The following is a 72,089-nucleotide window of genomic DNA, read 5'->3' as shown; positions in this document are numbered from 1 at the left end:
CTTGAAGAAAAAGAGGCATCATTTCTAGGTTCTCTTACTTTTTTTAGAATATACTAACTATATTTCATATTGATCAACTCTAGAAAGAAACTAATTTGAAAAGAATTATTTTCTGTGACACTGCATCAATAATTTAAGAAACGACACATGAGAGTGTCTTTTTTTCAAATTTGAAACCAAAACACATAAGGCAATAAAAATTGTAAGAAGGAATAGAACCAAATATATGTAATATCCTTATTTGTTCTTTTTAGGTCATCTAAAGGATTGATGTCCTATTTGGTTACAAGTAAAGTACTTACCAGTGAACACACTAGGCCCTCTTCCACTAGACCTTCCTCTGCCATTGGATCTTCTATGCCTAAATGTCCCTCTATTAGTAGACTCACTTTCAACATTTGAACCACTAGATTCCTCCTAATTTTTATTAAAAAATAAAAGCATGTTAGTCATAATATCATTATTGGTAACAATGTTCCAAATGCAAAGAATTATTTGTTTGAACTTCTAGCAATGATCAAGTGGCTTACTGAACATGGCTTGATGAGTCTTGGAAACTTCTCCCATTGTATCCTTTCTTTTGCTAGTTTGAAGTTTCTGGTTACATGCACACAATCATGACTTTACATCATAAAGCATTCACATTCTAAAAAAATTCATTTTCTTTCATTACATTTTGATATAAACAACAAATTTTAAACTTTCACCTATTCAAATGACTAATTTGAAAATGGGACCTATTAAAGAATCTAATATAAATTCAAATAATGTATCTAGATTCTAAACAAATCAAAACATAAAATCTATGATTTAAACTTATCTCATCACTTACACATCATAACAATATGGTCCACCTTGTCATGTGGACAATCTTGGGGGAGAGGTTGCAACATTGTATTTGGATCCACTTGATCACTCTTTCTCTCTCTCCCTCTCTTTCTATTTAATCTAATGAGCCAACTAGATCTGCTCTACATTTTAATGTCTCAAGTATTGCCTCATCGTCCGACCCACAAACTTTCCAAAGAATCTTATTATGTGGTTTTCCACAATACTTTATCAAATGGACATTTGATGCGACAACAAGGTTTAAATAATGAAGAATCTTCCTCTCTATTTGTCAATCCTTTAATAACCACAAGTTAGGGTTCTTCATAGAATATCATTTAAGCCATGTGCCAGTTACAACCATTGCACTAACATGGTACTCTAAACCTTCACCATCTATAACTAAGTGATCCAATTTTTGTTTGGCTTGGACACAATGACACAAATAATAATCTATCCCTTCTTCATTGTCTTTAGGTGCAATAATAGCACAAACATGGCCTATAGTGAAAAATGTACAAAATGTAGTCATTAATTCAGAAAATACTTAGGTAAAAGTTATAAAGTTACATATTGAAATTAAAAAGATATATAAATATATATATTACCAAGTTGCACTAGATCAAACAACCAGTCAAAGTCAATAGATGAATCCATCTGTACCATTTTTGGTGCTTGTGGGGGATGATAGGTGTCAGTTGGGTCCAAAACTTGTATATCCCATTTGTCCACCCATTCAATCAACTCATAGGCATCCCAATTTTCCTTTTCACATGATGGAAAATAGCATGTCATTTTTCATGTGTGGATACTCTATGAACTTACATCAAAACTTCTAAAAGAGTGCAACTCACTAGATCCTATTAGTGTGCAACAATCTTGATATGGTGCAATGTTAGTATTATCTATCAACCAAAAAAATCTATGAACCGTAAACTCACCTTCCTTACTTGGACCCATTGTAGCATTACACCACTAGATGATGAATTTTGCATCTATCAATATTGCTCCATCTTTGTACTTTAGTTCTTCATGAGCTAAGGCTCTTTTTATGCATGCACCTACACCATCATACTCTCCCTTTCCATTACCAGCCTCTGTGAAATTCCACATATATTGAATTCTACACAACCTATGCTCAACCAATAGAACATCTGTGCATTCTTGAATTGAGATGTACAATTGTCTGACCAAATAATGCGTTGATGATATGTGATGCCCCTATTAGCCAAATCTCCATAAAATAGTTGAAAACAAACCTGTACAAACTATGTAGAATGTGATCAATATCACTGATGTAAAAATGGTACTCCTTCAAAATCTTCCTGTCATCCTCTGTACTTGTAGGTGAATGCATGAATGTTATGTGAACAAATATGGAAACCTGTTGAGAAGTATAATACTTTTCTTGCACCTCATTTTGTGGTTGTAGTGTGTAGTTCTCTATGAAGTCTACAATTGAAACAATGGTATCCAGTGGAAATGTATCCTTGCACAACTTGAATTGCAAATCCAACCATCGACCTATATGTGTATGCCTTGCATACTCATAAATAATCTTTTCACAAAAAATCTTCATGAACTCATACACTAGAACCTTTTCAATAACTAAATCACATCTTTTTCCATGTTTCCAATCTTTTAGAGCATATGTCACTATCTTAAATTTTTTGCAATCTACTATTTCATTTCCAATTGCATGTGTACTATCCATATGTTGACAAATTGATAAAATTTGCAAAGAACCACAAAATAAGCATGTACCATCTAAGCATGATGTCTTTTAAAATTATTGGTCATCCCCTATTTCTCATAAAATTTTGGATATGAATTCCCTTGAAGATCTTGGTGGCTCATTCATGTCACAGTCTTGCAAAACAAACTCAAATTGCAAAAACACACATATATGCCCAAAAACATCAAAATGGTTAGAAAATTCAATGTGTATGATACAACGCCAAGTTGTGTGTGTGTGATTTATCTTGACATAAAAAGGTTTACCCATCTCATAAAATCTTTGACTTATTCAAATTTGAGGATACATACAAATAAATTTTGCAAAAAATTGTATTTTAGTTGAGTCCAAAAAATGTTTTGCATGTGGGTTGTGATTTTGGCTACCAATCCTCCTTCTTACAACATATCTTTGATTAGGGGAAACACGTGTATTATTTTTCCAAAAATCTTTGATCAATTATTTCAAAGCTTCACTAATTTCTTTATCCTTGTGTGGTAGTCTACCGCTAAATGTCCATAACTCATTTTTTGTTGGATCTTACAATATTTCATGCCTTAGCATGGTTCTCCTTAGAGTACCTCTACCAATTTTTAATGTTTTTCTTGTCTTTCTTATGAGTCAAGCATTCTTCATTTGGCTACTTACTATTCTTGATGTAAGTACTCGTCTTGTGATATTACTATCTTTGGTGTGTGATGAAGAACCCATTTTTTCATAAGAACTCATTAGATTGTTTACAATGCTTTTTTTATTTGAATTGTCCATCATTCTTAGCCCAAAAATCTTCATGATAGGCCTAAATTTTAAACTCCTCATCATTTCAACAAATAATTGGCATTGACCTATAATATTTAATTCTTAAAAAAAAATCTCCACATATGATTAAATTTTCTTTGACAAGTACGCTTGCTAATCTTGTCAGGTATTGATTTCAAAATGTTATTATCAATATCAATTAAATATTTTGGTCTTCTAAAATGAATTTTAGAAGGTTTTATAATCTCTTTCATTCTCTCAAAATTTTGAGCATCAACATAAGGTTGAGTGTATTGCGTACCTTGAACCAAAGATGATGTGACTTGGCAATAAGATGTGAAAGATGGAATATCACCTACTTGATGTGTTGATGTTGTTTCTTCAACATGACATGATGGAGTTTGTACATCATCGGATCTAAAAATTAGTGTCTTTTCAACATGAGAGGATGATATGACTCCAACATTGGAAGATGTTGTAGCTTCACAATTCAATTGTCTTCTTGAGCCTAAGAGTCTCATTCATTCTCTTTGTCTTTCCAATTCTTCCTCTTTTTTTCTTTGAATTAGTGGTTCTTGATCTTCTTCGAAAGTCAATTCTTCATTCTTGCTTTGCAATTTTCTTTGTTCACGTAGTAGTTTCATTTTTTCTCTTTTAATTGCCAAATCTTTCTCCCTATCTTTATTTGTTTGAGTTTTTAGTTTCTTCCTTGACATGATGATGATTTCTACATGTCAAATTATTCCAACATCTAAATTACTTACAATGTATAAATTTTAAATTTTTCAAATACATATAAAAATTATAATCATTTGAATGAATACACAATATATATCAAATAGCTTGTCAAATTTCTAACCATTTTGAAATAACATTTCATTCAGACATACAAATTTCAATGAATTCACTATATATTAAACATGTCAAATTATAATCAAATTGGTATCTATTTATCAACAAACAATATTTAAAAAGGATTGCACTAACTTTTTCTATACAAAGAATATTCAAAAATTCTTCAAATCGCATATTCAATGATTGAATTTGGTGTTTTCTACCTTCAAAAATTCTTCAAATAGTGTTTGCTATGTTGAAACCCATGATTTCTATCTGAATAATAGAATGCACAATAGACCAAAAATAGAGAATGGATGAAATGGGCTCCAAAGTTTCTTTTTGACTATTTTTGGGTGATCTCACATAGTACGTATGCACTATAGCATGTACACACTATAAAGCGCATACGCACTATAGTGCATACACACTATGTCAAAACACATCCCTCTCTATCCCACCAACTCTCTCTCCCTAATCTCTCTCCTCTCCCATCCCCTACTCTCTCTCAGTCTCTCTCTCTCCTCTCCCATCCCCTACTCTCTCTCACTCTCCCTCTCCCATCACCTACTCTCTCTCCTACCCCCTTTGCCATAGCCTAATCTCTCCCATCCCCTACTCTCTCCCTCCCTTCTCCCATCCCCTACTCTCTCTCTCACTCTCCCACTCCCATCACCTACTCTCTCTCTCTCTCACCCTCTCTCCTCTCCCATCCCCTACTCTCTAGATCTCTCTGACACACTCCCATCCTCCCTCTCCCACTGCCTACTATCTCTCTCTCTCTCTCTCTCTCTCTCTCTCTCTCTCTCTCATCCCCCTAATCTCTCTCACACTCTCTCCCATCCCCTACTCTATCTCTCTCTCTCTCTCTCTCCCATCCCCTACTCTCTCTTACACACACTTCCATCCCCCCTCTCTCTCCCTCTCTAACTCCCTCTCCCACCACCTACTCTCTCTCGACCATCCACTACTCTCTCTCTCCCCCCTCTCCCATCCCTTAAACTCTCTTTTATAGATACGCACTCCCATCCTCCCCCTCTCTCTCCTCTTCCATCCCCTACTCTCTAGATCTCTCACACACACTCTCATCCCCCCTCTCTCTCCTCCTCTCCCACTACCTACTATCTCTCTCTCAAGTTCTCTCTCTCCCTCTCTACTCTCTCTCCCATCCCCTACTCTTACTCTCTCTCCCATCCCCAAATCTCTCTCACACTTTCTCCCATCCTTTCACTCTGTCTCTCCAATCCCATACTCTCTCTCTTTGCCACCCTCTACTCTCTCTCCCATTCTCTCCCATCCTTTCACTCTGTCTCTCCCATCCCATACTCTCTTTCTGCCACCCCCTACTCTCTCACACTCTCACACTCTCTCCCATCCCCTACTCTCTCTCTTTCATAGACACACACACACTCCCATCCACCCTCTCTCTCTTCTCTCCCATCCCCTACTCTCTAGATATATCACACACACTCCCATCCCACTCTCTCTATCTCCCTCTACCTACTCTCTCTCACACTCTCTCCCATCCCCTACTCTCTCACACTCTCTCTCTTACACACACTCCCATCCCCCTCTCTCTCCCTCTCCCACTCCCTCTCCCACCATCTACTCTCTCTCTCTCTCTGATTCGCTACTCTCTCTCTTAAGCTACTCTCTCTCTCCCCTCTCTCACTCTCTCTTTTACAGATACACACTCCCACCCCCTCTCTCTCTCCTCTCCCATGCCCTACTCTCTAGATCTTTCACACACACTCCCATCCCCCCTCTCTCTCCTCCTCTCCCACTCCCTCTCCCACCACCTACTATCTCTCTCTCTCAAGTTCTATCTCTCCCTCTCTAGTCTCTCTCCCATCCCCTACTCTTACTCTCTCTCTCTCTCCCATCCCCAACTCTCTCTCACACACTCTCCCATCCCCTATTCTCTCTCACACTCTCTCACATCCTTTCACTATGTCTCTCCCATCTTGTACTCTCTTTGCCACCCCCTATACTCTCTCTCACTCTCTCCCATTCTTTCACTCTATCTCTCCCATCTTGTGCTCTCTCTCTACCACCCCCTACTCTCTCTCACACTCTCACACTCTCTCCCATCCCCCTCTCTCTTCTCTCCAATCCCCTACTCTCTAGATCTATCACACACACTCCCATCCAACTCTCTCTATCTCCCTCTCCCTACTCACTCCCACACTCTCTCCCATCCCCTACTCTCTCTCACACTCTCCCATCCTTTACTCTCACTCTCTCCCTCTCCCACCACCTACTCTCTATCCTCCATCCCATACTCTCTCTCTCTCCCTCTCCCATCCCTTACTATCTCTCTTTCATAGACACACACACTCTTATCCCTTCACTCTCTTCTCTCCTATCCCCTACTCTCTAGATCTGTCACACACACTCCCATCCCCCCATCTCTCTCCCTCTCCCTCTCCCACTCCCTCTCCTACTACCTACTCTCTCTCTCTCTCTCTCTCTCACACACACACACACACACACACACACACACACACACACACACGCGCGCACACACTCTCCCATCCCCTACTCTCACTCTATCTCTCCCATCCCATACGAGCTCTCTCTACCACCACCTACTCTCTCTCACACTCTCACACTCTCTCCTATCCCCTACTCTCTCTCTCTTACACACATTCCCATTCCCTCCCTCTCTCTCTCCCCCATCCCCTACTCTCTCTCTTTCATAGAAACACACTCCCATCCCCCCTCTCTCTCTCCTCTCCCATCCTCTACTCTCTAGATTTGTCACACACACCCCCATCCCCCTCTCTCTCTCCCTCTCCCACTCCCTCTTGCATCACCTACTATCTCTCTCTCTCAAGTACTCTCTTCCTCTCTACTTTCTCTCTCCCATTCCATACTCTCACTCTCTCTTCCATCCCCTACTCTCTCTCATGCTCTCTCCCATCCCCTACTCTCTCTCTCTCTCTCTCCCCCCATCCCATACAAGCTCTCTCTACCACCCCATACTCTCTCTCACACTCTTACACTCTCTCCCATCCCCTACTTTGTCTCTCTTATACACATTCCCATTCCCCCCTCTCTCTCTCTTGCACTCCCTTTCCCACCGCTTACTCTCTCCCATCCCCTACTCTCTCTCTTACATACACTCCCATTCCCCCCCTCTCTCTCTCTATCCCACTACCTCTCCCACCGCCTACTCTCTCTCTCTCTCTCTCTCTCTCTCTCTCTCTCTCTCTCTCTCTCTCTCTCTCACTCTCCCTCTCTACTCACTCTCCCATCCCCTACTCTCACTCTCTCTTTGCCACCCCTATTCTCTCTCACACTCTCACACTCTCTCCCATCCCCTACTCTCTCTCTTACACACACTCCCATCCCCCCTCTCTCTCCCTCTCCCATTGCCTACTCTTTTTCTCTCCCATCCCCTACTCTCTATCTCTCTCCCCTCTCCCATTCCCTACTCTCTCTCTTTCACACACAAACCCATCCCCCCTCTTGCCTCCCATCCCCTACTTTATCTCTCACTCACTCTCCCTCTCCCACTACCTACTCTCTCTCTCACTCTCACTCTCTCTCTCTCTCACTCTCACTCTCATTCTCTCCCTCTCTACTCTCTCTCTGCTACCCCCTACTCTCTCTCTCACATTTTCACTCTCTCTCCTATCCCCTACTCTCTCTCTCTCTCTCTCACACACACACACACACACATGAATTTCCATCCCCCTCTCTCTCCCTCTCCTACTCTCTCTCCCATCACCTACTCTCTTTCCCTTCCCCTACTCTCTCTCTCAATCTACTCTCTCTCCCCCCTCTCCCATTCCCTACTCTCTCTTTCACACACATGCACTCCCATCCTCCTCTCTCTCACTCTCCCTCTCCCACTCTATCTCCCACCACCTACTCTCTCTCCTCCATCCCTTACTCTTAATCTCTTTCTCACCATCCCTTACTCTCAATCTGTCTCTCCCACCTTGTACTCTCTCTCTATCACCCCTACTCTCTTTCACACTTCCTCTCTCTCCCATCCCATACTCCCTTTGCCACCCCTACTCTTTCTCACTTCCTCTCTCTCCCATCCTATACTCTTTCTGCCACCCCTACTCTTTCTCACTTCCTCACTCTCCCATCTCCCATCCCCTACTCTCTCTCTCTCTCTCTCTCTCTCTCTCTCTCTCTCTCTCTCTCTCACACACACACACACACACACACACACACACACACACACAAACACACACACACACAGATAGCCACCCCCCCTCAATCTCTCTTGCTCTTACTTTTCATCTCTTCTTCCTTCTCTATGCACTATTTAGGTCTCAATAGTGTGTGCGCACTATAGCGCACATGCACTATTGAGACAAAAATTCAAATTCTTTAAATAATGCACATGCACTATAGGGCATATGTTCTATTCAAACCTTTGCATTAAAACTAAGCCTAAGGCTTGGTTTTGCCTTGGAGATCCAACCCAAAGGTTTGGAGTTTATAAACAAGTCTGAGACTTGTATTGCTGAAAACATACAAAAAATGATTGATTTTTCTTGTGTGTTCTCCTTCAAGATTCCTCATGGTTGGGCATATATAAGATCAAGTTACATGACATTGTAGGTCTCTGTGTTAGCTATATAACCATATAATTTATTTTTAATTTGAACTATTTCAAGCCTTTCATCTATAATTTCTTTTGAATGTATGTTCATTTTTTGTCAAAAACCACCATGTACTACTTGGGTTGTAGCTTTAGCTCGTTCATTATATTTTCCAACAACTTAGTTTTTTAGAAACTAGACTCTATTCTATAAACTTCGAAAAAAAAAGCTTTTATTTTAGATTAGTTTTCAATTATTTCTAGGGGGAACACATAGATATTTCACATTTTTGGGATGTGTCTAGTTAAAAAATTCATTAAAAAAAAATACACATTATAAAATTACCCAAAAAATTTGGGATAAACTACATAGTGTTAAGTAACTTTTGACCAGAGTGATTAAAGAGTTTTAAAAAAAAGTTAAATTTTTTGGGGGGCCACACTTTGTGCCATGTTATGTTTTTTTGGAATAAATAGTACCACTTTCTATGGCCCCCTTTTTTGAGGACCTAAAACTAAACCATTTCAAAAAAAAATGGTTGGTTTAGAAATTATATTCAAAGGACTATGACTTTTTTTTTGTCATATCTTAAAATTTTGATCATAACTATCTTCAAATTCTTGTTGAAGTTCATAAATTACTGATTTCAAGAAAAAGGTTTCCACTTATACTCCCTTTTTGGCACCACAACTTGGTCCACTTACCTTGTCCCTATGTCAATACTGATAGTTGCCCCTTCTAACACTGCTGAAAAGAAAAAGTTTAGATATGGCAAGGATTGATGTAGAACATATCCCAAAGAATCACTTGTCTCCTCAAATGATAAAGAGATCTCCTGTAACTCTTGTACATAAGGATCCATAATCATATCAACCTTTAAAGACTAATCATGTCAAGAATGGACAAGAGGGTAAGAGTGTGCCCTCACAACAAATGAAGAAGGATCTTCTTCATCAAAGAGAACATGAATATGATCAATAATGTTTACCAAATATTCTATGTAGGACTCCACAAAAAAACTTGAAATATCTATTAAGTAGTCATCCCTTGATTCTGGAACTGGAAGAGAAGGTGTACCCAACTGTACTGAATTACATGGACCTCTCACTATAGAAATATATGCATGTGGAATCTTCTAATGTTGTGACCTTGTTCTACATCTATCAATAGGATCCCCCATATCTAAACCTATTGAATCACTATCATTGTTGTCACTATTAGTTTCCACAATGTATGAAGTATGGAAAGGGTTAGAGGATAAGCTAGGTGAACTTTACTCAAAGTGAACTTTCCTCTCTTTGAATATCTCATTAGTCTCAAGATCCATAAGTATTTATGCCTTAACACTTTCATCATATCCAATGAAAGTACAAGGCCATGGTGGTGGTGCCTTGCATTCCCTTGAAGATATGTGTGCCCATGATGGACAACCAAAAACTCTAAAGTGTTTCACAACTAGTTTTCTTCCGCACCATGCCTCAAAAGGAGTCATTCCATATAATATATTATGAGAGCACCTATTAAGGATGTTATTGACACTACTTATAGCTTTGACTTCAAGTGATGGATCAAGAGACTTAGCTTGAATCATGCAACTTGCCATTGACTTAAGAGTTCTAATCCTCATTGCTACAACACTTTTCTTTTGTGTGCTAAACACTGCTAAAGTGTCTAAGTCTTGAGTTTACATATCTACTTTCATTGTCCATACAAATAACCTTCATGAATTTACTTGATTTCTTCTCAACATGACTCTTGAAGGCTAGAAACTTATCAAGCACTTCATTCTTGTGATCAAGAAAGTAGACCCAAGTGCAGAATGAAAACTCATCAATGAAAGTGAGGACATAGCGACCCTTGTTAATTGATGTCACTAAAAAAGGGCCTACTAGAACCATGTGAACTAACTCAAGAAAAAATGATGCTCTCCAAGACTTCTCTTTGTCAAAATTCTCTTCTAGATGTATATCCATTGAACAAATTGAACATTCACCCTTAGAAAACTTTATTGTAGGTAGACCTTTGACCATATTTTTTGAGCTAAGTTGATGAAGATAGTGGAAGGCAAGTTGTCCATACCACTCATGCCATAATTTACTTTGTGAATATGAATGTGTCAACAAGGCATGTGAAGGAGACTTACGGAAAGAGTGGGAAAAATAATAAAGCCTCATGTCATGATTGGCATTACCCACTACAACCAATGAATCATCTTTAAGATTTCACATCATTATTGAATCAGGAAGGAATTCAACTTTATTGCAACCTCCATAGTCAATGATTTGGTAAATTGAAAGGAGATTAGTGCTAAGGTTAGGAACATGGAGAACATATTTGAACTCTCCATTTTCCATCTCAACTTGTTATTTCCCTTCAACTTCCATTTTTAATTATCTCCTATAAAGATGTGAGGTACCTTAGACTGCTTTAATGAAGAAAAGTGTCCTTTTGAAGAACCCATATGATATGAGGCACTTGAGTCAAGAATCCATTCCCCTAAAGAACTTGAATTTCCCATAAATTCTTGCCCTTTTTCCTTTGAAGTGGATGGATTTGAATCCTTGGAAGCATTTGGTACATTGATTTTGTTCTTCCTAACTATGTTTCCCAACTCATCTATTCTCTTAGTCTTGCAATGATGCTCATCATGATTTGGTATCTTGAAATATGCACAAAATAGTTTATCCTTCTTATTGAAATAAGAATTGGCTTGTTGTGAGGAGGAAGATTGTTGTGTCTCTGATTGTGATTTTTGCTTCCACTTCTTTTTCTTATTGTTGGTGAAACCTTTTCCACCTTGATTTGATTGGTTCTCATTATTAGCCACCAATTTTATAGACTTGGATGACTTAAGGATTCCCATATCTATTAACTTGGATTGTTCCAGCATCAAGATTTTTGCAAATTCATCAAATGTAGGCTTAGTGAAGGCACTTCCCATGGTCAACCTGTGAGTGTTGTAACTCAAAAAAAAAGATGCATAATTTGAAGGTAGCCTCTTCAAGATTTCATGAATCAATCTGCCATCCATCATGGGATTACCACAATCCTTAAGTAGTGCTCTCAATTCATTGAATTTGTTCCAATAGTCTTGAATTGTATGAAAATTTTTAGGATCCAACACAAGTAAATCATCCTCAATTTGGAATCCCTTTTCCTCATCCACCTTACCATACAACCCTTCAAGTTTGTCCCAAGCACTCTTGGCACCATTAAAGCTAGAAATGTGGAAGAAGAGATCTCTATGAATACAAATCCTAATAATTCCTAAAGCCTGGTTGTCTTAAACTTTCCAATCAACTTGTGCATCAGCATTAGTGGGTTTTACAATTGTACCATCAACATATAAATTTAAACCTTTTTCCATTAGTCTACTCCATACAATATCTTTCCATGTAGTATAATTGTGTGAAGTTAAAAGTGGAGTTTTAGGTGAACCCATTATGCAAAAAACTAAAAGAGCACAAGAGAGAAAGAGAGACACAAGAACACAAGACATGCCCCCCCATTCACTCAATAAAAGAACCCTCCCAAAAATGATTCTTTTGGTACTTTATATGTAGTGCATTTATAATAGGACACTTGTCAAAATGGACAAAGTGGGATTCTGATTTTGTTGTTTACAACCTCCTTTTGGAGTTCAAATCTAGTACTTAGCAATGTAGCTTAGATGTACAACAATTTTAAAGTTTAATCAAAGAAATATAGTGCAAAAAAGGACCTATTATTGAAAGTGGTATTTCTATCCACACAAGCCTATAATCTAATTGTAGATCTAGAAAGTAGATGAAAAACTATGCACATTCAAAAAAAATGGAACCTAAAAATGTGTCCAAATGAGTCTGAATTAAGCCTTTGAAATTGCAAAAATTGGGATTTGAAATTTGTAGAAAAATTCAAGAATAGAGATGCCAAACATCCTACACCAATGTGTAGATCATGAAATTCTACCCCATGAACAAAAAAAAATTGCTTGGAAAAAGTAGTCCATATGAGGGACATATCGTTGTTTGAAAATCACCTCTATAATTATTTTTCTTGAATCACAATAATCACACCTCCAAAAATCAAATGACTCTAAATTTAATCTTAGATTTGTGATTCTAATGAAACAAAAGTTGATTTGGGGTTTTTTTGACTTTTTGAATATGATGCCAACATCTAATTTGCACCGGAAAGCTCCAATCTTGACCTGTGAAAAATCTCTCCTACTAGCCTAAAAGGCCAATTTTTTCACATAATTTTAGAAATAAAATGCAAATCCAAAAAGAAAAAATGAAGAGATAGAAAAATATTTAGATCTAAAAATTTAATTGCACAGATCTAAAGAGATCATACCAATTCCACAAATCAGGCCTTCAAGTTCCAGTTTACAAGAAAAATTTGCCTCAAAATTGACTGTGGCCTAGGGTAGGAAAATTTATATTCAAAATTAACCGAATCAATCCTCTAGACATAATGGTGAGGTTTTCTTTGGATCTAGATTCTCCCAATAGTTGTAGATACTTTGGATTTGAATCGTGGTCCTCCGAGAGGTGAAGCAAAAATGGTCTCCAATGGCTATGTGAAGAGAAGCTCCCTCAGCTCTTATACCATGTAAGAATTTTCCTTACTAAAAAATCACCCAAGATCAAGAATCTCAAGCACAAGCACAATATGGACCAATAAAGTATGATAAGAATAACAATATGAAATTGAATTGATGTACGTACACACTAGGTGTGCCTGGTATAAAGGCCTCTAGACTGACTAGGAGTCAACACAATGATAAGTCTTACAACTAAGCACATGTCCACTAAGAGTGGATTATCCTCCATTGAGCACAAAAGTTAGTGCAATGATGAGAGGATAAGCTTAACATAGGAGTGTCATATAAAAAGATGTTTTAGACACCATGTGCTTATTTAGAGTGCAATTAACTATGTTATCTACATGACAACTTAGTTGATTATGAAAACTCATGTGTTATAGACACCATGTGCTAAAATGAGATGCTAACTCCTATGTTGTCAACAAGACAACTCATATGAGTACGCATACTCCTAGGTGTCTAACCTAATAAATAATAAAATAATGCATTAACCTAAGTAAAATTAAGTAAAGTTTAATAATAATTAATTATTTACATGAACACTTTTATGGATAGAGCTTTGCAATGGTATTGTTCTCTTTCTCCTTATTCTATTGATTCTTTTCAAACTCTTGCTAATGCTTTCATTCAACAATTTTAGAATAATATTAGTCCTCAAATTTCTTTAGTTGATTTAATGCATTGTAAGTAGAATGTTAAAGAGAAATTAACTAAATTTATTGGTAGATTTAAACATTTATATGCTTAGATTTTCTATCCCATGTTGGATCATGATATTCAATGTATCTTTATTTCTTATTCACAAAAAGACATTTGGTATATGATTATCCTTATTGAGTGTACCTCCTTTTCACATCTATGTACAGTGCTTCACCATTACCAGCTACAAGTGAGTAAACTTGAGAGCTCTACTAGATGGCTCCTATTTCAAGTGATAAGAATGATGTCACCAAGAATTTAAACAAATTCTCTAAATCTAACAATTTCGTCACAATCAAGTCTACAAATATAGTTAATGGTCAAGTGGCTACTACATCCCAAAGTATGGCTACATTTTCCTCTTTATTTAATCCTAATCATAACTATACTCAACTATCTTAGACTTTGTCTAAGGTTATCACTAAGTTGATTCATGGTTGTATTCTTAATCTCCTATTCATCTTGTTGATACTAGTAAATCATTGCCTAAGTCTTTTGATTCTAATGCTTTTTGTTAATATCACTATCAACCAAGTCATGATACTCAAAAGTGTTATCATTCGAAGAATGCTATTCAGGACCTTATTGATTCTAAGACTATATCTATTGATTCTCAATTTTATAACATGAATAAATATGTTGTCCCACCTAATCAAAATTTGCAGATTCACATTAATCCATTACCTTCTTACTCATTGAAATTTATTGATCAACCTTCCTCTTCTAACCATCATATTGATTGTGATAAGAAGATAGAAGAAATGAATCGTGTGGTTAGTCATGTTGAATTAACACTTCAACCATTTATTTCTTCTCCACTTAAACTTGAACAAACACCTATTATTATCTTTATTCAGTCTAATGTGTTTGATGCACATAATGATCCTCTTTACATCACTACTATAGTTTCTAATATTTCTTATCATGGTAATTTGGTTGATCCTTCCTCTGGTATGAATATTATCACCCAAAGAACACATTTTTTACAAAGGGAAAAATAGATATACTTATGATTCTAATCCTATATGGATTCAATCATGTAATGGTGTTGTTTATCTTCCTCAAGGTTTTTTTACTTTGAAGGTTACTTTATCAAGGAAATATTTTTTTTACTAACTTTATTTTTATTCCTACTTTTGATCAATTTCAAGTTAAGCTTGTTATTATATGGCTTTATTACATGAAAGTTGTAGCTTCTCCTATTCAAAAATGTCTTAAATTTTATCATGATGGAAACATTATTACTACTAATCATTCTCTTTATAAAGCATCATATCCTATAGATTGTGCTTAGATTGATTTTTATCTGCCATCTAATCCTAAAAAGCCACCTACTCATCTTGATCATCCTTATAGAAATTATCAACAATGTAAAGTAGCTAAGATCATGGAACTAAGTCTTCCTAAGGGTTGTTCACCTATACCTATTTTTCCTACTACTACTTCTACTTATTAACCTATCCTTCCACATACATCTACTCAACTCATTGATGTTCCTTCCTCAGAACATATAGTAATTTATCTTAATCCTTCTACTATGTCTTGTAAGGATATTCATAATAACATGGTCATTAGTGTTGCAAGAATGATCTAGCTAAAGCTAATTTTACAACTTGTTCTCTTTCTTCTTAGCCTTCATCTTCCTTTCATCCTTTACCATCCTTTGATAAATATTTGTGTAAGTCTTTGAAGGAAGTTAAACAAGGTAACATTATGCATTTGGATAAACATGAGGAATTTGTTCATATTTTAGATTATGTTAATCTAGATATGGAAGACATGTTAGATTATAGTAGTGATGAATATTTAGTTAGTATGGATAGTGATTTTCCTAACATGATTTCTATGTAGCTTACAATCACTCCAACTAATGAGCATAGTCTCAAAGTCATTTCTTGGAACTCATTATGATTCCTAATACAATGGATATTACTTCTCTTGTGAGTCACCATCCTTCCCCTAGCATTTCAAACTAAGATGGGGGGCATGTAGAACACTTGAAGTGGACTTTATTTGTTATAGTGTTCTTTTTATTCTTGTGTTTTATTTTCCCATATGATGTGTTTTTGTTTTATGTCTTGTCTTTTAATTGCTTTAGATGATCCTTGCTTCTTTGTTTAGTTTTGGAGGATAAAGTAATCACCCTATCATTCATATTCTTCTATTTGTATCTCTCTTCTTCTATATGTTGTTTCATGTTATGTCATGTGTATGCTATTGTTTGTACCAATGATATTGTGTAGTATTATTGGTCGCTTATGATATGGTAGCACTGATTCTTTTTTGTCTCTATTTTATTGGCTTGAAAAGACTCTTCTTCATAGCTCTTTTGTATCTTTTCCTCCATTGTGTCATAGATATACTTCCTTTGGGGAATGATGATACTTTCATACTTGATATAATATTACACATCATCATATGATCTTACTAACCTCAAAGTTAGTAGATCCCTTTTGTGTTCTTTTTTTTTTTCATGTACTCATTTACCTTGATATGTTTCTCTTCTTATGGGCATGTCATATTGGAAATTTAATTTAGTAGATGCATGTATGCTTTTGTTAAATCTATTTATCCCATTAAGGTATTTTCAATCACTTTAATGTGGGGGAATACACTCCACTCATCCTTTATCCATTGAAAAAAAATATGAATTTGGTGCATAACTTGGAGTAATTTTGCCTTTACTGCTTGGTATGATTTCTAAGGTATACCCATATCTATGCATTTCTATCTTCATGTTTATCACCTCTCTCTCTCTTTCTTCTAGTTTCCAAAAATCATATCTAGGGGCTTGGTCTCTTTTCTTTTTGGATCTCTCTCTCTAACTATTGATAGTTTGGGAGGCCAGATCCTTCTTTTGACCATTCTTTTCACTACTAATATTCTACGAATCTTGATCTTGGTCTGATTCCTTAAGGACACACACATACCTATGCCTAGGTTACTTTCTAATTCTTCTTTTTAGGACATGGAGTTCCCTTGAATTTGAATCCCTTGATGGAATAACTAGCATGCTACACAAACTTGCTAGACCATTTGGTTTATCTTTCAATGGGTTGACTAGCATGCCACACACACTTGCTAGACCATTCAAAGCATCCCCTTTTCTTTTGCAGAGACCTTTCCCCTGTTTATTTTTCTTTTTCTTGTGTGGTTCAAAATAAGGCACAAAAACCTTATTGGGTAAGTAACTACACACTTTTGTAGCACTAAACACTATTATTATGATTCTAGATGTGATAAATAATCAAGTCTATTGGGGGCATGATGATTTCTTTTCCTCCTATTTTTTTTTCTTTTTCTCTATTTTACTAAAAGTTTGAGGTAACTCATACTATGGCCAAAGTGGGGGCTAAATGTACCATCATAAAATAGATAAACTTTCCTTTGAAGACAATTTCTTCTATATTCTCCCTCTTCCCACCTTATCTTTCTAGTATCTACCCTTTCTTTATGTAACACATAGGAGTAGACCTTCAAGACCAAGACAACTCAAGTTGACCTAGTCTAGACTAGGTTGACACAAGTCAACCTAGTCCTCCTAGGTAGTTTTGAAGCTTGGGGCCTAAAAGGCCTCTAGGGTTTAAGTAGTTTTTGACCATTATCCAATCAACATGTATTATTTTCTAGCTAAAAAACTTATATATAAGGATACTTTGATGCTTCATTTTTCATATCTCATCTCAATCATTGTTTAGGCACTCAAAATCTTGTTCTAAAGTGAAAACTTCTTCCTTTTATATTCAAGGAGTTCAAGTATTCAAGTTTTTCAAGAAAGGATATTTCTATCTAGTGATGAAGAATCCTTTATTATCATTTCCTCTTCAAGATCTAGCTTATTGTTGGCCATCATGGGAGGGAGATCTATATTGAAGCATTCATCATCTTTTTCATTGATGCATTTTTATGTCCATGACACCATGATGAAATTATGGTAGATCTGTTGCAAAGAGTAAAAATACCCTACATTCCTAAGTCAAGATCTACACTACACTTGCATAAATACAAGTAAGGAAAATCATAAAATTTATCTTTTTTACAATTATTTATATTTAAATTTCTTGATTACGATTAATTCCTTAACCCATGGGTTGACCAAGGAAAGCCCTCATCAAAAACTAACCCCCAAACCTTTCTTTTCTATGTTAATTAGCAAATTCTGAGAGAAAACAATTATAGATTTGTAACCTATTGTTCACAAGCTTTCTAGAGTCATCAATTGTAGATCACTAGAATATGTCAACCTAGTTGTATGACATCTTCTCAAGTTGACCTAGTCCTTCAATCTTAGATTCTAGGGAGATTTATGGGTTTAATTCCTTTCATCATTTCATTCTAAGATCCATAGATGGATATTCAAATACAGTTCAAATCTATGGGTTTTTGAGTGAAAATATGACTTCCTCTACTATTGTTCACAAGCTTTCTAGAGTCATCAATTGTAGGTCACCAGAATATGTCAACCTAGTTGTATGACATCTTCCCAAGTTGACCTAGTCCTTCAATCTCAGATTCTAGGGAGATTTATGGGTTTTGTTCCTTTCATCATTTCATTCTAAGATCCATAGATGGATATTCAAATGTAGTTCAAATCTATGGGTTTTGGAGTGAAAATATGACTTCCTCTACACATTTCAATGTGAGTCTTTTATAGTTTATTTCTTTTCATATCTGTACCCTAGAATTGCATCTTAATTGAGCTAATTGTCTTTACATACCATCTAGATTAACTTCATTAAAGAAATTAGTTCAATTCCACATTCACATTATCCTATTGAGATCCAAAGAGAGTACATTTCCTTGTATTTCATTTTTCTTTACAATTTAAATTTAGTATTATACGCCTTCTTCATTTGGGTCCAAGATAATTGAATTTGGATCATAAGTGGATGTTAAAAAATAAATTCCACCAAGATGACTTAGGGAGGGTAGTTGGGGGGGTGTGAATCATCTATTAGATCAATATAACTTTTATCAACATTATTAAACCTTAAACATGTGAACAATATAATCATCAAGCATAAGAAGATACACATACACAATAATACCATATATGTTAACTAGGGAAACCCTTGATTATAGGGAAAAACTTGATGAAGATTGTACCCTTGAAATGATTTACTAAAAAAAAGTTCCTTGTAAGAGGATGAAATCTATTAGGAGCCAATGAAATAAATTTAGTACATATGAGTCCTTATCAAGAGAATTTAAATCCCTACTAGGAGATTCCAACCCTATTAAGAGTTGTGCTAACCCTATTAATAGTTGTAGAAGGCATATGAATTGAGTGTCCAAATAGCTTCAAGGGAAAGACCACCAGACTCACTATCCAATTAGTCTTTGTATTATTCCTTTCAAAATATTAGAAATGAAATTGATCTTCACAACTCAAACTCTTTCTCTATTATCTTAGTGTATCAATACCACAACAAATACCTTCTCAAATTTCAATACTAGATCTTCAAATTTGCATTACATTGATCCTTTTGATCACTTATATGAATTTACCAACTTCACATATCACTTTCTCAATACACTCTTTTTATCTTCTTCACAAGGAAAATAACCTTCATTTATACCATATGCTAAAAATAATTCTTTGAGTCATCCTTGAGGCTTTCCAATTAATTATAATAAGACCTCACTAAGATGTTACAATTCATTACATCTTTTTACAATTACAAAACACTTTTAGCTCACAATAATTACAACTTCTCACACATGTGACCTTAGACTTGTGCACTTGCTGACATCATCATTAGGCTATCTACTATCACTTTCTAACTTTGTTGATCATGATTGTATCCATGTTAAGAGATACAATATAAATATTAGAAACTACTTCTCAAGTACTCTATCTATACACTATCTTGTATAAATCATGAATAACTCTCATATGTCTTTGACCCTTGGCATGCACACTTGTCCACTTCACCAAGACATATTGTAGAACATATCCTTAACCACACTTGACCTCATCATCAACACATAGTCCATACAACCTTTTTCTTGGTCAGATAATTTGTTAGTATTTATAGAGACAATATTATGTTGACATCAATGACAAACATAGTCATGAATGCAATGTGTCAATCATGTTAACAATCTCCCCAACTATTCTAGTAATGCTTAGGATACTCCCCAAAAAGAATATCACCAGAATTCATGATAACAATCTCCCCCTTAGGGATTGATGGAAACATAGATGAAAAACATCTAAATTCCAAGAATAACTCTCCATCGATGCTTCCTCATTCTTAGTGGGATAGCATCAATTTTTCACACTTCTCCCCAGTTGACTTCAATATCTCATGAACAACTCTCTACCATACATTCTCTCTCACATATACATCTCCAACATACTATGAGAAGATGTTTTCCATGTAATCTCTCCCCCATTGACATTTGTGACAAAGGCATCATTATTCAAATAAAGTGCTCAAAGACTTCAACTAGCTCAAGTGTCCGAAGACATCAATTTCTATTGAAAATAATTGATCAATTGTATATTGTCTTTGATGTTACCCAAAATGTCATATCTTTACTAGTTAATGTCTATCTAGCTCACTCAAGCAATGCAGATAGCTTCCTGTGTCTGCCAAGCATTCTATATTTTACCAAGTTTAGAAGATAGTGTCTACCAAATTCACATGGGCACCAAAGAGAAGTTCACAAAAGTTTAGTGTTAACCGAGCTCACTCGGTTAGCAAAGGAAAGTTGGCATGGAATCAATGTTAACTAAGCTCACTTAGTTACCAAAGGGAATTTAGTTTAGAATGTAGTGTTAACAAAGATTACTTGGCTAACAAAGAAAATTCTTTTATGAGTTAGTGTTGACTGAGTTGGGTTAACTAATGAATGATTTTTTTATTCTAGTATATTGAGTCTATTGGATTAATTTGTTTGTTCTAGCTAATTCAAGGGTTGATTATTGAATATCTTTCAATATGTTCAAGCTAACTTGACAATGTTTTTCATTTAAGTATAAGGTCAAGTTAGGGATTGAATAGAGAATTAGTGGAATAGAAGAAGATGAATAGAGGAAGCAAATTAGAAGGATAAGCATAGTATCCTTGTTGATTGAGCTACAAAGAATAATCTAATCAAGGAGGATCAAGTAAACAAGTGAGAACTAAGATTTGAAATTGGCAAGTTAGTTGAATCAACAATCAAATCAAGTCATTGTTACTCTCTTATAATTTTAGTAGTGATTCAAATCTCTTAGCAAAGTTATCTTAACAACTATTTTCCAAATCCTCTAACAAGGTGACATTTCTATTTGAAGTGTCTGAAGACCTCTAACAAGGCCATTGCTAACAAGGTGATCTAAATTATTTAACAAGGTCACACCTAACAGTGTGTTTTGTAACCTTTAACAGGGTTGGCTCCTAACAAGGCTCACTTCAGAAGAGTGAAATATTAACTAGTTGTAATTTCTAATTTTTCCCAAATTAGGTTTCCATGTAAAAATATTGGTGTCTCATGTATTCCTATTATTTGCTTTATGTTTCTGCAACTAAGTTAAAAAAGAGGTTAATCATAGTTAATATCATAATATCTACATGTTCAATCTTAACAAAGTAACAATGCTTATAATTAGTGTTTACCAAGTGATAGTTATTCTTAGTGTAAATTGAGTGTTATTGTGTTAACCAAGTGATTTAGTGTTTACCGAGTTATAGCAGCATAGATTTGTTTTGTTTTGTACTAACATCTTAAGGAACTGGGATTTGTTTTTGTGGTAACTAAATCACCCCTTCCCTCTTAGTTACTCCTCTTATATTTCCAATAATTGGTATCAAAGAGTTTGGTGCTTGTACATAAGGTTTCATGGACCTAAGCTAAAGATCAAAGATGTCTTACAGAAGGGAAATTCCTAAGTTAAACAAAGATAACCTCCATGCATGGAAAGAACTTATGAAGTTTCATTTGGAAACCATTGGAGACTCAGGTCTGAAGTATTTTAACACCAAGTATGTGACACCTACTAGAGCTATGACTGGTGATAAATCAAAGTTTGAAAACCTACAACACTATGATGTTGGAAGTGGCAGATTTGGCAATGATGAACCATATTATGTGAAAGGAAAATGATGTATTTCATTAACAAACAAATTTAGATGTGATAATTCTTATTGGGTTGAAGGATTTAAACATATTCTACTTAGTGTGGTACAATTGAACAACATTGGATTTAAGGTATAATTCATGAATGGTAAGGCCAAGCTATTGGATGTGAAAGGAAATGTAGTTGGTATTGGAAATAAAACAAAAGGTAATCTATTGTATCTTGATCTAACTAAAAGTTCAAGTTTCTTAGCTCAAGTAGAAGAACGTTGGTTATGGCATAAAAGGTTTTGTCATGTGAATTTTGATAACTTGGTCAAAATAAGAAAGAACAAAAGAGTGAGAGACATTCCAAGCCTCAAGAAACCTAATATGGGCATGTGCAAGAATTTTCAAATTGGTAAGATGGGAAAGACAAGTTTCAAAAGAAAGAACTATCATTTTGAAGAAGTTCTAAAGATCGTTCATACAGAACTTTGTGGACCTATTGGCACAAAAAGCTACTATGGAGATAAGTATTTTATTTTATTTGTTGATGATTATTCTAGGATGATGCAGTAATGCACTTGAAGGATAAATCAAAATAATTTCAAACGTTCAAGTGCTATCTAGCTAGAGTAGAGAAAGAAATAGGAAAGACACTAAATTGTTTAATGTTAGATAGAGGAGGAGAATTCATCTCTAATGAATTCAATGAATTTTGCAATGAGAAAGAAATAAAAAGATAGGTTTCAACACTTGGTACACCTCAAAAAAATGTTGCAATAAAATATTAGAAGGAAGCAATCAACTTTGCAATTCATACCTTGAATTGAGCTTAGTTGAAGAAAGATTTAGAGAAAAAACCTTATGAATTATGGTATGGCTATTAACCTAATGTCTATTACTTCAAATTATTTTGAAGCAAATGTTATATCTTAAAAGAGTCAAGGAAAGGAAAATTTGATGTGAAAAGTGATGAAGGGATATTTCTGGGATACTCTAACAAAAGAAAATCATAAAAGTGTTTGAATCTATCTACTCATAAAGTTATAGAAAGTGCACATGTGAAGATTGACGAGTTTACAACAAAGAGTGAAGAAAAAAGCTGTAAAGAACTTGAAGACTATAGAAAGTGGGTTTACTATGGACTTGATACTTTACCTAAATTTTAAGCTAATATAATTGGGAATAAGTAGGCTTCACCACCTAAGTTCCCAAAATCTCTAGTTCATCTTGAGTTGTAGCTAGTACAACCAGCGTCATAGTCAGAAGGACTGAAGTTTTAGCTAGTGGAAATTGAATCATAGTTTGAAGGACCCAATTCAAAGACAATGGAACCCAAGCTTGATTTGGAAGATCATTTTGAGAAAGGTGAACCAAGTCATTCAATTCCTAAGTCCAAGGAGAAGATACCATTTCTTTCTAGATATGTCAGAAGGCATTATGAACCTAAGAAAATCAATGGAGATAAGTTAGAAGGTATAATGAAAAAGAACAAACTGAAATGTACATGTTTTCTTAGTAAATTTGAACCTAGAACTACTAAAGATGCATTGGTTAATGAAAGTTTGATTGAAGCTATGAATGAAGAGATAGAATACATTGAGAAGAATAAGACCTAGTCTCTTGTTCCTAGACCCAAGGATAAGAATGTAATTAGCACAAAATGGGTATTGAAAAATAAGTTGAATGATAATGGAGAAGTAGATCAAGGAATAAGGCAAGGCTAGTATGCAAGGGTTATGATTAAGAGGAAGGTATTGAGTATGGAGAAAAATTTTCTCCTATTGCTAGACTAGAAGGTGTTAGAACACAACTTTCTTATGTTGTACATAATGGATTCAAACCATATCAGATGGGTGTGAAGTCAACATTCTTGAATAGAATCTCAGTAGAGGAAGTCTACATAGAATAGCTTGAAGGTTTCATTGATCCTATCATGAAGAATATGGTTTGCAGATTATACAAAGTTTTATATGATCTCAAACAAGCCCCTAGAGCCTAGTATGAAAGATTGCATAGTTAGTTGATAAAGATTGGTTTTCAAATGGAAAATGATAAAAATAGTCTATACATCAAAGAAGGACTAGAGAAGAAGATATTGTTGGCATAAATCTGTGTAGATGATATGTTATTTATTGGACATGATGACTTGTACAAATCTTTTTCTGATGAAATGAGTAAGGAATTTGAAATGTCAATGTTTGGAGAGATCAAATTCTTTGTTGGTCTACAAATTCAATAGAAGAAGGATTTTATCTACATTATTCAATCAAAATACATTAAGGAGATATTGAATAAATTTGGGATGGAGGATTCTAGACCAATTGGAACACCTATGTCTACTAGACATAAGCTTTCCAAAAATGATGATTCTAAAGAGGTATATTAGACCATATATAGATCTATGATTGGAAAACTTCAATATGTGGTGCATAGAAGACCTAATATTGCACTAGCAGTTGGTATGGTGGAATTATTTTAAGCTAATCCAAAAGAAAATAATATGATGGAAATTAAAGGACCATGAGTTATCTAAAGGGTACCGAAGATTATGGACTATGGTATAATAAAGGAGGCAAATTTTAATTAAAAGCCTTCACTAATGTTGATTGGGTAGGAAACATTAATGATAGGAAGAGCACTAGTGGTGGAGTATTCTTTCTTGGAAAGAGGCTAGTGTCTTGGACACGCAAGAAGCAAAATTGCATCTCTTAGTCTACAACAGAGGCAAAATATGTTGCAGCAGCAGTCAATTCTTCCAAAATTGTTTGTTTCAAATAACCGTTATCAGGTATGAAGGAAGAAATCAAAGTTTTGGTAGTTGTTTTCTATGATAACAATAGTGTAGTTAACATTTCCAAGAATCCTGTGATGCATACCAAGACTAACCACATTGTAATAAAGTTAATTTTCTAAGAGAATTAGTGCAAGATAAAGAGGTGAGATTGCAATATGTGCATACAAAGGAATAAATTGCAGACATATTCACCAAGCCATTATCTAAGGATGTATTTTTATATATCTAAGAGGTAAGCTATGGGTCATTCCCCTATCTAAATCTCACTAAATAATGTTTAGTGATGCATATACCATGCATTTGAAGATTAGTCAGGGTTGATGTAGTATTGAAAGAGAAGATTGCATATGAATTAGTACATTAGGTACATGGAAACTCCACTGAATGTTGTCTTTGGCATTGAGATATCAAAGAGGGAGAATTTTTTGTCATATATCAAGAGAACTTTTTGATTGGTTATACTTTTGGCATGAGATACCAAAGAGGAAGAGTTTGTTGTCAAGTAAGATAAAGAACAAACATGAAAGTTCTCATGGATGAGAATCATAATCAAACTAAGGATATTATCGTTACTAAATTATTTTTCTCTAAAATTTCATTGTATTATGACATGTTTTGTTTCCATAAATGTCAAAGAGGGAGGTTGTTGAAAATAACTGATCAATTTTATATTGTCTTTGATGTTACACAAAATATCATATCTTTAACGGTCAACGTTTGTTGAGCTCACTAAGGCAATGAAGATAGTTTCATGTGTCTACAAAGCATTCCAAAGTTTACCAAGTTTATAAGATAGTGTCTACCGAGTTCACACAGGCACCAAAGACAACTTTGTAGAAGTTCAATGTTAACCAAGATCACTTGGTTAACAAAGGAAAGTTGGCATGGAACTAGTATTAACTGAGCTCACTTGCTTACCAAATGGAATTTAGTTCAAGACGTAGAGTTAACCGAGCTTACTTGGTTAATAAATAAAATTCTTTTATGAGTTACTATTGACCGAGTTAGGTTGGCTAATAAAGGATTTTTCTATTTCATTATATTGAGTCTATGAGATTAATTTGTTTGTTCTAGCCAACTCAAGGGTTGATTATTCAATAATTTTGAGTATGTTCAAGCTAACTTTATAATGTTATTAATATAAGTATAAGGTTAAGTTAAGGATTGAATAGAGAATGAGTGGAATAGAAGAAAATGAATAGAGGAAGAGAATCAGAAGGATAAGAAGTGTATCCTTGTTGACCAAACTACAAAGAATAATTTAATCAAGGAGGATCAGGTAAACAAGCTAGAACTGAGATCTAAAATCAGCAACTTAGTTGCATTAGACATCAGGTCAAATCATTGTTACTCTTTAATAATTGTAGTAGTGATCAAATCTCTTAAAAAAGGTAGCTTAACAACTATTTGCCAAATCCTCTAACAAGGTGACATTTCTATTTGAAGTGTCTGAAGAACTCTAACAAGGCCACTCCTAAAAAGGTGATATAAATCCTTTAACAAGGTCAAACCTAATAGTGTTCTTTATAAAATTTGATAGAGTTGGCTCCTAACGAGGCTCACTTCAGAAGAGTGAAAAATAGTAACTAGTTTCCATTGTTGGTTTTTCCGAAATTGGGTTTCCACATAAACATCCTATTGTCTCATGTGTTCATGTTATTTTCTTTATGTTTCTACAACTAAATTAATTAAGGTTAATCACACTTAATATCATAAGATCTACATGTTCGGTGTTGACAAAGTAATAGTGCGTATATTCAATTTTTACTAGGAGACAATTATTCTTAGTGTAAACCAAGTGTTACTATTTTAACCAAGTGATTCAGTGCTTACCGAGTTACAATAGTAGAGTTTGGTTTTATTTTGTATTGACATCTTAAGGGGCTGGGATTTTTTTGTGGTAACTAATTCACCCCTCCCCTCTCAGTTACTCTTCTTACACTTCCAACTATTTCATACTAGCTACCAAGAGTTTTTGATGACTCTTCTTAACCATAGATACTTGCCCATACAAGAAACAACAACATTTAATCCAAATAAAAAATAGTGATGTATACCACTAGACCAATGTACTCTCTACATCATCTACTCAGAAGTAGGTAGGGGCTTAACCCAAGCATACCTTGCAAATACTCAAATCTATCCATAGGAAAAGGCTTCAAAAAAATATCTTTAATCTTCTCTTTTGTATTTACATACTCTAATTTGATTTCTTTCTCTACAAATTTCTCTCTTAGAATATCATACTTAATCAATATATTCTTAGTCTTATAATGTAACACAATATTCTTAGACATACTCATTACAATTGTGATATCACAATGTATAATAATAGGTTTTGAAAACTCTATTCCAATATCCTTCAATATATGATTCATCTACATGACCTGATTGTAATTTTTTTCTATTGCTACATACTCTAATTTTGATGTACTCTATGAAATAAAATCTTGTTTCTTTGTTAGCCAAGAAACCAATCTTCCTCCAATAAAAAATTCTTCACCACTTATACTCTTTCTATCACCGATACTGCCTGCCCAATCTGCATTAGTATATATGCACATAAAGTCATTTGATTTTTCATACCACAAGAAAATAGTAGGTGTACCCTTAAAATGTCTAAATATTCTCTGTATTGTTGCATAGTGTGATTACTTAAGGTCTTCTTGAAATCTTGCTACTATACCAACTATATTTTCTATATTTGGTCTTGTGTGAGTCAAATATTATAAACCTCCAATCATGGATCTATATTTCTTCTATTGAACTATAGGTGTCTCATCTTTTCTAGATAACTTATGACAAGTTATCATAGGTGTAATAATAGGATTACAACTTTCCAATTAAAATATCTTCAACAAGTCTTTCAAATACTTAGTTTATGATAGGAAAATTCCATCACTATTCTAGACAATCTATATGCCTAAAGAATATTTCATCTCACAATCATACTCCTCACAAATTCATAATTCATTTCATCAACAAATTTGTCTCTTGCTTCGTCATTTCCTACAAAGATTATGTCATTCAAAAATATCAAAATGATCAACAATCCATCATAAATTTCTTTCAAATACAAATTACTATTTGTTGTATCTTTAAAAAATACAACTTTCCAAAATACTTTTCTAACCTTGCATGCAAAGTTTTAGGTTCTTGCTTTAGTCCATACAACACTTTCTTCAACTTGCATACCATGTCTCCTTCTCTAGTCAATTGAAACCCTTCATGATGGTCAATGTAGGCTTCTTCTTCAAGTTCTCCATTGAGAAATTCTAACTTCACATCCAACTAATACACTTTAAACTTCTTACTTGTTGCATAAGCCAAGAACATCTTTACTACTTTAGTTATGTAAATAGGGAAATTTTCTCTCCATAGTATATACCTTCTTGCTTTGAATATCCTTTACATACCAATCTTTCTTTTTTTCTCACAATCTCACCTTTTTTATTCATCTTGTTTCTAAAAACCCATTTAGTTCCTATAACATTCTTATAGTTAGGTTTAGGAACCAATTCCCATCTCTCATTCTTCATAATCTTATCTAGTTCTACCTTCATTTCTTGAATCCAATGATTATCATTTCATATTGCCGCATCTACACTCTTTGGTTCAACTTGAGATTTCAAACATAATTTTTCATGTACTTTTTTTCTTGTTATAACTCCTTTTTCTTTTCTTTTAATAATTTGATTAGTAGGATGATTATTTATCAAATTCCTATTAGGTTTAGGTGTTACTGAGTCAACTCTTACTTCTTCTCTAGATTTAGATCTTAAATCTTCTTTCTATTCTAGAGCTTGAATATCATTCTACAAATTATTGTTAGTCTCAAAGAAAGTTTCAACATTTTCTATGATAGGCTTAGGATTAGCTTCTTCATCATCATCAACCAATCCAAGCTCATCATCTTCATCAGTACTATTATTCAAGAATATTTCCATACTTGCTTTTAATTTTGTATTATCATTAAAAAGGAAATCATTTCTAGTCTTTGTTACTCTCTTACAACATTGGGATGAAAAATGACCAAATTTTTTACATGTCCAATAGAAAAAGTTTTCATATCATCTAGCTCTCTTTTCATAAGCAGGGTTATTACTTCTTCAATCTTCTTGTCTTCTTTAGATTTTGATCCATCTTCTCTTGTTCTTGAACTCCTTGATAAAGTAGGTCTATTCTTTTGTATGAAATAAAAATATTTTAAATCTAAAAACTCAATGATATGGTATGTACATAATTATGATATCTCACCAAGGAACTCCATCATTTCAATATTCAAATTAATTCCATCCTCTCAAATGAATAGTCATTTATCTCCTTAAGCTATTAAGATTTTCCTTCAAGGACCTGATGATCTAATACCAATTGTTAGAAATTAAAGTCCACTAAGATAACAAAGAGGGGGGGGTGAATTATTTGTTAGATCATTATAACTTTTTAAAACCTTATTAAACCTTAAACATGTGAACAATATAATCAATAACCATAAGAAAATATAGATACACAAAACATTAGATATGTTAACTAGGGAAACACTTGATTAGAGGGAAAACCTCTATTGGGATGGTACCCACAAAATGATGTACCAATTTATAAAATTTCTTTGTAAGAGGATGGAATCTATTTGGAGCCAATGAAAGAAATTCAATACATGTTAGTCCCTATTAGGAGACTTTGAATCCCTATTAGGAGATTCCAACCCTACTAGGAGTTGTAGAAGGTAGATCAAACCACTATCAAAACAACTTCATGTACAAGACCACTAAACTCACTATACAACTAGTCTCTATATTATTCCTTCTAGAATAATAGAAATAAAATTGAACTTCACAACTTGAACTCTTTCTATGTCCTCTTTTTGTGCCAATACCAATACTACACCAAATACCTTCTCGGATCTCAATACTAGATTGTCAAATTTGCATCACACTAATCCCTTTGATCCCTTACATGCATTTACCAACTTCGAAAATCAATTTCTCTATACACACTTTTTCTCTTCATCACAAGGAAAATAACCTTCCTATATACTAGATTCTCAAAATATTTCTTTGATTCAGCCTTGAGGCTTTCCAAATTAATTATAATAGAACCTCATTATGATATTACAATTCATTACATCTTTTAGCAATTACAAAACACTTTCAGCTCATAGTAATTATAACTTCTCACACATGAAACTTGGACCTCATGCACTCACTAATGTCATCATCAGGTTATCTAATATCACTATCTAACTTCCCTCATCATGATTTTATCCATGTGAAGATATAGAATCAAAAAAATAGACATTGTTTCTCATGTGCTCTAGTTGCACACATTTCTCCTATGAATCATGAATAACTCTCATATGTCTTGACTCTCTACATGTACACTTCTCCACTTCATTAGGAAATACTATAGAACATATCCTCAATTGTGCTTTACCTCATCATCAATACATAGTCTATGCAACCTCGTTCTTTGTCTACTACTTTGTTAGTCTTTACAAAAATAATACTATGTTAACATCAATGAAAAACATAGTCACAAATATAACATGTCAATCATGCTAACAATCTTCCCAAGTGTTCTAGCAATCCTTAGGATACTCCCCCAAAGGAATACCAACAACATTCAGGATAATAGTGAAATAATACTTCAAAATTCCCCTCTTTCTCTCTCACACACATTTGAATGGCTTAGTGATTGAGTAAAGTGGAAGTCTACATCCTTATTAAATTGCTTCCATTTTATCACTAAATAATTCTTTTTATAAATTTCTCCATGAAGGCTTAATGTAATTCATTCCAAGATAAAATAAAATATATACAGGTAAAATAGAAAACCAAACCCTAGCATCATCATTGAAGGTTTAAAAGAACAATTTTGTATGCACATCTTCATAACTAATTCAAAGTCACCCATCAATTCAACAAACACTTGAACATGTTGACTCACTAAATCAAATTTTCTGCTATTAAACTTTGACAAATTATCTTTGATATAATTTAGAACATCATTTGGGAAACCTTGAATACCATCAAAACAAAATGGTTCATATAATTTAATAGAAAAAGGATATACAAACACTTCTAGTGGGTTATACATTAGGTGGCATCAAATTTAAAATTCTTCACAAACTTAAACTTGTCCACTTTATTCAACTATAGATCCAAAACTTATAGTAGACACTAATCCTCCTCTGCCAATTCACTTTAACATACTTCAATACTTCACATAATAAAGCTAAACAAAAACTTCATTAAGTATGTAAAACATTAATTACTAGTTCTCCTCTTTAATGCTAACACTTATTGCACAACTATTTTTTATGAAAAGGAAAGTTCATGAAAATGGCTCAATAGGTTAATAATTTTTTATTGTTACAAGATTATACAATGCTAAAAATATACAATAGATTTAGGATCTCATTAAAACTTTCGATAAAATTTAACTATAGATTCGCCAACTCTTTTGAAGAGGACATAACTTTCAAGATGAGATTTTACAAGTTAATAAAAAATCCATCAACACACATCATAATCAATATAAATCACTAAAAACTCTTCAAATCTTTCGAAGAACATGGCCAAACTTCAAATCTATCTTGAACCTACTAGAAATTGATCATATAATCATCAATAGACATACAATGGTTCATAGATCCATAACTAGAGTCACCATTCACAATTGGTGAAATAAAATTTAATAAACTTCAAGACACAAGATGGTCCAAAATTACAATAGATAGAGAATAATTACTTTTTTGATAGTCTTGGGGTTTGAAAAATTCTACAATAATGAAAAAGAAAAATACTAGACTCTTAAATAAGGAAACACTTGGGAAAACTAAAATTCAATAAAGAGATAAAAATAAGATCACAATTTTTCATTGGTGTGGTAAATCTCTTGCATCTTTCTCTAGTGGAGTGGCCATTTTGTTGGCTCCTGATTTGATATAATTTCAAGTAAGCTATAAAGCTAAAAAAAATACACCTAAGGACTAGATAAATCCTATGATCAGTACACTTGATTAGAACCTTGACCAACTAACAAGGAAACACTTCCTTTTATAGTTAAAGCTTGCATGACCTAGGTAAGTGAAGCTTGGATTCACCTAATATAACTAGTATTAAAACATATCCTAGAGCCCATAAATAGATCATCTCATTTCAATGCTTCAATAATGAAGGTAGTTACTAGAATGATGGCTAATCACCTATTGAACTCACATCTTCAAGGAGAATGAGATGTGGAACTCATAATCTACAACTATGAACAAAAAGGGAAAAATATTTTGATTTTCAAAAGTTATAGCAAGAACCATGTATAAAACATCAAGAAATATAAGGTCCCAGCTAAAATCAATGTCTTATCTACATTGGGCCACTAATTCATGAAACCCACCACATAGCATAATAGAGTTTACCAAATGGCTCAAATCTAATCTTTGAATGTCATTTACCCACTTTAATTTCCCTCCACTTATTGAAAGAAATCCTCTTCTTTCTCCCTTCAAAAACTAAAAATCAAAACTCATGATTTGTCCCAACAAATTTGTAAAAAAAATCACAAATGATGAAAACTGTAACTGGAAGGAAAAAGCTAAATTATTTTCAAAATACCCTCCAAATGATTACAAGAAAAAATAGTGATGATAGACTCCTTCCCAAATTTGAAGCAAATACCCATTGTGAAAATAATAGCAAGCATCTTTTATTACTTTACCCTTTCACCTAAAATATCTTCCATGCAAACTCTTTTATTACTTTATCCTTTCACCTAAAATATCTACCATGCAAACTCTAAATAATGCAAACCATCTTTTAAAATTTTAATGCCGACAGAGGTTCTACAATGGCAAAATGGGGAAATGGGATGGTGTGAATGTGTTAATGTTAGCTTTTATTCTTCTAGGATAAATTTGACAACCATCTACATGTCAAAAGTTTAAATCTTATTATAAATAGAATATAATTTTAAAAATTATTTAACAAATACCACATAAAATATCTATTTAAATTATAATATTTGGAGATATAATTCATCCATTTTTTAAGAAATTAAAATTAAAATATTGAGTTAGTAAAAAACTAAATAAATAGAGATAAAAGAAATATGAATAATATTAGGTGTAGTAAATTAAATTATAATAGATATCTATCAGTATTTCTTTAGATATATTTATTTAAGATATCTATACTAGTTATCTTTCATTTATATAGTGTGTCCTATAAAAAGTATCTCTCTTAAAAATTGAACAAACATTTTATCAAAACAACATAGGTCTTTTAGAAAAAATGTGCACATCAGCTATGATTGATAGGCAGGGCCAATTCCCACTTAACATCTCTATTAAACCCTTTTTTACTTCAAGTCCATGAGCACTCTCATGCAAGAAGATATTGATTTATTTAATTGTTATCACTACACATCACTACACCAATGATTCAAAATTAACCTGGCTTCACGAGCCCACCATAAGTAGCTTGCCTTGTGTGTTAAGTTTTTACTTCAAAAAATTTTGTCTGCGTGTTTCATAATATAAAGTAAAATATTTCCTTACCAACTCATGAATGTGGGAGAAAAAGAATGACACCTTTTATAAAAATAAACTGCAAGCCACACCAACCAAATACATTGGGACCTCCATTTTACATATGATGAAAATGGCATAAGCGTGTGTGAACAACCAAAATGGTGCCCTTAGCTATAAAAATCTATCTATCTATCTATCTATCTATCTATCTACATGATGAAAATGGCATATGCCTATGTGAACAACAAAAATGGTGCCCTTAGCTATAAAAGCATTCTCCTCACAAGTTTGGCATATTTTTTTCTTTCAAATGTACCTGCAATTTTACAAAACACTTGAAGGCCTGAAATCATTGTGAATGGCACAATTTTGATAATGTTGTCCATGACTACTAAAAAAGAATTAGTGTCCCTTACAAATCTATTATGGGTTTTTCCCAATTTGGTTACCATGTTTAAAAATATTGGAGTGTATGGAGTTGGGCAGCTCTATTTTTTTATTTAATTTAATGTGCCCAAAAACAAGCACTCCCCATAGTTGACATTTTCTCAGCACTAAAATAGGCCTTAGAATGGTCCTTATTCCATTCACAATCTCTGTCATAGAACCCTCTTGCACACTCAATCTGGAAAATTGTAAAATGAATGATGGTGACCTAATACAAATAATGTGGGGTTGCAAAATTTCCCAACATTTTTCACGATACACTTGTACTCTTGTGCAAAAATAGGGAACTTAGGAGCAGAGTATGAACACCCCTCAACATTGCTAGAAATGCTCTAGTATGAAAATGTACATGGTCTCCTTGTGTGCTTTCTTTGTAGGATATGTACAAAATGTAGCTCTTTAGAAGGCTACAAAAACTTTCAATTGACTGGTGAGAGGCAATAATCTACAATATTTGCACTATTCTCCATGCTTTAATTGCCATATTGGGAGCTTTGGAATAGTTATAAACATCCATTTTAGGAATTTCATCATATACTGTAGCTACAACTGCTCTGGTATATATATGTACAAGCTACAATGACATTACCTCTAAACCATGAAAAGGATGTTGAAGTGGTTTCCAACCTTGAAACACTCTTATAAGCATTTGATACTTGGGATCATCACAGGGAGATTGTGCCAATGTTTGAAACACTTTTATAAGAAAATATAGATGCAATACATGAAAAATTGCACAAGTTGTAGTCCTCTTGATATTTGGACTATAAATTCTCAAAGACACTTGCAAGTGATTCTAATGTCATAGTACCTACTACAACACTTTCCTAGATTCTATCTAGTGGCTCTCATAATATTCTATATGTTGTCTAGTTGTTGTTTCTATTGTGCAGTCTCTTTCTAAAGCTGCTCCTTCTCCTTTGCTCTCATGCCTTAAATTTTGATTATCAAACTTTTGAATATTTGCCTCTACACTAGTACAAAATATCAATATGTGACTAAAAAACCACTAAAATTTGTATCTATGTGACTAAACTTAGTTACACGACTAATACTAGTTAATATCTAGTTATTTATAACACTACTAAATTTACTACTAAACAATTTAGGTCATTTATTTGACCATTGATTTTGATCATTGATTTAGTGGTATATTTAGTAGTATATATAGTTGTATCTTTAGTAGTATATTTAGCAATTGATTTAGTAGTTGATATAGTAGTATATTTAATCATGTGGCTAGTCACATATTTAGTAGTATATTTAGTAGCATATTTAATTGTATATTGGATCACATATTTAGTATATTTAGTCACATGTTTACTGATATATTTAGTAGCATATCTAGTAGTATACTTGATCAAATATTTAGTCATATATTTAATAATGTACTTGGTCATAATAGGGCATGATAGAATTGAACTACCATCCATCTACTTGTAAAGCAAGTGCTTATCCATTGAGCTAGTACCTTTTAAACAATGATCATACAATGTGTAAACTTTCTACATTATCTTGGTTCTTATCTTGTGAGTTAATCCCAATCATTTATTTAGTGATTTATACATAGTTTTTGGATATAAATAGTGTACCTTTATCTTGATTTTTTCTTAGATGGAAGTATAATTGATTACTATGCTTAGAAATAGCTAATTTTCCTCTATTTACATGATGTATATTTCTCCTTAAGTTCTACATCATACAGTTAGAAATATCAATCCACATATTAATTAAACATCACCATTATCAAAAATTGTTTAAACATCTAATCATTATTCACAATTAGCATGCAAAGAAAAAAAGCTTAGATGCCATATAAATCATATGCACAAAATCTTTGAAATTTAGTTATTTGGAAACAAAAAAGTGTACAATTGATTTTCATAAATTTATTAATTCATTAAAAAAGGGAATATAATTTTTTCTACAAGAGCCTTAGGGTAGAGTGGTTCCAAAAATCTGAATATTTTGGCTCTTACATCAAATTAAGAGTAAATCAAAATCACAAAGGTACAATCAATGCCAAGACTGTTGCATACTAGATTTGAACATGATGTAGGTTTGGAGTATCATTTGGTTCCAACAAGCATTGCATCTCATCAACCCTCCTACACTTTCCACTATCAAACAAGAGTTGTAGGGAAGCCAAGTTCCTAACAAAGATCGTATGGTAGGATGGTAGAAGTTTCATGTTGGAATGCAAAGTTTCTAGGTCTAACTATAGTCAAGGGAGCTTTTGAAATGGTCAAGCATATATGTGGTGTTAGGGGGCTTTCCAAATGGTCAAGCTTCTATTTTGTGTTTCAATCTCTACTTATCTTTCTGTAACCTATATTGTTTGACATGCTACCTCAAAGATGTGTCATTTATGTTGAAATGATTTCAGATTGAGCCCAAAATGGTTTATGGAGGCTCACATGATCATTACATTGATAAAGAACTTTCAAGAAAAGATAAAATATGTGAATGAGTAGACAAAACACGTGATCTCTTTTAATAAATAAAATATATTTCAAAAAGTATAATGATTACAAGTTATGTTTGCAAAGTGAGCATAACTAGAGAATATTTCACAAAAGTTAGCATCAAAATGGAAGCATAGAGAGTGATGACTCAACTACACATGATCTCATGAAAAATGTTTGACTGAATGCCTCAAATAATTATCACAAGAAATGAAATAAAATGATTTTAGAATTTGCACAAAAGAAATTGGTCTGAAACACTTTTAAAGAAATTTAAGAAAGTGCAACCAATACGTGTAAAGCCATGTCCTACAGTCTCAACCAATGTTTTATTTTTCTGCAAACAATTATGGACATGCATCAAAACATAAAGTGAACTTTTGTAGAGTTCGAACAAAAACAAGGAACCTAACCAATTGAAAGTAGCTCCACATAAAGGTATTATAGATGGAAATTTTAGAACAAGCTATTGGATCCTCATAGAAATCTCACAATTACTTATTGTGGAGAATATCTCATTTTGAGATATAGTTGCGATTGTCAAACAAAAAACATATGGCAATGTTTGGATTTTTTCAAATTCTTTTAGTATTTAAAAAATCACTTTTGGGGTGTTTTTGTTGTTTTTTTGCCACAAGACCATTTAGGAGTTCCTGAGAGTAGTAGTGATGCTCCCATTGCTATTCTAAAACTGGTCCTATTGGATACAAGAATAAGAATTGATTGAGAGGAACCAATAACTTGTATCCTACTAATATTTACCTAAGTGTTGAGTACTTCTAAAAAGTTAAACAAAATTTAAAAGGAGAACAATTCATAACAGGGCAAGGGAAGAATGCTACCATTTCTTTCCATCAACCCTCACATGTAAATGTCTAAATAAACTCAAGCAATAGATGTATCTACCTAACCTTGTATTTATTTGACAGTTTCCCAATATATATCATTCTTTTATTAAACTTTATAACGGAATGGGATAACATATATCTATGCCTATAAACAAGAGTGTCAAAAGTTTCTGAGTGACAAGAATTATTTATGAACTTCATATTTTGTTATCCTAGATCAAAAATTATGGCCATAAACAGTTTTGCACCTATTTGCTTTGCTTGACTAAGATGTAGATAAATTACTTGGATGCAAAATTATTTGTAGGAATGCCTATTGTTAGGCAAATTGTGTTAACTATGAAAGTGAAGTTTTTCACAAAGAAAGCTGAAATGAAAAGATAAAACAATCTTATCTCTAAGGAAAATAAAATAATAGCCACAATGGGGCCCATATTTTTGCAAAATTAGGACTCCTATTTGAGCACCCACTCTATTTTGTTGTGCTAGAAAATATGTTATAATTTGTATGACTTTTTTATATGATTTTTTCATTATCTTTGAGTCATAACTTCATAATCTTTGAAATTCACATATATTGTCATCTTTCATAAACCAATTCTAAAGAAGTCACTATATCTTTAAGCACTATGCAAAGTTGTCTAATATTATACATATCATAAAGAGTTTCCAAGTCACTATCCAAGATGTTAAAAATAATGTTTTCAGAATAGAGGAATATTCAGATTGATGCATATTAGTAATGAGTAGTAAATGAGATATTAAAGGATTATTTAATCACAAAAATTTGGTACTTGAAGGACATGCTAAGTAAAATATACAACACCCAATACAAATAACATGATTTGGTGAAGATTCATATACATCTATGGTACTAAAATAGTGAAAGAGTTTAATATAGTTCCACATAATATATGGATGAAGAAGGATTGACATATGATAGTGATATCACTAGAGGAAAAGACTTGGGTGACATGTATCTAGTTCAACACTTCATCATATTTACAACAATATAAAGGATTGCGACTTCCAAATTGTCATAATAGAAATATCACATCATAACTATAAACAAGTCAAAGAATTTACGGAAATCATCATGGGAGTGAGAAGTGTTGGAAATTTTAATGTAGTGTTGACATTTTCCCCTTGAGCCAAATGCTCACCTACCTCCCTAACATCCAGAATAGACATAAAACATGAATGCGGTAGGTGAAAGTTTTCAAATTTTGAAAAGAAGGGGAAACTGGAATGTGACAAAAAGGAATGTTCATTCATTCATTTAGTAGAGTTTGCAGATCAAGCAGATCAAAGAGAAGTTGTAGAGCTGAGCAGAGAACAAAGAGGAAGGAAGTTTGTGCCTGCAGTTGCACGTGTCTCCTCTGTTCATTCTGTGAGTCTGTTATTGTTTGATTCGTCCTGTTGAAGTAGTAATTGCTCCAAGCATTCATGTATGCAGCCATTAGAGCTACAAGTTATTAAAGTTGTTTGAAATATTATCAATTTAGAATTATTTTAGGGTTTTCTAGTTGAATCTGAATGCTCCCAAATTTTGTAATAGTTTAATGAAAGATTGAATAGAAAGCAAGCAAGCATACTTGATTCTATTGATCTTCCCTTGTATGTTGCATTTGAGAAATTTTTTTGAAAGCTTAAAGCTTTGGCTCTTTGGTTTTAATGGTGAATGCACTCACATTGGAATTTTCTAAGTTATAAACTTTAGTTGGAGCCAAGCTCACTCAGCATCTATTGTTGCCGAGAGTTTGCTTTTGGAGCTGAGCATACTCGGCATCTATTGCTACTGACCTATCAAGTGTTGAGCTCCTCTTTGTGCTAAGTTCACTCAGCACCTGTTGCCTATCACTTGGCACCATCAAGTGCCAAGCAACCTACCACTTGGCATCATCAAGTGCTTTGTAAAAATGGCACTCAACACCTTCATGTGCCAAGCAACTTTTATGAGCCGAGTAAAATTTTTTAGGTTTCGGGTTGAGTTGTGAGTATAAATTTTAATTGATATTTCTCACATGGTATCAGAGCTTTGAGGCCCCACATCCAAAGTGAGTTAGGGCATTTGTTTTTCTTGGGATATTTATCATGGCAGGAGATGTAGGAAAGATATGGCAGCAACCACAATCTTTTAATGGACAGAATTATGATACATTTGCAAAGAAAATGAAGGCCATAATGGTTGCAAATGATTTGTGGGAGTTTTTGGTCAATGGATTCAATGATGTAACTGATCCAACTCAGTATGCTACTCTCACAAATGCACAAAAGACTCATTTGAAGGAGTGAAGGAGGAAGGATGCAAAGGCATTAAGTCTTATTGAAGTAGCAATGACAGAGACAATATTCCCAAAGATTGTAGCAGAAAATTATGCAAAGGAAGCATGGGATGTCCTTGAGAAAAACTTCAAGGGGACTGATAAAGTCCATACTATAAAGCTACAGAATATAAGAAGGGAATTTGAGAACTTTTAGATGAAGGAGAATGAATCAGTTGCAGACTTCAGTTCAAGAACCTCCAATGTGATTAACCAATTGAAGTCAAATGGAGAAGACTATCAAGAGTAGAGGATAGTGGAAAATATATTGAGGAGTTTATCTCATAAATATGACCATTTGGTCATGACCATAGAAGAGGCAAAAGACCTCACTACTTTAACAATGGATGAGTTGATGGGTTCTCTTCAAACCCATGAGTATAGGATCAATAGATCCACATCTTCTTCTACCCAAGAGAAAGCATTCAAGGCTTAGTCAAATCCAAGAGGAAGGGGGAGAGGAATAAATGGCTCAGGTAGGAACTCCAGAGGTAGAGGCCGAGGAAATGGAGGACAAAGAAATGCTGCAACAGAAAGCTTAGATAGAGCAGATGGAGCAAGTAGCTTACAAAATACCTCAAGAGGAGGTAAGAAAAACTACAACTCAAATAAGAGTAATGTAGAATGCTACTACTATCATAAATATGGGCATTATGAAAATTAATGCTAGAAGAAGTAGAATGATTAGTCAAGACAAGAAAATGTGGCTGATGTAAACATGGGAAGTGGACCCAATGCTACTGCCTTCATCATGTGTAATGTTGGTGAAGAAGGAAGCCCTAAGGTTTGGTACCTTGACAGTGGATGTAGCAACCACATGAGTGGCAATAAAACCTTGTTTTCATTCATTGACAAGATTTTCAAATCAAAAATTAAAATGGGTAACAATGGAACCCTACCAGTTGTGGGCAAAGGATCTATTATGGTCCGCACCAAGAAAGGTAAGAAAAGGGAAATACAAAATGTGTATTTCACCCTTGGTATAAAGCACAATTTGATGAGCATTGGTCAGCTCATTCAAAATGGATACAAAGTGTTGATGGAAAATGACACGTGTGTCATTCATGAAAAGGATGGGAGCAAGAATTTACTTGCAGTAATTCAAATGACCAAGAACAAAATGTTTCCCTTGAGGATAGAGACATGTTTGTCATCTCAAGTTTGTGCTACACCTCACACACAATCAGCTCTAAGGAGTGTGATTGAAGACCCCTCATAGCTATGGCACTGAAGGCATGGTCATCTTAGCTATGCTGGTTTAAATTTATTGTCAAATAAAAGAATAGTATAAGGTTTGCCACGAATAGGAAATTCATGTGACAAGTGTGAGGCTTGTATTTTGAGTAAGCAACATAGGCTTCCCTTTAATTCAAGAAATTCTAGGAGGACTAGATATTAATTAGAGTTAGTGCATACTGACCTAGTCAGTCCTATGCAACTTACTTCCATTGGGGGGAGTACTTATTTTATGACATTCATTGATGATTTTAGTTGTAGGACATGGGTGTATTTTCTAAAGAATAAATATAAAACATTTGATAAATTTGTAGAATTTAAGGCCTAGGTTGAAAGAGAATGTGGACACTATATCAAGGTCCTAAGATCAGATAGAGGAGTCAAGTATACCTCCAATTCTTTTCTAAACTTTTGTAGGAAACATGGCATAAAGAAAGAGCTCATAGCCAACTATACACCATAGCAGAATGGAGTGGCTGAAAGAAAGAATAGGACCATTGTAGAAATGGCAAGGAGTATGATGAAAGAGAAAGGTCTCCCAATTGAATTTTGGGTAGAGACTGTGGCAACAATAGTTTACCTAATTAATAGGTGTCCCACAAAGGTAGTCTATGATAGAATTCCAATGGAAGCATGGTCACGAAGAAGATGGACAATTGAACACTTAAGGGTGTTTGGATGTGTAGCATATGCACATGTGCCTAAAGAGAAAAGGCAAAAATTTGATGACAAAGGTGTGAAATGCATTTTCATAGGGTACAACCCAGAATCAAAGGCATACAGATTGTATGACCCATTGAACAACAGGATGATGCTTTCAAGAGATGTGGAATTTCTTGAAAATTAATCTTGGTATGGTTCAACTGATGAGTCACCAAGCACTTCTAGTAAAGTGCCAATTATGAATGAAGAAGATGCTGATGAATAGAAAGAAGAAGGAGCAAATAGAAGAAAAGGCAAGCAGATTTAGACATTGTCAAGCTCCTCTAGGCATGACCGAGTGTCAGTGTTGAGTACCAGTGAAGATTGACCTAGTCGGCAATGCAGCAAAAATGAAGATTCTAATCCCACACTCTCCTCCCTATTACCAAGAAAGACCAAGAGTATTAGGGAAATATACCAAGATGAAGGGTATGAAGATTATAGTGAGAGTGTTAATTTTGCATTATTTTCTCATAGTGATCCAATATATTTTGAGGAAGCTATTAAGGAGAAGAAATGGTGTAATGCCATGGATGAGGAAATAGATGCCATTGAAAGAAATGAGACATGGGAGCTAACTGAATTGCCTCCCAAGAAGAATGTGATTGGAGTGAAATGGGTCTATAAGACCAAATGCAATGCTGAAGGCAAGATTGATAGGCATAAGGCAAGGTTGGTAGTCAAGAGCTACAAATAGCAGCATGGAAGAGATTATGATGAGACCTATGCCCCAGTTGCAAGAATGGAAACTGTGTGTGCTGTCATAGCAATTGCAGCTTAGCATAAGTGGAAGGTATTTCAAATGGATGTGAAGTCTTCCTTCCTTAATGGTGTATTGAAAGAAGAAGTGTATATGGAGCAGCCACCTGGTTATGAAGTTGCAAGTGAAGAGAACAAAGTATATAGATTGAAGAGAGCTCTTTATGGGCTCAAGCAAGCTCCAACGGCATGGTACAGTAGGATTGACTCATATTTGATGAGCAATGGCTTTAGAAAAAGCAATGGCAAGCCTACTCTTTACATCAAGGCAGAAGATGGTAATGTATTGATTGTTGTCTTGTATGTAGATGATTTAATTTTTACTAGTAATTATAAGGCTCTAATTGATGAGTTCAAAGAGGCCATGAAAAGTGAATTTAAAATGATAGACCTAGATCTCTTGAAGTACATTTTAGGCATAGAAGTAAAACAAATGCATGATGGCATCTTCATCTCTCAAGAAAAATATGCAGGGCAAATCTTGGAGAGATTTAATATGCAGAATAGTAAGGCAGCCCCCACATCAATAGCAGTAGGTCTGAAGTTGAGCAAGGAAGACTCTAGCAAGAGAGTGGATCCAACATTATACAAGAGTATGGTTGGAAGTCTAATGTATTTGACTATAACTCGGCTAGACCTAATGCATGCAGTAAGTCTGATTTCCAGATTTATAGAAACACCAAAGGATTCCCATTGGCAAGTGGGAAAAAGGATCCTAAGGTATGTGAAAGGTACCAAGGGATTTGAGATTTTATATACTACAAATGATGATTTCAACTTGGTTGGTTACATTGATAGTGATTAGGCTGGAAGTTTAGATGATAGGAAGAGCACTTTCGGATACATGTTTCATATGGGATTGGGTGCAATTTCATGGGCATCCAAGAAGCAACCTATTGTTGCTCAATCTATAGTAGAGGTTGAATACATAGCAGCAAATGCAGCAGCATGTCAAGCAATTTGGCTAAGGAGGATCTTGATAAATTTGAATGTAAGGCAAGAGGATGGAACCACAATTTATTGTGACAACATCTCATCAATTGCATTGTCCAAAAATCTAGTCTTCCATAGGAGAAGCAAACATATAGAGATCAAATATCACTTCATCAGAGAGTTGGTGGAGAATGGGGATATCAAGATAGAATTTTGCAAGTCAGAGCAGCAGCTAGCAGATATTTTCACCAAGCCATTAGGCATTGGAACTTTTGTGCACATAAGACAGAGTCTTGGTGTAGTTGATTTGGATTAGTTGTGATCCTTGTTTTGTTTTGCTTGGGACAAAGGGGGAGTGTTGGAAAATTTAATGCAGTGTTGATGTTTGCCCCTTGAGCTAAATGCTCACCTACCTCCCTGACGTCTAGAATAGACATAAAACATGAATGTGGTAGGTGAAAGTTTTCAAATTTTGAAAAGAGGGGGAAATTGGAATGTGACAAAAAGGAATGTTCATTCATTCATTTAGTAGAGTTTTTAGATCAAGCAGATCAGAGAGAAGTTGTAGAGCTAAGCAGAGAATGAAGAGGAAGGAAGTTTGTGCCTGCAGTTGCATGTGTCTCCTCTGTTCATTCTGTGAGTCTATTATTGTTTGATTCATCCTATTGAAGTAGTGATTGCTCCAGCCATTCATGTATGCAGCTATTAGAGCTGCAAGTTATTAAAGTTGTTTGAAATATTATCAATTTAGGATTATTTTAGGGCTTTCTAGTTGAAGCTAAATGCTCCCAGATTTTGTAATAGTTTAATGAAATATTGAATAGAAAGCAAGCAAGCATACTTGATTCTATTGATCTTCCCTTGTATGTTGCATTTGAGAATTTTTTTTGAAAGCTTAAAGCTTTGGCTCTCTAGTTTTAATGGTGAATGCATTCACATTGGAATTTTCTAAGTTATAAACTTTAGTTGGAGCTGAGCTCACTCAGCATCTATTGTTGCCAAGCATTTCCTTTTGGAGCCGAGCATACTTGGCATCTATTGCTTCCAACCTATCAAGTGTCGAGCTCCTCTTTGTGCCGAGTTCACTTAGCACCTATTGCCTGTCACTCGACACCATCAAGTGTTGAGCAACCTACCACTTGGCATCATCAAGTGTTGAGTAAAACTGGCACTTGGCACCTTCATGTGCCACGCAACTTTTATGAGCCGAGTAAAATTTTTTAGGTTTAGGTTTGAATTGTGAGTTTAAATTTTAATTGATATTTCTCACAAGAAGAAATCCAACATAGGCATCAAAGAAGAATTAATGACAAGGTTCGCAAGAAAGAAGTAAAACATAGGAATTTTAATGAACATGCCTTCTGATGTCTTCACTTGACAATTATTATCTTCAGCGTTACCACCACAGTACCTGATATATATGCAGCTAAGTAAATAGGGAAGCCAAGTGAATATTATTGATGAAGGTTTTAGTATATCCTTATTGTAGAGATTGTTAGAAATGCCAAAACAAAGTCACTAAGTACCATATATTGCCTCAATCAAATTGGAGACTATGGCTGCAATGAAAATTATTTGTCAAGAACATATAAATGCAAGTATCCATTCAATAGTAGAAGGAAACGATAAATTAGAAGGAAGAAAGAAAAGTCATAGATCATACTTGGTGAGTGTATTTGGGAAAAATAAAACACACAAATATAAAATGATTATATAAGGATGACGGATATAATCTGGGCATCTGTAATCGAGTCTCATTAATATTGAAAAAATACTTATAAAAAGAGCAATTTTTTATTTAACTAACATTTAAAAATAACATATTCATAATTGTGAACCCACCCATAATAAGGAGCGATTAAAATCAATTCAATTATGTATAGGTTCAAATGGTGGTGAATACAGTCAGTGCTAGAAACAAAGAAAATGTGTGAACCATTTAAAGAATTAGAAAAAATTATTCTCATGCCATGAACCACTTACATATGCCCAAAAATGTTTTTCTGGAAGAGCTTGGTATACAACAAGTTGTCTCTCACCCATGATGGTGGAGAACTGAGTGACTATATCCTCTAGAACCATAGAAGGAAGGAATAGAGCCTAGTATGTGGAAGTGAATCACCATGGCATGATAATTTCTATAATCATTGCAAAGATTAGTTATCACAAGTCTAAGAGTATGAAATGGGAAGAATTTAGTCTATGCAAGTGTGAAGAGGTAAGGATCGACACAAAGGCATTGTAGATAGGTAAGACTGTAATGGACAATATTTGTTAATAATGATATGTGATTATTACTACATAGGAAGATATCTAAGCATGCATCTAGAATGAGCACTTTTGTGCAATAATTTGGTCATCAAGCATCACCCAAGAGTAGAAGATAGGAGCCTCCCACACAAGGGTTTTGAATGACCTATTAATACCAACTAGTATTTAATTATAAAAGTCTAATGTTCTTGTGTTTTTTGTGGTAGGCTAATGGAGTGACGAATACTAGATAATTAAGGCAAAACTATTTCCCACTAGTGCATACAATTCCTTAATAAAATATAAATAGTGTGAAGAAAATTTCCCAAATTACAAATAGATGTTAATGATTTTTATGTGAAGAGATTTTGTGTTTAAAGTGTAACTTTTTATAGAGTCACAACTATTTGGTTTGTGCCTCTTCACTAACATTTCTACAAACATTCCTAGCTCAAGTTTATCTCCATCCTCTAGAAACTCATTATCTCTTGACCTAGTTGTCATCTTAAAAATCTATTTTGGTCATCATGAAGATTTAGTATGAGCAACCATAAAAAAAAATATTATGAAAAAATGCAAATTTAAGAAAGCAATTGAATTCTACAAGGGGTCAAAGAGTGATGAACTGATGTTAAATTCTAGCTAATTCTAGTAAGCATATTACAATTAATCTATAATAATAAATGATGAATTTGATGAACCCCTATTTTTTCAAAAAAAAATTGAAAATCCATTTGAGGAGTAAGAATTATGTCTAGGGCATTCAAGAGATTGTTGAGCTTTGTCACTGATGAAAAAACTAAAATGCCAAAGCATGTTGAGGAATTTGTCAAAGAGCATATGATTATGTATTTAACGGAGAACCAAATAGCTTCATTGTGTCATCTTAGTTAGTTGAACCTTAAGATTTAAAGAAGGATATAAGCTACATACAAATAGGAATACCAAAAATTCATATATCATTTTCTAATCATTAAGACTACTATGCATTTCATATAAAACATTAAATTTTTCTCGCATTAAGAATTTTTTTAATGGAATTAAGTGTATATATCAAATTGAAGAATGTATAGTCCTGATAAGAAAAGCATGAATAGAAACTCTGAGGCATTTTCATTAGGATTGGCAGTATGTGAAGCAGATGGATACTGGTAAAAATGTTCAAACTATGACATAGATATCTAATAGATATCTAAGAATGGAGAAGTTTGTGAAGCATGAATGGTGTTCTCATATTTTTGAGTCATCTCTACACACATTATCCTTCCTATCTAAAAAGAAACTAGAAGAGTGCAATTAATGATATTGAAATAAGGAAGTTTGACACCTAGAAAGATTTTCTTATCCAAATAAATATCTGAGTTTTCACTATATAGTTTACAACACCTTCAAAAATGTGTTCATTATTAAAGAAATGATTGTGAAATAAATGTGTTTATAATATATAAAGTTTTGATTTGTATGAACTCAACAATATGAGACTATATCCTATAGAGTGCAAGAGTAAAAAGAGTAGGTGTTTTCGATGGAGGCAGAATGGATTTGACTCTCCCATATCACCACCATTTGGAGAAGTGAAAACACATCAGATACATGTGATGCTAGAGATGAAGAACATTCAAAAGTGGAAGATGAATAACATGCAAAGAAAATGGATAAGTAGCACCATGGTATATCATCACAATAAAACTATTAGAGGTAGTAGTAGAAGTATTAAAGTGTCCTTAATGTTGAGGTAGCAAATGCAACATCAGAATAAAAATATCTATTATCTACCTTTTAGCAAGCATGGAAACCAACACAGAGTGCATCATACATTGGAGGATGAAACATATTTGAGATTTGATGATGATATTTGTCTGAGCATGGACTCCCATTCATGAATTGTGAAATCCCATGTTAAAGAGAAAAGAATGATTTATATTTTGATCACCATATGCTTGAGCATGAAGCCTAAACTTTCTTGTACTAATAACTATTCGATAATTTTTATCTTCAGAAAAGTAATAGCCCTATTTAGTTAGCAATCTCCCTTCTTAGTTTTCTCTACTTCATATTGACCTTGAACATTCTTAACAACAACATATCACCATCTAATATCATTAAAAAAACCATTAAATTTTTTTTTTAAATATCATGAACTATAAAGAAGAGTTACCTATGGCATTATTGATAAGGAGAGTTACCAAGCCTTGGCACAAGAGGCATCATTGGATATTCCTTATAAATTATTAATTAATTCAAAATTTTATCAACAAGAGTTTTCTTTGGAAGAAACACCAAAATGTGTGTAGAATTATTGGTGCAACTTTGTCAAATGCCAAGATTCTAGATGAAATGGCTATTTTCAAAAAGCAAGACTCTCCAACATCCAATGGAAATTTGAAGATGAATGCAAAAGTTCTTTCTACAGAGAAATCTTTGTCATCACATTATTATAAAGCTATAGAAAATGACATTAATGTTGGCAGTTATGAGCAAAAGGTTGTAGAATCAAAGCTTCCAAAGGAGGCTTAAAATGAAACATCATCTTTGATGCTAAGTAGGTTTTGTGATAGAGTTGTAGATAGCTCCTTGGATGACTTATTTGAGCAAACTCTAGATAGTCATTAAGAACCAAAAATTGCAGAAACATCTAGCTCATATGCTACACCTACTTCTCAAATGAATTTGGGTAGTTCAAATTTATCTACATATTGGAAAAATGATCTAGGAGAAAAAATGAGAGAAATGATGGCTTAGAAGAAAATTGATGGCAAAGGAAAAATGAAAAATGAAAATGCTTTATTTTTTTTGATGATGGATGTTGTTAAAGAGGATGACATTAGAATAGGTGGACTTGGCATTGTGGAAAAATGGGAACACACATATATTTTCCCTATACAAGTTGTAGAAGTAAGCATATTGATTAGCTTGTTGAAACCATAATAATTAGAGGATATATTTGTGTCAACATGCCTGAAACTTGCTGCAATGTTTCAAGGTGTCCTGCTCATAAAATATTTATTTTAGTTAGCACGGGTTAACATCTTTAATGGATATGATTCAGGTGGCATGGGTTAACACCTAACAACTCAAGAGAAATCCATATGCAGACAACATATTTTGTACAATAGTTGTGTAAAACAAGTCTACTGACCTTACACATGTTTGTTGTGTGTGAGACATTTTCTGTGTTAGTTGGGTTTCAAGAAATAGATTATTAAAAATATAGGGAAATGGTACATTTGGAAATTTATGGCATGTGGAAAATATTCAAGATTTTGATTTCTACTCTAAGGAATGATTTCTATCAAACTTTTGCTAAAAATGGAATACTAATTAGGCTTGTTAATACCCTTCCCAACTTGAATGAAGCAACACCACTTAAATCTATGGCTGGTGTTGGTGCAACTCCTTCTTGAATAGATGGTGTTACACAATAATCATGGTTGGGTCCACTTTTCCCTTTCCATCATGTTTTGGGATGTCATGATGTAGCTAAGCCAACATCTGGTTAGCTGGATCTTGTAAAGGTTAGATCTGGCCCTCTTGACCCTTGCCATATGCCAACACTAAGTCTAGAGTGATGGGGACACAACCTAAGAACAGAATGGACACATAGAAAAGGGAAATTATATTGACTGAGAAAATAAGCTAGTACAAATAGTACAGAGAAAATAAACTTCAGAACATGCCCTAAGGGCTTACAATAGTATAAATCTGGAGAATATTTCTCCTTTTAGCACCTCCTCTCAAACTCCACTCCGAACTGCCTTTTACAATGCCAGAAATCTCCTTAAATAGACCCTGGAGGGTTAAGGACTAGGAGTAAATTCTAGAAAGTGCTAGTAGGCATCCACTGATGAAATAGAAGGTTCTGGAAGCTATGTTAGAAGTCGGTGCAAATCTAGAAGAATCCAGAAATGGTAACCAAACTTTCGGGAGGCATAACTTTTGAATCGTAGCTCTGATTGATGAACCGTTTACATTTTCAGAAAGCTCTCAAAGTGCTCTATAGCCCTATGGACAAGCTTTGCTCATCCCCCATTTTTCAACCCTTTTTGAGGTCATTTAATGCCCCAAACCTGACTTTGAAGCATTCTTAGGAGGTCTCCAAAACCCAAAAAACTGCAATAACTTTCAAACCATGGGGCCTATTGACCTGATTCTTTTTTTGGAATGATATAAATCATGATTACATTCATCTGGCCAATTCACACCTTCTAGTTTATCGAAATGATGGCCCAAATACATGCTCCTATTTTTTTGAGATTTTCAAACGCACTGATAGTTGAACTATGAGAGTTGGAACCTTTATTTGAGCCAAATGGGTATCCAAAAATGTAAAGACATGAAACAAAAACTAAGTCTAAGTACATTTTTTTGGGTGACACAGGATTGCCCTTATACCTTTGGATGCTCCTGCATCAGACACCCAGGGTAGATTGAAAAGTGACCCTGTCACTTTATGGATGGTAGAGGAAATCCCAAATGGGAAACCTCAGCTACTGAAATCCAAGTTGAGTCCTCGATCAGCCATCCTTTCCATTTGACCAAATACTCTTCATACTGCGTGTTTCTAGTACTCCTACCCACACGATGATCTAGAATGTCTTCTATCTCCTCCTTCTTAGAAGAAGGAATTGGACATGGCTCTAAAACCAGCTCCTCATCTGCACCATCATCATGATACTCTATTAAATCTGCAATGTTGAAAATGGGAGAAATGTGAATACCATCTGGCAGCTCCACCTCATATGCATTTCCTGAGTTATGTTTCTTCAAAACTTTGTAGGGGCCAAATTTCTTCATTTTCAGCTTGTTGTAAGTACCAACTGGAAATCTTTCTTTTCGTAAGTGCACCTTGACTAGATCCCCTACTTGGAATTCCTTATGTCTTCTCCTTTGATCAGCCCTAGCTTTATACTCTTGATTCATCTTGATAAGGTGTGCTTGAACCTCCTCATGTAGATGCTTGATGTGTTCAGCAAATTCCTCAGCTTCAGCACTTGTCCTCTCCCCTTGTTCTATCTTCCTCAATTCTGGTGCAGTCCTTGGGCTATTCCCATATACAATTTGAAATGGTGATTTTCCAGTACTCCTATTTACAGAGTTATTATAAGCAAACTCTACCTGTGGTAGAATCAAATCCCATCCCTTGGGCTTATCTCCAACTAAACATCTCAGCAAATTGCCCAGACTTCTATTTACCACTTCTATTTGGCCATCAGTCTATGGGTGATGCATGGAACTGAATTTCAAGTCTGTTCTCAACTTCTTCCACAATGTCCTCTAGAAATACCCCACAAATTTAGTATCTCTGTCAGAAACTATACTCCTTGGAAGAACATGTAGTCTTACCACCTCTTTGAAAAACAAGTCTGCAATATGGACAACATCATGAGTTTTGTGGCATGGAATGAAATGTGCCATTTTGGAGAACCTATCAACCACCACGAATACTGAGTCATTACCCCTTTGTGTCCTTGGCAATCTAAGAACAAAATCCATACTTATGTCCTCCCATGGCTTTGATGGAACAGGCAATGGCTGATATAGACCAGTATTGTGACTAAACCCCTTGGCAACTCTGTACAAACTTCTTCACATCCTATGAAATTTGAGGCCAAAAATAATGTTATCTAAGAATGGCAATGGTCTTATCTCGACCAAAATGTTCTGCCATCCCTCCATTGTGTTTCTCCTTAATCAGATTTTCCCTCATGGAACTCCTTGGAATGCACAATTGACTACCTTTGAACAACATGCCATCCTGAATCAAATAATCTAACCACTTGGTTCTATCTATAGCAACAGGCTCTTTAAAAGCTTTCCATGCTTCAGCAAAATCAAGATCCTCAGGGTACAAATTCTTGAGTTCATCAAACCTAACTACTTCAACCTACATTGCCGTAAGCAGTGACTGTCTCCTACTTAGTGCATCTGCAACCCTGTTAGATTTTCCACTTCTATGCTTCAACACAAATGTATAACTCTACAAGAATTCTACCCACTTCATATGCCTCTGATTCAATTTACCTTGGCTATTTAGGTATTGCAATGCCTGATGATCATTATACAAAAAAAATTCCTTTGGTAATAAATAATGCCTCCATTTCTTTAAGGCCTAAACTATTGCATAGAACTCTTGATCATAAACAGAATACTTCTTCTTTGCATCATTCAATTTTTCACTAAAATATGCAATAGGCTTACCTTCTTGGCTTAATACAGCCCCAATAGCACTACCACTAGCATCACAATCCACTTGGAATACTTTTCTAAAATCTGGAAGTACCAACACAGGCTGTTCAGTCACCTTCTTCTTCAGCAATTCAAAACTTCTCGCAGCTGTTGCAGTCCATTTGAACTCTTTTCTATCCCCTCTTATTGTATCAGTTAGGGGTGCACATATGCCACTAAAATTCTTAATAAACTTCCTATAAAAACTAACTAGACCATGAAATGATCTTACCTCAGTAGCAGACCTTGGAGTAGGCCATTCCAAGATGGCTTTTACCTTCTCTGGATCCATTTTGAGACCTTCAGGTGATATAACAAATCCCAAATAGACTAACTCCCTTTTTGAAAAGACACACTTCTTTAGATTAATTAACAGTTTCTCTTCCCTTAGCCTTTCAAGGACACTACGAATATGTAGTAAATGTTCTTCCAAAGTCTTGCTGAAAATTAAAATATCATCCAAATAGACAATAACAAATTTTCCCAAGAACTTCTTAGGTACCTCATTCATGAGCCGCATGAAGGTGCTTGGGGCGTTCATCAATCCAAAGGGCATGACTAACCACTCATAAAGACCCTCCTTGGTCTTGAAGGCTATTTTCCACTCATCTCCTTCTCGAATCTATATCTAATGATAGCCACTCTTCAGATCTATCTTTGTGAAGTACTGAGCTCTACTCAAGCAGTCCATAAGATCATCCATCCTTGGTAAAGGAAACCGGTACTTGATGGTTATCCTATTTATAGCTCAAGAATCTATACACATCCTCCACTCTCCATCCTTCTTTGGTGCAAGTACTGTAGGTACTGCACATGGACTCAGGCTCTCTCGAATCAAGCCCTTCCTCAATAACTCCTGAACCTATCTATTTAGCTCCTCTATTTCAATAGGAGTCATCCTATGAGCAGCCTTGTTCGGCAAACTAGCTCCTGGGATCAGATCTATCTGATGGCTAATTTGCCTTACTGGTGGCAATCCATCTGGAACATTATCAGAGATAACATCTCCAAACTCCCCTAGTAAATCTAAAACTTCAAGTGGTATTTCACTACTACCTTCTTTATCTTTCCTAGGAATCAAAGCATAGAACATATGCTGATGTTTCATGCCATCTAAAAACTTCCTTCCATCAACAAGACAAATCCTAGCACTGCTACATACCTTTTCACCTTCCTTTTTCATGGGCTTCAATTTGTGGCGAACTCCATCCTTTGTCAGAGAGTAAGTGTTTGCATGTCCATCATACACTACATGTCTATCAAACTGCCATGGTCTACCCAATAATAGATGGAAAACATCCATCGAAATAACATCACAAGGAACTTCATCATGGTAACTACCAATTTTGAATTTTACTAAACATTGTTCACTTACCAGGACCTTATGATCATCTTTTACCCAAGAAATCCGATAGGGCTGGGGATGTTTCTCCTTCTTGAGCTTCAGCTTAGAGACCATCTCTTCTGATACCAAGTTATCAGTGCTACCACCATCAATGATCACATCACAACATTTATCCTCACACTTGCATTTGGTACGGAACAAACTCCTCCGTTGTCCTGGTTCATTTTCACCACTTAGTAGGACTTTTTCATTTACGAAGATCTCTCCTCTTTCTGCATCCTCTGAATGTGATGATTGTGCATCCTCATCCACATGAGCAACCCTAGCTTGGCCCTCAGTTCTCCTATCTATCCTTCCTTGTCATTGAGGGCATTCAAAGGCATGATGACCTTCTTCATTGCAATGGAAATAGGTACCACAGAAGCCTCCTCTTCCTTTTCCATGTCCTCTACCTCTTCCTCTTTGATTTCCAAAGTCTTGATCATGGGAGTGGTTGAAAGCCTCATTCCTCTGGTTTCTGCTAGTACCCACATCTTCATTTTTCTTTTGGGTTTCATTGCAGCCTCCAGATGATCTACCTCTTCCCCTTCCTCCTTGACCGCACCCTCTTTGTCTTCCTTCAAACCTTTTATTCAGTTTCTCTTCAACTCATAGGGCAAACTGGTATGCCTCTTCAACACTAGTCATTCTTACCAGACTTAATTCCTCCTGGATGCTAGGTTGCAACCCACTGATATAATGAGCAACCTTCTCCTTATTTGCTTCTGCATGCCCCACTCTAATCAAGATTTGGTAAAACTCCTCTGTATATTCTTAGATTGATCTTCCTACTTGCTTTAACCCATGCATCTTCTTAAACAGATCAAGCTCGTAGTCCACAGGAATGAACTACTTCTTCAATTTGTCCACCATGCGATCCCATCTTGTGATCTTCTCCTTTCCTCTTCTAAGTCTTTCCAGTTGAACCTCCTGCCACCAGATTTTGGCATGGCCTTTCAGTTTGGCCTTTGCAAACTTAACCCTATCTGGGTCCCTTATATCCTCATACTCAAAGTATTCTCCCAGTTCATTGATCCAATCGATCAACTCATCTGGTTTCAAATTTCCTGAAAATATACCCACTTCAATTGTAGGTCTTTTCCAAAACTTAGTAATGGCCCTAAAAAGCCTTTCCTCTATAGGATTCAGAACTTTGCCGTCAACTTCCTCTTCTGGTCCCATTACTTCCTCTTCATTGTCATCCTCACTATTGTCACCTGCGGCAACATTTGCTCCTCTACGAAGCTCCTCTTGCAATGCTTGTACCTACCTCTAGAGAGCTCTAACCTTCTCAAGATCAATAGCTTTGGCCCTTCCGCCATGCTCTCTTCGTGGAGGCATCTTCTAACTCGAACCCACAACCACACAGTCCTGGTGCAAACTGCCTCATAGTCGGCGCTCTGTCTACACACTCAGGAAAACCCGCTCTGATACCACTTGATGGGGACACAACCCAAGAATAGAATGGACACATAGAAAAGGGAAATTATATTAACTAAGAAAATAAGCTAGTACAAATAGTACAGAGAAAATAAACTTCAGAACATGCCCTAAGGGCTTACAATAGTATAAATCTAGAGAATATTTCTCCTTTTAGCACCTCCTCTCAAACTCCACTCCGGACTGCCTTTTACAATGCCAAAAATCTCCTTAAATAGACCTCGGAGGGTTAAGGACTAGGAGTACATTCTAGAAAGTGCTAGTAGGCATCCACCGACAAAATAGAAGGTTCTGGAAGCTACGTTAGAAGTCGGTGCAAATCTAGAAGAATCCAAAAACGGTAACCAAACTTTCGAGAGGCATAACTTTTGAACCGTAGCTCTGATTGACGAACCGTTTACATTTTTGGAAAGCTTTGCTCGTCCCCCATTTTTCAACCCTTTTCAAGGTCATTTAATGCCCCAAACCTGACTTTGAAGCATTCTTAGGAGGTCTCCAAAACCTAAAAAACTACAATAACTTTCAAACCGTGGGGCCTATTGACCTGATTCTTTTTCTAGAATTCTCTAAATCATGATTACATTTATCTGGCCAATTCACACCTTCTAGTTTACTGGAATGATGACCCAAATACATGCTCCTATTTTTTTGGGATTTTCAAACGCACTGATAGTTGAACTATGAGAGTTGGAACCTTTATTTGAGCCAAATGGGTATCCAAAAATGTAAATACATGAAATAGAAACTAAGTCTAAGTACATTTTTTTTGGGTGACACAGGATTGCCCTTATACCTCTGGATGCTCCTACATCATAGAGCCTTCATAAATCTCAATATCATGGTCTCAAAGGTCATATTTAAGTCATCTTGATTCAAGGAATATCCTAGGTCAAGCAAAGAAGTCACATTCAACATTAGGAGCATTAGAACCTTCAGTAGTTACTAATTCATTAGAGCCTACAAAAATTATTTTATCTTTGATAGGAAAAGAACCATTCTTGGGTTTGTCTAAGGATTGTGACCAATTTTAATTGGGACATCAAGATCTTTCCTACTTCGATGTTGATATAGTAAGGAAACAGTAGGGAATGCCATCAGCAAAAATATTTAGCATAGATTAGATATACCTTCTCATAATAGCCAAATGATAAAAATCAGGTAAGAATGATTGGACCTTTTCAAAAATCTCATTGGTTACAAGCTCAAATTTTTAATTTCTAGTATCATGCAACTTATTCCAAATTTTAGGCAAAGGCAGGCTACAAGTCTAGGCTTGAAAAAGTAAATCCACCTCCACACTCAATTACCAATGACTAGGACTAGGAGATTTTAATTTTCTATAATGTTCCCTAACTATAGTTATATTTGAAAAAAATGGAGGACATGTTAAGGTAAGCTTTGAATGAAACACTATTCAACATTTCCTCGTAAGAAAGCTCTATAGTTCATCTTAAACATATCTACCATTTTGGAATGCTTCCAAATACAATAGATTGAAAAAAGAAGAAGAATAGAGTAAAAAATATAGAACTAACAACTTCTTGTTGGAATATATTTGCACTTTGCAGAGGATGTTAAATATGGAAAATTACAATCAATCAATCATGGCCTTCAAATAAGGTTTTAATTTTCAAATAAGGATAATGTTGAGAAAAAATCATTTATGTTAAAATAAGCCTGACATATAAATAGACATGGATAATATTATGAAGAAGGTATTCCTCTTTAAATTTCTCGTTTATGGCAATGTGCTACTATCACCATATTTTGGTCTTTTGATTTGAGACTTTGGGTGGCTAAAAAGATCAAATATACAGAGGATAAATATCGCAACATCTAATTATATAGAAAACATTAAATACACAATTTGATACATGGCTACACTGCTGAGCATTTCACATTTTTCTATACTAGCTCAGTTAGACCATAGTACATTGCACTTAGGATACCTTACCTCTTGTCTCTTTACTTTTGAAGCTAAATGTTGTTCCTCCCATATTAGGGATCAGTTTTAGCTTGACAATACCAGGAGAAGAGTTGCACATGAGGTATAGACAAATAGTTTTATAATATCAACTCTTCCATAGAAGGGACTCTATAAACATGAACTTTATCACTACAATAATAAAATAGTCTTTTGAACTTATAAACTTAGCCACAAAACCACTACATTTGGATTTTCATTCTCTTTATCTCCAAAACTACATTTAACTCAAGCAAAAAATAAATAATGAAAAAATAAAAAAGTTTTAAAATAGATATTTTAGTTTTATAATATCAACTCTTCCATATAAGGGACTCTATAAACATGAACCTTATCACTGCAATAATAAAATAATCTTTTGAACTTATAAACATAGCCACAAAACCATTGCATTTGGAATTTCATTCTCTTTATCTCCAAAACTACATTTAACTCAAGCATAAAATAAATAATGAAAAAATTACAATGTTTTAAAATAGATATTACTCCAATATAATTGAGCACCCTCATTCTTTAGCCTTCTTCTCTTTACTATGATTGTTCACTATAGGAATGTTTGGTACTATATGTGACCTTTTTTGGATTAAAAACACTATGTGACAAGAACTTAGGCTAATTTTCTTGAAATGGAGAAACCCAAATATTTCTTTTAATTTTAAAGAAGGAAAGTATTTGATATGGATTAATACAAAATGATTTTTTTTACATGCAAAAAATTGTTAATTCCATAAGTGTAAGTAGAGAATTACTTTCCATCCTCCAAATAATAGTCCTTTGTAATAGGTACTTTTGGATCTTTGTTAGGAGACATCTGCAGTAACATTACTTATCATTAACAAAAGATAAAAATGTTTCTTACTAACATAGAATAATCATGCATCCTTAAATCTCAATTTTAAAGATTTATATTTCAAAGCCTTATACTTACTAATGAATATACAAACAAGTTCAAACTTTGCAAATTATATACAAACATTAAATTAAATCACTATTAGCTTTCAATTAATTTATGAACGTCAATGTTTATCACAATTTCAAAATGAATAATTCAAAATTTTAAATTAATGATATAGTTAGTAATAGCTAATAAACAAAAATTAAAAGATTTCATGTGCATTTTATACCTTTAATTTCCTATTTCTTGTAGCTTTTATTCTATTTTTAAGAACCTTTTCAAGTGTCTTTGAACTTTTATTACCCTTGTAGGCTATTATTCCCAACTTTGAAGCTCTTTAGTCTTTCACAAGAGAAAATGGTTGAGGAATAGTAAAATATGATTGTGACACTCTCATATTTGGTAGCTTATTCACACAATTAGTAGATCTATCTCCCTTTGGCTCACTAGTAGAATTTTGGCAAATAAATGACCATGTGACTAAAATTTTTAGTGACAAGACTAAACGTTTTAGTCGCATGACTAAAAGCAATCAAGTTTTAGATATTTTTTATAATTTATGAGAATAAGTGACTAAATAGATGACTAATTTTATTATTGGGTAAAACCATAAGATTAGATAGAGATAAGTGGCTAAACAAATGATCAAATAAATTACTAAAATATTGGTCACTAATAACTAGTCACCTAAATGAATTTCTAAATGAATGATGAACGATCAATGATTTTTTTATCATATCAATACATTAAGGTTTTTTTAATAACTTTTATTGTTCATTGATAGTATTTTTTCCTATCAATATATCATTATTAGTCAACTTCCTCGAATGTCCTCTTAATTGATATTAAACTAGAAATGGATTGGAAATCACCCTAATCTACAGTCAGTCTCCTCAAAAGTTATCTATGAACTCCTCAATTTTTTATTTACACATTAAAAAATTTAGGAGAGAGATGTTTTTTAGTTATAATATAATATTTTATCTTACTAAAAAAATGGTCCACTTCTATAATTAAATAATTTGATAGAATGTGGATAATCTGTGTAAAGATCATTTCCCTTAAATTAGCTTTGTAGTCAATTTAGAACTAAAAGAGTAATGCCAATAGAAATTTTAATAATTCATGAGTTACAATAAAAATCTCTCCCATGAAAGAGATATGCAAATGCTACGAGCATGCTTTAGAAATAAAAGAACCCCCTTCCCCTTAAAGAATAAAGAAAATGAGTCTTATAGAAAAGACTTAACCACTCTAATGTAAACTCTTAAGTCACCATATAATAGTCTATCAACTAATTAAATATGTTATATCTATAATTTGTTTCTATTTTGAGAAGTGTTTATTTTTAATAGAAGATAAAATCCTTCTTTTTAAAAGAATAATAAGATTCAATTATTATTATTGTAGTGCCTGCCCCTAGGTCGCATTTTTGCTATCATTGTCAAGCTCTTTTAGGGTTAGTTTTATGTTGATGGTTAGTAACATTGTTATGAGATTATCAGATATTGTGCTATGGATTCAGTTTATTATGTGAGGAGATCACTTAGATTTACATTTCATGTATGCATGATGATTATTTTTAGTGTTTGCAGTTATTAATGATGATTAGTAAGATGATTTATTATCATATGTGTTTTTTTATGGATACTTACCCCATACTTGCATGTGTATGGTGTGTGTGTTTGTTCTTATGTATGGCATGTTTGATGTGGTTAAGGAAGGGAGTCATAGTCACCTGCTAGTCGGGATCTACACAATGCACCACTTCTTGCCATTGCCTATTTAGTTTAGTATATATTGTGCTTGTACATGCATGGTTGTTATGCAGGTTGCAGGTACCGGGTATCGACTTCCCTAAATTGCCAGGATGAGCGTACCCTATCACATCATCTCAATGATAAGAGAGGGGAGATAAATTCTCAAGTCCAAATCTCAACTCTTTGAGCCATTTGTTCTAATTGGAAATTAGGACAAGTATCTAAGTTGAGTACCCTCCGAATACGTTGGATGACGTAATTCATGATATTAACCCTTGGTTTGATTTTGTATGTATTTTGGCTATGATGAGTTTTCATATTTTTACCTTGTGAGTCTTTGGAGTATTTTCTATTAATTAAGCCTAATTAAAAGATTTAATTAATAGTTTAATTTAATAAAAAATTAATATGATATTTTAATATTTATTTTATTTAATTAATTGGGAAATTAATTAAATTTGAAAATAAAAGTTATAATATTAAATTTGGAATGTGACAATATTTATTTTACTAATAATATATTTAGTGTTCATTTTCAAATAAATGACTAAATAATATTATTATTAAAGCTAATAAATATTTTAGCAATTAAGTTTTGGAAAATGAAATTTAAAAGTGTAAAATATATTTAAAATTATTAAAAGATTCTAAATCTCATGTGATTAAAATATAAATATATTAAGATTGAAAAGTGGAGTTATTAAAGTTAGTGCATGAGATTTAATAAATAAATAAATAAAATTGGAAAGAGTAAAGTAAATATTATATTAATGATTGTGCATTATTTTAATATTTGCTCACATAGGAGTTGGCAAATTCTCGGGAGTTGTCATGTAGACAACACAAGAGTTTGCACTCTAAGAATGCATAAGTTGTCTACACTTAGGAGTTAGCATTTTATTTGAGCACATGGTGTCTACAACCTTAAGACTCATCTAGAAGGTTGGAGAATACTCATGCATGGTTGTCATGTTTATCTTCTAGTTGTTTCTAGAGACACTCTAGATGCATCTTAGAGGCCTTTAAATAGAGGCTCTCTTAGTGTGATTGTACAAGCTTAAATGAAATCTTAATGGAAGCTACAAGCTTCAAGCTTCAAAGCTTATATGCTTTTACATGCTCATATGCTTCTATATGCTCATGCGCATATGTTTCTACATGTTCTTATGCTTATTCTAGCACTTCTAGCCACTTGGAAGATTCGATTGGCTTGGATTCTTGGAGGAATTGCGAATGATGGAGAAGGCATGGAAAATTTAGCATTAGTGTCCAGGTGCACTCGTGATATTCACATACTCTCTTTGCACTATTTCTCTTCCTATCTTCATCATGTTTGTTATATGTGTCTGAATACTCTCTATGATTGAATCTATAATTTGAATTGGAATCTAGATATGTAGAGTTGCAAAGAAAACATTAGAAACCCTAGATCCAATTAACGAAGAAATTAGATCTAAATGGGTTTGGGTCCGATTTAGAATCAAATTGAAATAGATTTGAAAATTTTTTCTAAAACTAAAATCAAACCTATTAGAGAAATTATTGGATAAATTTGAAGATCAAAGATTTAAAGGAAAATTCTGAAAATTAGAATTACTAAGTAAACTATATATATTCTTGAATCTGCATACACATATACGTATATATCATTATATACATATATATGTATGTGTTGTGATGGTGATAAACTATGCATGTATATATATATATATATATATATACCCACATATATATATACATACATATGTATATATATACATATATATATTTATTTATATAATAATCGAATGTCAAATTGTGATAGAGTTTCATGTTAATAGTATTTCATATTGCATGGGAACGTTTTTATAAAAAAAACGTTATTGAAATTCGCGTTTAAAAATATATATATATGATGTTGGGTGGGTATTATATACCCCACCCACCGCAGACCTATGAGATCGCAGGGTACCTGCGACCCCAGTGTACCTGCGATCCGTAGTGTACCTGCGGTGCAGATGTATTGGGCCACGCAATTTTAAAATCGCATTGCGATTTGATTTTGGTTTTAAATTATATAAATTTTTATTTGCAACGTTATTTCATATGAGATTTGGATATGAATCTCGAATTTGTTGCAATATCATTAATTATTAAATGTTATTATATATATATATATATTTAGGTATATATATATATATATATATATATATATATATATATATATATATATATATATATATATATATATATATATATATATATATATATATATATATATATATATATATATATATATATATATATATATATATATATATATATATATATATATATATATATATGTATATAAGTATATATGTATATATAATTAATTATAAATGAATATTATAAAGTTCTAAATTAATGGATCACTCTTTTAATGATTTAAAATATTGATATTGAGCTTGTCAATTATGAAGAGATATTAATAATTAATTTAATTAAACTCAGTTTAATTAAGATTAGTTATTAGAATATATAATCGAAGTTTTGATTCATTGAGAGTGTCAATTTTCAACCAGTGTTATATAAACAAAATATTATTAGATCAATTAGAAAATTGAGTCTAATAGTTTTGGGGAGAAACTTTTATCTATCAAACAAATACATGGGTTAGGAAAAACGTGAAATTTCTCCACTTAATATAATTTGGATAATATTTAATCTAATCTTATTTAAGTTGTTTGAAGTCGCAAATGGTGAATTAAATGAGATTTAATTAAGTATTACAAAGATAAAGAGTCATTGTTATATTATCTCATTGCTATGTTATTATTAATACGTTATGTATTAATAAATAACCCATTAAGAGTTAGCTAATGAAGTTTATGTTATGTTTTTCTGTAGATCGATTATTTATAGTTTATCATTTATTAATGTTTGTTGGGTCTAGCAAATTATTAATAAATAATAGAGTAATGATCTAAATGATTATGGATAATATGAATTAATCAGTGATCATATAAGTATGACGAATGTGGATATTACAAGATTATTATTAAGAGTTTCAATATAGCTTCTTATTTATTAACAAGTTATTATTATTGAATTAGTAACATGATCATTTGAGTATTGAACTATAGTTGACTTTTATCTTATAGAATTCTAGTTAGTTATTAGTCAACTGATGTTAATTGGAAAGTTGCCATGGTTATGCAATTATTAATTAAATCAATTAATGAGAGTTAATTAGATTTAATTAATAATAAAGTTATGTAATAGAGATTTAATTGATATAATTCTTTTAATGAGATTGTAAAAATATTGATATCAAAGTTGATAGGTCTTGTTCTAATGACTTGAATAATGACCTTAGATATTTTAATAGTGAGACTTAGTAATATTTAATTGAGAACTATTAGAATGTTAAAGAGTCATGGATTGTGTACCTATGTTAATTGATTGATTAAATTGTTTGTTTTAATTAAGTTATAATCTTCTTATTCGAAGATTGAAAATTGGTTCTTTTATAAAAGAATAATGATCCTTTGATTATCTCGAAAAGTTGTAGTAACATAATGAGTAAAGTATTTATTCTTAAGTTATTCTTAAAATGTAATTCTTAAGAATGTAAGGATAATGCTATCGGGGAACAAATGGGTTGACCTGTAGGTCAAATGATGAAACTTAAGACACTTGAAGTATACCTGAAATGAAAATTGGAAACCTCTACACATTAATCAAGCATGTGATTTTAATAAACCAAAACATGTGTTTGAATCGTGTTTTCTCTATGCTTCTTGTTTTGGATTTTGGGTTGACTAGTGTTGACCAGTTATAGGACGTCTACCAGAGGCTTGGGGGTTGTGATTGTGATGTCATGATGATGTCTTAATTCTGATCTTTATGAACCCAACCATGGTTATGTGATGATATGCGAGCTATTAGATGATTGTATTACTGATTGTTATTGCTTATCAATCTTCTTGAGTGAAGTTGAGTTATGTATATCTGAGACACTTGACTTAACCATTTTTGAGTCATCGATCAAGTATCCTTGGATTGCTTCCAATCGCCATGATGGGATTGAAATGTTGATTTATTTTTTAATGATGTCATGTTGTGACATGTTTGACTCAACCATTTTGGAGTCTTTGATCGGTATTATTTTGAGATATTCTTGGTCGCTTGATAAGAACCAATGGATATTGTGATTCATATTTTGGGGAGATTTTATGTGTTCTTGAATGGGAGAACCATCTTACTATTAGGTTGCCTGTTAAGGAACCAAGTTTGATCTTTATGAGTGTTGTGGTATGGGACACAACCGTGGATTTATGTGCTTATGAGAGGTTGTCTAGGTACATGACTATGGGAGTGGCTTGCATAGGGGTCCAGGGCCCAAAGTGGTCAGTACCAGGGTAACCTAATGCAAGTTATGTAATAAGTGATAATCTGGTAATTAAAATTTATGGGGGGAACACATTAAAAAGATAAGTTAGAGATATTTAAACCACCCATGCCTTGAGTGCTTGTATAGACTAAGGATGGGAGATGTGCCTCATCTTCTTGAGAGGGCTTCTTGGTTTCCACATGTGCCACATTGAGGGTCCGGGGTTTAGAGTAACCAGTCCAAGGTAACTCAATGCTTGAGAGTCCAGGATCTAATGAGAGACTAGTCCAGGTAACTCAAGAAGCCATGTGATGACACTCCCTAGTATGTAGCCTGAGTCTCCTCTATAGATTTTATGTACCTTTGGTGGTGTACTTATTGTTGTGCCTCTGGGATTAGATGTCGATTTTGTGATTGGAACCTTTGAGTTAGTATACTTTTAGGATTCCTATTTTAGAAAGTGTTTGTGCTATGTGATTTGATCTTCTATTTTTGAGACTTGAGATTATCTCCTTAGCACGGTGGGAGTGGACCATTTAGGTTCCACGCGGTCGGGTGGTAGTGTATTTTCCACTCTTATCATTTGAGATCCGTTTGAGACACCGTGGCTGGAACATTCTTGATTGGTATTTATCTTCATTCTGTTCTTGGATCATTATGATAGATGATATACCTTATGATGGATGTATTTACTGGTATATTTCTTATATTGATGATTTTCTTTACCTTGCATGTTAGATGATGTTACTTTATGCTTTACTATTGCATGTTAGTAGGATGTTTTAGGAGTGACATTCCTACTATGATAATACCGATGATCTCTTCGGTGCTTTGGAATGTTATGAACGGAGGGATGGCTAGGATCCATGATGATCTAATGATGCTATTTACGGTTGGGAGGAACTGTGCACTTAGTTATTTATGTTTGTGATATATGATTATCTTTTATGATGGATGTTTATATCTTTTGTGATGACGTATCATGTATGATATGTGGTTTCATTTACTTTAATTGCATCATGGATCAATATTGGATGTTGATGTACTTTATTTACATGGATGTTTATTCTTTTAAGCCTTTCATACCTTGTATCATGTACAGTGGATGATTGAGCTAAACTAAAATGTAGTTACAAAAAGACACTTGTATATGGTTTAAGAATGTTGGATGTATCATTGTTATTTCATGAGGATGTAATGATAGATGAATGGTTGATTTAGATGTAATTCAATGTTAAGGGATTTTTAAAGAATGTAATCTGTTATGTTATGTTTACTTTCAGTTGGATGTTACTATTGCTTCCGCAAATGTTATGAATGGTTTTACTTTCATGTTTTAAAAAAAAAAAATTGTTTGGAAAACTTTAGGTTAATTCTTTGGATCCCTTGGCGAGGCATTACAATTATTAAATAAATATTATATTTAATACTATGTGTTTTTTCTTTTAGTTTTTTTAAAACAAAGTTTAATAGCACTTAAAATATATTAAATATTTTTAAAATAATAATAAAATGTATATGTGATTACATACATATTTAAAATAAGATATAATAAGTATAGATATGCCAAATATATTTATTTATTAAAAAAATAAAATTATAACATTAGAAAGATATTTATTGATGTAAATATTATATTTTAGCATATTAACAATTTAAATTTGAATAGTAAAGGTTCTCACATGAATAATTTACAAAAATAGAGATATATTATATGATGTATTAGTCTAGCTAGTATAATAAGTGAGTGCAAATTAAGAAATAAAAATAAACTCAATCTATAGATCACCACTAAGCTTAGTAAAATCATGTGACATAGTTCATCATTCCCCTCCTCTTTTTGAAAAAATAGAAATGTTCATTAAACAATACCAATTGAAACTTATTTAAAACAACGTAAAAGATTTCCAAATACATTGACCTCTACCATCACATTTTATAATGCATTTCCTCAAAAAACTCACACACTTTGTATACGATTTCATAATGCAAATAATAAAAATCTAGTGCCAATCATGTATTGTTTTCATTGACTAGTTTAAAATAAGAATTCACCAAGGTTTAATTGAATAATTAATTTATCTATGGAATAATAATAATTTGATCTTCAAAATAAATATTTGACCATTAATAAAGGAAAACTTCAAACATGAATATCTCTTGAAACATAGCATAGATTGTTTTACATTGAAATACTTTCTTTACAACAATGTAATATACTTATAACCTCTATCAATTTGATAACATTATTTACATCTTCTAAAGATGTGACTAATAAAATGACCTAAATTTTAGAATATTTCTAATATTAAAAGACATCTTATATTCAAATTTGACTTCTCCCACTAGTGAGGTTTAATGAATATTGATGGAACCCCACCTTTAATTTGATCATTTCTTAGTTCTTGTTGTAGGATATAGTTAGTTGTTTCTAGAGAAAACCTAACCCATGATTAAACTTCATAATTTTAAATAATCAAACCTATATTATGTTTGAATCACAATATATTGTTCACCAATAATATTTTTAAATATAAAGTTGGTAATTTCTTTTTGATTTTTAAACTATAATGTTATTTAAATGGACAATTGGTCTTATGATTACATTGAAATTAAAATTATTTTTTACAAAATATTATATATTTATTTCATATTAACAAAATATGATTTTTTCACAAATTCAAATTTTTTTTTTTAAATCAAATAAATTTTTAATAAATTAAAATTGTAAATTCTTTGTTTATAAAATATATTACCTATATTTTTTAATCTACATAATTTTTTATTTGATTTTTTTAAACAGGCAAAAACTAAATTTTCTCTCCAACTTGTTTATCAACCTTGCCAATGTTGGTAGGCATTCTACTATGGCAGAAAGGGTGGAGTGGGATGGTGTGTGTTAATGTTAACTTTTATCTTACTAATTTAAATTTGACAACCATCTACATGTCAAAATTTTAAATTTAATTATAAGTGAAGTATAGTTTTAAAAATAATTTAATAAATAGAACATAAAATGTTTGTTAAAATTATAATGTTTGAGATATAAATCGTCAATTTTTTTAAAGAAATTAAAATAAAAAATTTAAATTTAAGGAGAAATGGAGATAAAGAAAATATAAATGATTTTAGGTGTAGTCAATCATTTTGTAGTGGATATCTATTGATAGTTCTTTAGATAGATTTTTTAAAGATATCTATACTAGTTTATCATCATATTGAATGTCCTTTGAAATATTACTTCCTTTTAAAAATTATTATATATAAAAACATTTATATTAATTATTCCAAAATTTACTTAAAGTTTGTTTCTAATTGTTAAATTAAATAATTTTTTTTCAAAATAATTCTTAACTAAATTATCAAAAATCTTTAAAATGTAAATCAACATCATTTGACAATAACAATCTATGATTTAAATATTCATAAATCACTAAAATAATTTTATCACAATGGTAAACCCTATATTCCAAAGTGCATTGAATGCACATAATGAAATATGAAGTGTTCACGTAGAGACATGATCTCTACTACAAGAACATAACGTTTCACGTCCAAGGAGCTTATTTTTGAAGTGGTCAATAAAATAAAGGAAATAATTTTTATCTTTGATCTTTATTGAATTAAGCTTCATTACCTAATCTAGTATAGGAAGTTGCCTCCTATAGTATAGGTGCTTTGTTACTATAGTATAGGAGAGTTTTTCTATGCTTAGCTTAAGAAACTCGTGTTGGAAATTTAAACGTCAAATGCTTGCAGGTTGTCCTCGAGCCCCACACATATCTACCTTGTCAGTTTGCTTCTCGCAGGCATCCATGGTTGGTAGGCATTTATTTTTGATAGGTAAGTTTGAAATTTGAATGTTGAGAAGAAAAGGAAGAATGTGACAAAACGAAATGTTTCTACATTCATTTTTGTAGAGATCAAGCAGATCAGAAGTTGCAGAGGAGAGCAAAGCAAAAGAAGGAAGAAGAAAAGAAGTTTGTGCCTGTAGTTGCAAATGTTTCCCCTATTCTCTCTATAAGTTGTTGTTTGGATTTTTCCTATTGAAGCAGTGATTTCTCCAGGCACCTTTGTATGCATCCATTAGAGTTGCAGGCTTAAATTTTTTAAATTTTTAAAGTTGTTTGAAGTTTTACTAGTTTAGGGTTATTTTACGATTTTCTGGTTGAAGCCCAATGCTCCCAAATTTTGTAATAATTTATATCAAAGATTGAATAGAAGGCAAGCAGGCATACTTGAATCCATTGCTCTTCCCTTGTATGTTGCATTTGAGTAGTTTTTTTGAAAGGTTAAAGCTTTGGCTTTCTAGTTTTAATGGTGAAAGCATTCACGTTGAATTTCTCTAAGTTATAATTTTTCAATTTGGAACAGAACATTTGATATCCTCTTCACTTTTTTGTAAGTGCCGAGCATTTCCTTTGTGAGCTGAGCTCACTCGGCATCCATTGGTGCCGAGCATTTTTTGTGTGTCGAACTCTTCTTGTGCCGAGCCAACTCGACACCTGTTGCCTATCACTTGGCACCATCAAGTGCCGAGCAATCTGTGACTCAGCACCTTCAAGTGCCAAGCAAGTGCTGAGAAAAACTGGCATTTGGCACCTTCATATGCTGAGCAGTTTTTAAGTGCCAAGAAAAGATTTTTAGTTTAGAGTTGTGAGTGTTAAATTTAATTTAACATATTTCTCACAACTCGTAAGGTGAGTTAATAGCAGTTCATTGCATGATTTGGGCTGATAGCTCAACTAAAAAATTGAAGCTATATGAAGTAGCAGCCCAAGCCTTAGAATAGTAGGGCAACGTGGGTAAAATAGGGAAGTGTCTATCTAGCTGACCAAATGACTGTGATTTGACATTTATATATTACTATTAAAATTAAAATAGAACTACTTTGGAACTTTTAAATAATTAATAAATTATAATAATTAGTCATTCAGTCAGCTGCTTAGAAAAACGGGGTGGTAGGAACAACTGGAGCTGTTTGGGTAGCTGGAGGGCTATTTGGATCTCCAATTGGCACTAGATATGGGGATGCAATTGGAAATGGAACTAATGACTCCGCCTCTCCTCCTAGGATCAATTAGTGAAACCACTTTGACTCGATCACCTGAAACTCGATCCACATACACTTTTATAGGGCCTAAAACCCAAATTACCAATTTTACTCACATATTACAAACTCAATCTTATTAGAGCAATGTGGCCTCTATACACATTATTGCTTCAATATTGTTCCTAGCAATCATTGTCTTTGGACCCATTTGCCATGGGTTAGGGAGTTTTTTAGAGAACATGATGAAATTTTGGAATCATTTCCTTGCACACAACCCTTGAACTTGAAAATAAACAGAGATTTTATGATTCTCAAATGAGTTCTCGCACACTTGTTGATTCCTGGGCATTTTCAACGGCTGTCATGCTGAATGTGGATTTTCTAGAGTTGATTATGAGATAAACTTGTGATAAATTTTTCAACAGGTATGCTTCGGTGAGATATTCTTAGGAGTTCTTTTTTGTTTTATAGTTTGTGTGACATTATTAGGAGTTCTTTTGTGTTTTTGAGAATTGAGAATTTGTTGAAGCTTTCACAACACTTCTTTGTTACTTGCCATCTAGATATTAAACTGGACATTTATCATGACAAGGGTTTTGAATATAATTTTTTATTTATACTATCTTCCATTTCATGTCATGTTAATTTACTGGACACACCAACTATATCCATGAAACTTAATAAGTATTAAAAGGGTATCCTTATATGTGAGTTTCTCTCCGTATAGTAGCATATATTTGAGGGTTTGATTTGATGTCAATTATTTTTAGATTTCAATTATTTTCTCATTCATGATATGATGCAGGAGCATCCAGAGGTATAAGGGCAATCCTGTGTCACCAAAAAAAATGTACTTAGACTTAGTTTCTATTTTATGTCTTTGCATTTTTGGATACCCATTTGGCTTAAATAAAGGTTCCAACTCTCATACTTCAACTATCAGTTCATTTAAAAATCCCGAAAAAATAGGAGCATGCAATTTGACCATCATTTTGGTGACCTAGAAGGTGTGACTTGGCCAGATGAATGTAATCAAGATTTAGAGCATTCCAGAAAAAGAATCAGGTCAAAAGGCCCCACGGTTTGAAAGTTATTGCAATTTTTTGGGTTTTGGAGACCCCCTAAGAATGCTTCAGAGTCAAGTTTGGGGCATTAAATGGCCTCGAAAAGGGTCAAAAAATGGGGGACGAGTGAAGCTTGTCCATAGGGCTAAAGAGTGCTTCGAGAGCTTTCCAAAAATGTAAACGGTTCGTCAATCGGAGTTACGGTTCAAAAGTTATGCCTCCCGGAAGTTCGGCTATCGTTTCTGGATTCTTCTAGAATTGCACCGACTTCTAATGCAGCTTCCGGAACCTTCTATTTTGTCGGTGGATGCCCACTAGCACTTTCTAGAATGTACTCCTAGTCCTTAACCCTCCGGGGTCTATTTAAGGAGGTTTATGGCATTGTAAAAGGCAGTTCGGATTGGAGCTTGAGAGGAGGTGCTAAAAGGAGAAATATTCTCCAGATTTATGCTATTGTAAGCCCGCAGGGCATGTTTTGAGTTTATTTTCTCTGCACTGTTTGTACCAGCTTATTTTCTTAGTTAATGTAATTCCCCCTTTCTATTGTGTCTATTCTGGTTCTTGGGTTGTGTCCCCATCAAGTGGTATCAGAGCGGGTTTTCCTGAGTGTGTAGACAGAGCGCCGACTGTGAGGCAGTTTGCACCAGGACTGTGTGGTTGTGGGTTTGAGTTAGAAGATGCCTCCATGAAGAGAGCGTGGTGGAAGGGCCAGAGCTGTTGATCCTGAGGAGGTTAGAGCCCTCCAGAGACAGGTACAAGCATTGCAAGAGGAGCTTCGTAGAGGAGCAAATATTGCCGCAGATGACAATAGTGAGGATGACAATGAAGAGGAAGTAATGGAAGTTGACGGGGAAGTTCTGAATCCTGTAGAGGAAAGGCTTTTTAGGGCCATTTCTAGGTTTGGGAAAAGACCTACAATTGAAGTGGGTATATTTTCGGGAAATTTGAAACCAGATGAGTTGATCGATTGGATCAATGAACTGGATGAATACTTTGAGTATGAGGATATAAGGGATCCAGATAGGGTTAAGTTTGCAAAGGCCAAACTAAAAGGCCATGCCAAAATCTGGTGGCAAGAGGTTCAACTGGAAAGACTTAGAAGAGGAAAGGAGAAGATCACAAGATGGGATCGCATGGTGGACAAATTGAAGAAGCAGTTCATTCCTGTGGACTATGAGCTTGATCTGTTTAAGAAGATGCATGGGTTAAAGCAAGCAGGAAGATCAGTCCAAGAATATACAGAGGAGTTTTACCGACTCCTGATTAGAGCGGGGCATGCAGAAGCAAATAAGGAGAAGGTTGCTCGTTATATTAGTGGGTTACGACCTAGCATCTAGGAGGAATTAAGTCTGGTAAGAATGACCAGCGTTGAAGAAGCATACCAGTTTGCCCTACGAGTTGAAGAGAAGCTGAGTAAAAGGTTTGAAGGAAGACAAAGAGGGCGCGGTCAAGGAGGAAGGGGAAGCGGTAGATCATCTGGAGGCCGCAATGAAACTCAAAAGAAAAATGAAGATGAGGGTACTAGTAGGAACCAGAGGAATGAGGGTTTCAATCGCTCCCGTGATCAAGATTTTGGAAATCAAAGAGGAAGAGGTAGAGGACGTGGGCAAGGAAGAGGAGGCTTCCGTGGTACCTATTTCCATTGCAATGAAGAAGGTCATCGTGCCTTTGAATGCCCTCAACGACAAGGAAGGACAGATAGGAGAGCTGAGGGCCAAGCTAGGGTTGCTCATGTGGACGAGGATGCACAATCATCACATTCAGAGGATGCAGAAAGAGGAGAGACCTTGGTAAATGAAAGAGTCCTACTAAGTGGTGAAAATGAACCAGGACAACGAAGGAGCTTGTTCCGTACCAGATGCAAGTGTGAGGATAAATGTTGTGATGTGATCATTGATGGTGGTAGCACTGATAACTTGGTATCCGAAGAGATGGTCTCTAAGCTGAAGCTCAAGAGGGAGAAGCATCCCCAACCATATCGAATTTCTTGGGTAAAAGATGATCATAAGGTCCTGGTAAGTGAACAATGTTTAGTAAAATTCAAAATTGGAAGTTACCATGATGAAGTTCTCTGTGATGTTATTTCGATGGATGTTTGCCATCTATTGTTGGGTAGACCATGGCAGTTTGATAGACATGCAATACATGATGGACATGCAAACACATACTCTCTGACAAAGGATGGAGTTCGCCACAAATTGAAGCCCATGAAAAAGGAAGGTGAAAAGGTATGTAGCAGTGCTAGGATTTGTCTTCTTGATGGAAGGAAGTTTTTAGATGGCATGAAACATCAGCGTATGTGCTATGCTTTGATTCCTAGGAAAGATAAAGAAGGTAGTAGTGAAATACCATTTGAAGTTTCAGATTTACTAGGGGAATTTGGAGATATTATCTCTGATAATGTTCCAGATGGATTGCCACCAGTAAGGCAAATCAGTCATCAGATAGATCTGATTCCAGGAGCTAGTTTGCCTAACAAGGCTGCTCACAAGATGACTCCTACTGAAACAGAGGAGCTAAATAGACAGGTTCAGGAGCTGTTGAGGAAGGGCTTGATTCGAGAGAGCCTGAGTCCATGT

Source organism: Cupressus sempervirens, chromosome 10 (genome assembly GCF_028749045.1).
Source record: "Cupressus sempervirens isolate cs-2001-9-10 chromosome 10, ASM2874904v1, whole genome shotgun sequence".
NCBI lineage: Eukaryota > Viridiplantae > Streptophyta > Pinopsida > Cupressales > Cupressaceae > Cupressus > Cupressus sempervirens.
This window is presented reverse-complemented; position numbering follows the sequence as displayed.